The following is a 72,089-nucleotide window of genomic DNA, read 5'->3' as shown; positions in this document are numbered from 1 at the left end:
GCTTGGTTATGAAGCCCATGGTTAGTCGCTCCCACTTCCTTTCAGGTATCACCGGTTGTTGTAGGAGACGCGAAGGCTTCCTTTATTCTCTCTTGACATTGGCACAAGTCCGATACTTGCCCACATGTGTAACGATGTCTGCTTTCTTATTCGCCCACTGAGGGTACTTTTTGAGGTTCGGACACATTTTGTCCGAGCCTGGATGAAGAGGAGTAGCGAGTTTTTGTGTGCTTCATTCGTGACATTATTTTTGAATCCATCAACCTCGGTGTCCAGATCCGGTTCATGGGATAACATGCCCCGCCGTCCGCGCCTTCTAGGTTCTTATGATCGGTGAAGATTATATGCTTTGTGTCGTGGAGATAGTACCTCCATACCTCTAGGGTGTACACTGCCGCTCATAGTTCAAGGTCATGTGTGACCTAGCCGACCTCGTACGTCTTTAGCTGTCTTAAGCCATAAGTAATGACTTCTCCTCAGAGCGCTGCATAGGGCATGCTGTAGCATCTACCGTTTGATTAGATCGGTTAGGAACTTATGGGTTCGGATTACCCGACTAGACTTATTCGGATGATAGGGCGTTCACTTGCACTCCTGGTAACCTGGTCCGAAGTTCATGGCAGGACTCGTACCCGGTCCATCTATCATTAACTTGTGCATATAGGTCATATGTACTTAAGGTTGGCAAGACAGTTGGATGGGTGACTCTGCCCCAAGTCCACAACCAGACATGGAACAGGAAATAGGGCGGAAGCACACATCCAATGTCTGTAGAATCTTAAGTATACATTATCCTTGCGTATACACGTAGTACTGGTAGACTAACCGTATTCGTTCCAAGCTTCTGTGCTTGAGCCTTGTCTGCTGTATGCGCGACCTTTCCGAAGGGTCTCCTGGAAATACTTGTGATAAGGTTTCGGGAAGTATAACACTCCTCTGGTGTGTGTTTTGAGGTTTCACAGCAAGAGATGACCCGGAGGTCCGTGCTGGATGTGTTTATGGGAGACAAAGGTTTCGATATTCGGTGGGTTAGGTGAAGGGTCCTTTCGTAGTCGTTAAACCGGGAAGATGAGGACTATACCAATCGAAATTGAATGGTGACAACAGTATCTCTTTAGGTAAAACATGTGTTAAGTTGTATTCGTAAGAAGTGCTCATTAGAGTGATAGGGTATCTTGTGTTTCTTTTCAGTGTGTTCAGATAGCTAGTAATGACACTTGATATCATGACCCCCGACGGTCACTCCATGATCGAGCGGTATATGTGCGTCGTATGTAGTTTGATATTGGTGAAATCGTCGAGTGGGTGGCTCCACTCAAATCCTACCACTAGACATGGAATAGGAGTCAGGATGGAATTATTTGTTTCAAGACTTTAGTATTTTGATTATAATTAACCCCGATGTATGTACAAAGTCATCACAGCTTACAGGTAATGATCCTAACGTCATATATGAGCGTCTTTGGTTTGATTTAAACAATAGAGTATTTTAATTACTTTTTAGAAGGACGGTGATTTTAGCAAGCATACCAAATTCATTACAAACATATGGTACTTAAATGTTTTTGTCGTTGGAAATATTACAAAAGTCCTAATAGGCTTCCGCTAGTTCAGTGGTCACACTCCTCTTGCTCCTCCGTCATTCTTCTCAGTTAGACAGTATCTTTTGCAGTGTCCTGTTTCGCCACATAGGAAGCACACTGGACTTACATTGGTATTGGGGGTTGAAGCGGTGTGCTGAGTCAGGGCCATACAGAAACGGACGGTATCCCCTTTCCTGTTGCAGTTGTTACAGTGTAAAATCCGGCAAGTTCTTGTGTGATGGTAGTTACACTTATTACACTTTGGAAGTGCTCCCATATATTGCCTGTCTGATGCTTGAGCGATAGATGTTGTGGCTGATGTCGAGGCATGTGTTGTGACTACTGTCGTAAATGTAGTGGTGGCCATGGGTTGTTGTCTTTTAGCGAGTCTTTGAGATTAGTTGCGCTCCTTTTTGTTCCAAAACTTCCGCTTCTTGTTTGTAGGTTTGTGGCCTGAGGCATTTTCGTGGGTAGCATTTAGCTGCGACATGACGGCTGCCACGGCTGCTGTGACTACAGCTTGAAAAGTAGCAGAGTCTATTTGTAGGGTTGGCGCCTTGCTAGTTGGTTGGTTGCCTCTTGGTGAAGACATAGCTCTATTTCACGATGAAAACGAATTCGTGAGTGGGAATAATTATCTCAAGTGCATCCTTACGATTTATATTTACACATATAAATTTTTGCACATTACTGTACTATTCCTAGTGTTTCTGCTAACGTTCCTGAGACGGAGTTATGGTAGTGGGTAGGAGTAGGTTTCATACGGGCGTTTTAAGCTTTACTCATCTTGGGGTCATGTTTGTCCAAACACACTTGGCTGAGGAGTTTTGATGGGATCCGGTGTATTAGTGCTTGTATGATCGCACCCCATAGGTCTACGAAGAAGGAACCTCTCAACCAAAATGTTTAAAGGTAAGAAGGAAATGAGTCTTTAGATTGGCTATACCTCACGAGTTTTCTAACTAAGTTTATCTTATATCAATTTGTAATGTAATTCGGTTGTTAAGGGTGTTCTGTAAATAGTTCATAACGAGAGTCTTTATATGGTAAACTCATGTGTTTTAGTAGTTCTGTATCCCAGTGAAACCTTGTAATTTAACCCAAGCTAGATCCTAAGACCATCTTGTTAATATGATTCTAGTAATTGTGGTTTCAACGAACATTTTTGGCCTCGATGCAGGTATACCTCACCTCCATGCAAGGAAAAGTTTTGATAGCAAATACATCTCTCGATTAGTATAACCGCTTAAATCGCAGTGACGTGCTTACACCTTGAATAGAGTAGCACCAACGTATACTCAAGAACTTAATTTACAAAGTCTTGTGAGCGGTATGAACTCTACTCACGACAATCTGTCCCTTGCGATGCCTGAGGCAAAGTCGATGCACCTTGCAGTTCTGCCAATCGATGCTTGGCGGCAATCATCCTTTCTTCGAATGTCGTGTGTCTACCATGTTACTCTCTTGCCTCTGCCCGAGCGGCGATAAGGTCCTAAAAAGAGAGTTGGTCTCTGAAATAGTAGTCTCTTTCCGAGTCTCGGGTACGTGAGACGGTAGGGTCTGTACTAGCACGCAGTTTTCGAACTCGGGTTGTAGTCTTCCTGTTTTAATCCCCGATGTTCGCGATCTGCCTGGTCTTCGCCGGGAGGGCTCTGTCAGTCTGTCCCCCGTGGTTGAGGTCATAGCACCCTCGTTGGTCTCCACATGGTGGTTGATGTCATTGTTGTCAAATTCAACCCTCGATCTCGGTTGCCCAACAGGGCACAGGTTCGATGTAGTTCGAAACGGTTCGCGGGAACCGTTGTTATGCATGGAGTATTGATTACCTCCGGTTCTGCTTTTGATTCTTCTCATAACCATTCACCATTTCTCGGGTTCGGATTGGGAAAGTAGGGGTCACCCGGTAATTAGGATCTTGCTATGTTGTACGTGCGAGAATAGGAGTGGAAGAGATAATTACTAGGCGTCTAACTCTATAATTAATTACTTATAGGGTGATCCTTATTAGTTACTTCTATAATGACATAGTGCATACTAATTACATATAACAAGATATGATAGACCTTCAAATAAGTGATTCTACCCTAGGTCCACATCCAAACAAGGAAAAAGAAGTAAGGCAATGACCACAAATTCTAAGTATATGGTTTCTAAGTTATATATAACTTTAGAGTATCTACTTAGCGACTATAGACCTATTATTAAGGATCCATTTAGTTTTCATATAAGTTATGATATTACAAAATACTCCTATAGTATTTTAAATTTTTATGTTTGGCTCTTAGTAACTTTCTTGTATGGGAAGTTTTTAGGCTAGTTGCTCACTACAACCATGCCCTGGCATACCATAGTCACACGTCGGATAAATATAGTTGATCATTCTATATTCATCCCAAGTCTGATTACATATCCCAAGGTCTACTCGTAGTGTCCAACTCCTCGTTTTACTTTTGTATTGTCCTAGATAATGATACTATACTAGTATGTATGTATGTACTCATACTTTTAACAAGAAACTATTTCATTTTGAAAAGTATAATCGTTTTGAAAACTTAAATCAGAGACTTTAGTCCCAATGTATTTATAGTTTGTATATCTTATGTGGTTCGATATACTTAGTTCACTATAAACGATGCTCTAATACCAATCTGTCACACCCCCAAACCAAGGATGGCGGAAACATCCGAGGGTGGAGGACTTCATGTATAGTATCACAACAACGAGTATAATAGTGCTCAAAGTAAATACAACCATCATAAATATAATTGAAAGAGTTACACCAAAGTATATGTTTACATGATTCAAATCAATTACATTATGATGACAAAATGAACTGTTTGACAATTTATCGTCCCATCCTCAAAACGCTGTTGATTTCCTGTTTCACTGAATTCCTGAGAATACAAGTAGTTTTGAAAAAGTGTCAACAATTAAGTTGGTGAGTTCATAAGTTTTTGAGATAAAGAGTTTGGAAACCGTTCTTTGTAATGTGTTGTGTGTCACCAAGAAAAATCCAATATTTTCCTTTTAAAAGTTATGTGGTCCTAAATCCCAGGATCAAGAATAAACAAGTATTTTCCATACTTAAAGATATAACCGTGGTTTTAAATCGGCATAAAACCCTTTTTGATTTGAGGGAAAATCCCGTAATGAATGACGTGTAGTCTTAAATACCAAGACCGAAAGTGTACAGTAATATCCGTACTTATTGATACAGAAAGTGATTTTAAATTGACATAAAACCCCTTTTTATTATAAAAATTCCCATAAACTTTATGAGTTGTTAACTTCCTATGTAAGTCGCTATAACCATACTATGACTGAATGAACCTGCCACGACGTTTCTCAAGCGTCGCGAAACTGATATGACACTTGTCACCACAGACCTGCCGGTCTAGCTGTTGCATGCAGCTCAGGTGTGGGGTGTCTAACCCAATATAGATCTATACACAACTATCACGTTCTCCCTACAAGAGACTCTGGTTATAACTACCAGGAATTTTAACCCGTACTCTAGGAGTACTTGAGAAGAATGTCTCACAATTTAAGTTAACAAGTTTATGTGTGGTGTGCGTGAGTGTAAAACTTTTTTCTGTGGGAATAAAACCTTCCGAAATGTGTTTGTTGTGTTAATGGAAACATAAACCATACCTATTATAGTTTATCAAAACGTTTAAATGTAATAGTCATAACTTTGTTTATTATGGTTAACTACTGTATTTGTGAAGGTAAAAACCCTTTTGTTTACCGATATGTATATATATCTTTTACTAAAGTGAAGCAACACGCATTATAACAACTAATTAATTACCACACTTTTGTAGGTAAAAATCCATTTGTATTCTGATGTATACTATATACTAAGACAAAATGTCATCTATTTGTAAGAACATATTTTCACATAAAGATATACACCTTGCTCAACATGTTACAAGGTGAAATGAAATTGATAGCATTTTTCTATTGTTAACATTTTCATTTGCTGTTCTTAGAAAATTTATAGAAAAATCATCAAAGGTCGAAATCAGAATCCATAAATTCTGAGAGTTTGAAAAATGAGTCTAGTTTGTTCATAATTTTTATTATGAATTTTAGTGACTTCCAACTTGTGTGAAAAAGTCCATAATCACAGACTGGTCCGGATTGATGTTTGAAATGATAGGCAGTTTTGTAAAAATCACCATAAATTGTAGAAAAATCGTATGGAGATGTGCAAGTAGTAATTTTAAACCTAAGAACTTGAAATACTTGCACCTAATATAGTTTTGAAAACTAAAATGTTTAAGTTGTCCAAAACAGTCCGTGAATGGAGTCCAACTTTTCTGATGAAAGGTGTTAGAAAAGTTTGGTTGTGTTCTTGGTGTTTTAACTTGTATTCCCCCCCCCCCCCCCCTAAAACTTAAGAAAAATGTGAAAAGATAGGGGTATGAACTCACCTTATGTGATTTCAGTAGATAAATGTTGGAGAAGAGAAGTGTTCAACTCAAGAACACTTGAAGATGCCTTGAAGATTTTCGAGAATCTAACATCAAAGTGATGGAGTTTGTGTAAGCAATCAATGATTTGAGTAGAATGAAGTGTAATAATCATAAGGAGGATGAATTATACTTACCAAGAGTATAATAAAGCTTGATGATCAGCCTTGGAGTATCGAAATAGAGAGAAAAAGTTTGAGAGAAAAGTGTTGGATCTTTTGGTGGAAAATGAGAGAATGAATGAAGTGTCAGGAGAAAGGATGGAGGTTCCATCTCTAAGAACGTGGGAAATGGATGGAAATCATGACAAAGTACTTTGACATGACTTAGGTATGGTAGAAGGAGTGTGGCTGGTCATGGAGTGGGTGTGGGTGGTTGCTTGTGTCATAAACTAAAGAAAAGTCAACACTCCACCTCTTGTACTTCACCCACTCTTCTTGCATAAGATTTATCCCCAAAAACATGATTAATTAATAAATATGGGGTCTTATATGTTAAAATAAAGTTTTGGGTGAAAATCGCACGTTAAAACAATTAAAAACGGGCCTAAAACGCAAAACTAGTCGAAAACCGGGTAAAAAAGAGCTTCCTGCGAGGCCTCTCGGTCCTAGGCCGAGGTTCGGTCCGAAAGGACCTTCGGTTCCTGAGAGGGTTCGGTCCGAGACGGTGCATTTCGCTTCTGATGTCTTCGCTTCTGATGCTTTCGCTTCTGATGCCTTCGCTTCTAACACCTTCGCTTCTGATGCCTTCACTTCTGACACCTTCGCTTTTGACAAGTTCGCTTCTGACAAGTTCGGTTCCTAAGAGGGGTTCGGCTCCTTAAGAGGGTTCGGCTCCTTAAGAGGGGGTTCGGCTCCTTAAGTCTATTTTATCCGTTTTTACCCCGTTTTAAGCGGTTTTTGACTTGGTTAAGGGTCGGGATGGCCCGAAAGACTACAAAAAGTTTAAGGAACTTTGGAGAGAGATTTGGGAGAGATTTCACATTTTTGGAGAGATTTGGGAGAGATTTGGGAGAGATTTGACATACTTGGAGAGATTTCTCATACGAAGAGAGATTTGGGAGAGATTTCACATACAAAGAGAGATTTGGGAGATATTTCACATTCTTGGAGAGATTTCTCATACAAAGAGAGATTTGGGAGAGATTTGACATTCTTGGAGAGATTTCTCATATAAAAAAAGATTTGGGAGAGATTTCACATACAAAGAGAGATTTGGGAGAGATTTCACATTCTTGGAAAGATTTCTCATACAAAGAGAGATTTGGGAGAGACTTGACATTCTTGGAGAGATTTCTCATACGGAGAGAGATTTGGGAGAGATTTCACATTCTTGGAGAGATTTGGGAGAGATTTCTCATACTTAGAGAGATTTGGGAGAGATTTCTCATACTTAGATAGATTTGGGAGAGATTTCTCATACTTAGAGAGATTTGGGAGAGATTCTAGATAAAGAGAGATAGAGTGAAACGATTAAGAGAGGTTTCGTGTGTGACATTTGTGAGTGTTTGGCTCCACAACGCAAGGTCCGTAAGCCCCGCTAAGCCATGTTCAAGGACCTTACACACTCCCGATGAGTATGCAACATTGTTTTATCGGTTTGGTTCGTTATTTACCACAGTTTTAGGTTAAGGGAATCTAGATGTACGGACTTTTCAATTGATGATTTCTCATTAGCATAGCGAGTTGTATAGCAATTACCTAACGTAAGCCCTAGTACACAAAGGTTAATTGAGTCGATCGGTTTTTGACTTGTTGACTTTAGTTGACTTTGGCTTGACTGGAATTTGACGGTTGTCACATCTACACTTTCAAAATAACTTCTATTCTCAGGTCACCAGTAGACAGGTACGATGACCAGGTTTTGAGAAGACGGAGCACAGACAAGACTCGTCTTTTATTTTGATTGCATATTTTGGTGTCTTATTACAATGAAAGAACACACATGTATTAAAACTTTACTTTTAATGCAATGGATGATGTTGTTGCTTGTTTACTACTTTGCACTGTTATGATACTTCACATGACGTCCTCCACCCCTGAACGTTTCCGCTATTCTTGGTTTTGGGGTGTGACAACTCATCTGATTAAGGTCACTCCCTAGGCTCTTCCTAGGTCCTCACACTCCTCCACCATCAGCTGCTGAAAAACTCCCTATGATGCCAGCCATCTACCTCCTAAATATCATCATATTCTCTTGGTAGCTGACTCCCATCATCGAGAGCTCCAAAAAGCACAAAGCAAGCAACATTCGGGCATCGAATAATCTCCACCAGCACGTAAAAACACTCTAGGTTACAACTTTAATTACTCTACTCACACTCAACAAGCGTCACCGAACTCGAGCAACTCTACCCCACGCGGGTATCTAACTACTCTCTCAGTAGGCTCCTCCAATGCTCATCTAGGTATCTCTCCTAGATTACTCCTCTACTCAAGGTTTCTCTCTAAAAGATTCCAGCTGGATACTCTTGCTCAACACATACTCAAAGCACGTCACAGATAACAACAATTCCCAGGCTAAGGCATCACAAATCAGGCCACTATAGTCCTAAATTATGAAATACCTAGCCTACTCTCTAGCATGCATAACATATCTCATAACAACTTATAACACATAAAGTAAGGATATTTTAGGAAATCACCGTTCGTGCACTGGCTGATTGTACACACTGTTCGTTTCCTCTTTCTCTTAAAATTCTCTTATGCATTTTTACAAAAAAATCGTTCCTTTTGAAAACTTTTCTCAAATCCTCAGTTTGAGTCCAGACATTCCAATATTGGTTCACAGTCAATAACATCTTCACCATCTAGAGTAACAATGAGTCGAAGAACACCGTGCATTGATGGGTGGTGAGGTCCCATATTGACTATCATGAGGTCATTTCTTGTAGCTGGTCCAGTCATAGGTTTTTCCCAATTCATTCTTCCATGAATTGCTGAAAGCGAAAAGAAGTTCATCAAACTTTAAGCGATAATTCAAACTAACTCTTCAAATTAACGAGTTTTTCTCTCTCAAATATTCAATTGACCTATTAACTCTATATAACGCGCTCTTTTTTTTTTGACAAATAAGCCAGCAATCGTTGACGTTTTCCCAGAATTTTCCGCAAACCTCTTTGAGATGCCCCAAATGGTGAAAGAATCATCGTATGCCCCCGAAGATAGATTGTTACGAACCATACTTGGCATGCGGGTATATACTTCAAAAAAAACTTGTCTAAAATGACCTATAGGAGGTAGGGGTCGGGTGATTGATGTGAAATGGGTCCAGAGTTCTAAGACAGATGAGACAGAGAAAACAGAAAGTATTCGTGTATATATTTTACAGAAACGTGAAATAAAAGTAGGCGAGAAAGTAGCTGGAAGACATGGAAATAAGGGTATCATTTCAAAAAAAATTCCTAGACAAGATATGCCTTATTTGCAAGATGGAAGACCTGTTGATATGGTCTTCAACCCATTAGGAGTACCTTCTCGAATGAATGTAGGACAAATATTTGAATCTTCACTCGGGTTAGCTGGGGGTTTGCTAGACAGACATTATCGAAGGCGTATCCGAATCCTTCAAACCAAGGCTCCGATACCAACTTGTCACAACGTAAATTTTCAAACAAAATTTTTCATTTTAAATTACCAACATCACATATCATAATTCTCAAAATCTCGAGATTCAATGTCATAACATTTTTAAAAATAGTTTTCAAAAGTATTTATCACAATCCAGGATCCATAAAACATATAACTCCAGCTCTGAGCATGTGTACAATCAAGCCAGTGCCTTCCTGCGATCCTCGAAAGTACCTGAAACACATAAACACATAACACGGTAAGCACGAATGCTTAGTGAGTTCTCCAAAATACCACATGCAACAAATTAGCCACTCGAGGCTATAACTCTGTATGACCCTCTGGTCAATGTGTCTCAGTGGGACCCTCCAGTCCCACAACTCTGGTGGAACCTCCGGTCCTAACTCTATGGACCTTCCGGTCCTAACTCTGTGGACCCTCCGGTCCTAACTCTATAAAGTCTGAATAATACATAGCATAAATCATATAGAAATAATGCAGTATATCACAATACACAAATAACATATAAGATACTCTGTCACACAACTCTGATTACCACTCTAGGTATGTATAGTGAGAAGACTTACCTCGCAGCTAGTAGGTAATAGACAAGCACTCGGAATCATGAGCTAGCCTCCGCCTAACACATTAGACAAGCATCTCAATCATTATTCATCTTTTACTCATTCACACCTAAGTCCTTTTATTATCTTCCCAACCCTCGGGATGGGTAAAAGACCATTTTACCCCACCATGGTCCCACATGCTCCTAATTGACCCACTCACGAAGTCAATAGAAGGCAAAATGAGTCAACAACCCAATTCGACCAGACTCACCGATTGCACCCATGTGACTCACCGAGTCTACTTGTATCTTAGATTTCTTCCTAGGGTTTACTCAGCTCGTTGAGTTGAACCCCAAACTCAATGAGTTATTACTGGGTTGAGGGTACTGGGTCAGACCCGATCCGACTCGTCGAGTCATCCCATAGTCTCGGTGAGTTGTCTTAAACGGATCTCTCATTTGATCGACTGAGGTCAGATCTGTAACTCCAACTCATAGATCTAGCCTCCTAGTACCCCAAAAGTCACGCAAAGGACTGATCTTGGTGTCTATGCATGGTATATATTGCTCTATATGCCATCAAAACTCCATTAATGCTTCCTAGCTTCAAAACTACATGCTTGCTCAACCATGGCTTCACACTTTCTGACTCTCTAGACATCACAAGGCCCAGATCTATAGCACAAGCTCACAAAGGGGGTTTGATGCACCCAAAGCCCCATCAAAAAGGTGATACAAGCCCTAATTCTCACCACCATGGAAATCTAATCAATCAATAAAGAAGGTAAGAGCTTAATACCTAGATCTGAAGCTTGAGATGAAAAGGAAATAGATCCACAAGCTCTCCTCCTTGATCCTTGAAGAACCTTGCTCTTCCTCTTAAGGAAATGACTTCAAATGAGCCTCCTTCCCTCTTTTGCTCACAATAAACGCTAGGGTTCCTCTCATGGGGTGAATGAAAACTGGTGAGGGTGATATGGAGGCTATAAGTGCCTTTAAATAGGCCCAGGCCCGAGAAAATTAGGGTTTCCATCGGCAGCGCTGACTCGTCGAGTCAGCTCATCGACTCGTCGAGTCCACTCATTAATCCATGTCACCAGACGAGAGCCTGCTCGACAAGTTAAGACGCCAACTCGTCGAGTCCCTTTAGAAATTCTTAAATTAAATAATTAAAATTATATGCCTAGAAATTCGGATGTTACAATTCTCCCCCACTTGAATTAGATTTTTCCCTTGAAATCGCTCTCTAGCATCACACAGCTCAAACCCCAAAAGTCCGGAAGTACTACCCAAGAGGACTTCATACCACACAACTATCTTCCTCCAATGATACCCGATCCCAAACTCCCAATCCCAGAAAAGGACAGACCCAACTGTCGCTACGATAGCACCTCTGGCTCCCCCAGAATCTGGAAACTCTAGTAGTCTGCCTCCCTGTTAGCTGCCCTCTCAATATATCACCGTGGTATCTGCTCCTCAAATAACAGACCCCGATATATCACTATCCCTCTAATCCTTTCGTCGTGGCTGATAAACAAGTCAACGCCCCAACATAGGCTTCCGATCGCTTAAACCAGATATATTACTCAATCCAAATCATAATCCAAAATGAAAGGACCACATTACACCAGGGACCCATCCACTAAGCTTCAATCATAACGTATCCGAGCAATGAACTCTCGATACCCTGTCCTTGAACACAAGAAAAGATCTTGCTTACTCAACAATATCCTCTGACTTCTACAATCTTGAACCTCCATAGGTTATCCATAACATGTCCCAAAGTGTCTCACTGACTTCCTTCTCTCAACAACTACCTCGTCCCATTGTGACACACGAGTCACGAAGTTTGCTTTCCCCCAAGCGAATACTACAATCCAATAGAAAACATCTCACCCTCGACCTCTGTCGTCTACTGCGCATTAACTCCAAGCGTCTCGAGGTCCTTTCCATACGAACAAACTGATCCACACAGATCTAGGACATCCGATGACGCACAATACCTCTCTATAAGGAACCCACCTTGGAGCCCGGAATCTCATCTCGCCTTCATAATAACACCACTAGAGCCACCTCAAACTCGAGAGTCTGGCCCGCTATGAAATTGAAACCACTCATCCCAATGAAGCACCCAACTCATAACCCATGACTCTATGATAATGTTACCCAAACCTAGGAACTCTTCTGCGTCATCCGAGGTGAGTCTTCTCACTATACTTTACATAGAGTGGTAATTCTTATGTGACCGGAGGGTATTATGTGTTTATATTGAGTACTGTGATATCCTGCATTATGTCTATGTGATTTCGGTTGTGTATTATTCTGTGCTTACTGAGTTAGGACCGGAGGGTCCACCCGAGTTATGGGACCAGAGGGTCCCACTAAGACACAATGACCGAAGGGTCTTATTGTGTTATAGCCTCGAGTTGCTAATGAGATATGTGTGGTATTTTAGGGAACTCGCTGAACTTCGTGCTTACCGTGTTATGTGTTATGTGTTTCAGGTTTTTTCTCAGGATCGCAGTAAGGCATCGGCTTGATTGTACACACTAGTGAAAGAGATATGTTTTGAGGATCCTGGATTTTAATCAAACAATTATGGGGTTGCGATTTGTGAATTAAATAAATGAGATTTTTTAGAAATGTGTTATGAGAATTATGTGATTTTAAATGAAATATTTGTTTGAAAATTTACGGTGTTACATCAGGTTTGATCAAAATCCACCATATCTCTACCGACCTACACTCACTTTATCCATCCAGTTAAAATTTAAAATACTTTTGTTTTTTCCATCATTTATAACATTTTGAAATACTTTCGTTTGAATATATATATATATATATATATATATATATATATATATATATATATATATATATATATATATATATGAAAGACTAAAAAATAAAATTGTTAAAGAAAAAGTTAAGAAAATGATTTTAAAAATTGTTGTAAAAAATTAAAAAGTTGTATAAGAAATATTATAGAAAGTCATGTAGAGGTGTGTAAAAAGTTTTTATTAATTGTGTGTGTGTGTGTGCGCGTGCGCGCGCTCATGCAAATCGGCAACAATAATTAGCTCTTTTAGCGAATAATTTCTTACGGGAAATATTTATTAATTTTATTATTAGTTATTATAAAATAAACAATTACCATTTTTAAATAAACTATTTATATTTACACCTAATATTTATATTGTTTGTTTATATTGGTGATATAAATTAATATTTGTGCCTAGTTTAAAAATATAAATTAATTTATTGGTTTGTATTTAATATTTTAAAATTTTCATTTTGCTTCAAACTGAATTTCCTAATAACCTGCTTTAATTCAAGTTTTTAAATATTTGGCAAGTATTAATGATTTATTTATGCATAATTGATTTGCATAAAAAAAATTATAATTTATACCTCTTAAAATTTAAGATATGACTAATATATTTTATAAAATAGTATAAGATATAAGATATATAAATGTAAACTTACAAAAAATAAAATTGAAAGGAATTTGTAAAATAAAAATATTTGGACTATATTTATAACTATAAAAGCAAAAAAACAAAAACAAGTAATAATAAAAATTAAAAGAAAATATACATTCAAACACATTTTTTTTAATATTTTAAAATAAAGAAATTAAATTACCTCCTACATTTTATTCCTACCCATTAAAATTATGATAAATCACCATTCAATTTAATTTTATTTGATATATTCCTAATATAGTCTTAATGAGTTAGGTAAAAAAATATGGAATGATGACACTTGTCATAATTTTATTGGGTAGGAACATTTGTAGGCATAAAAAGTAGGAAGCAATTTAATTTCTCTTTAAAATAAATTGAAAACTCAAATCAAGTTTAACTAATCATACATTCTAAATTTTTTTTACTGAAAACGAAAAACAATCTTACATAATCCATTTCATTTAAGTTAGGGTTATTGTCACTGTAGCCCAACAAAGTTACGTATAATGGTTTAAATGGTCCCTCGTGACTATTTTTTGCATTTTAATGGCATAAACTTGTTATTTACCGATTGGGAAAGTCATCTTACCCATTTAAGGTGGTTAACCTGCCTCGTCACTTGCCATGTATACATATGAGGTAACCCACTGAGTCAATACCGAGTTGACTCGATGACACATAAGTTGACACATGCAAAGAGTAATTACCGTCTTTAATTTCCACCAACACCCCAACAACCTTACACTGTCGATTCGATTGAGTCCCAGGCACAAGTCTCGAATTATAATGTAACATCATGTTTATTAATAATAAATAGATAAATAAATTGATGAACGAATAGTCGCTCTGAATCGATATTATTTAGTGGGTTGTTGGTTTTGGGAAGCCGAATGTCATAAATTGGATTATTTGGGGGCTAAAGTGTATTTTTGGGACTTAGTTGATGAAGATTTTTAGAATTCAGGGGTTGTTTGGTAAGATTGGGACTTAATTGAAAAGATATTGAAATGTTGAGGGCTACTTGGTAATTATTAGGGTTAATTATGAAAGGAATTATGGAAGGGAGGGATAAAGGGTAACTTTTGGAGTTAAATTGAAAACAAATGTTGTGGGGAGGGACCAAATGTGTTAATCATGCATGAGTTTTGAATGAAGCGGGACTTAAAACTCGATGCCTCATTTCCTCCTGTGGCAACATCTTAACCCTAAACCTAATGTATCGCTAGCCGCCACCATGAGGAGACCTTCCAGCCGTCGTCGGTCTCCTTGTCGGCGAAGCCAAGGGGTTGCGAGCCCGAGCCGACCACCACAACTCTGCTGTCGGCGACACCGTGAACGACCAAGAGGACGATCGGGATAGGAGTTGGAGTCGTGAACGATGAAGAGATGGTTGCGAGAAACCATAATCCCCCGGTAATATCAACCTCGCCTCGTATTTTCGTTTCCCTCGAGTGGTTCGATGCCATGTGAGTCGTTGTTGCCGCCGGAAGCACCATGGTCGACATTTTGCTTGATTCCAGCCTCCTCAGCCACCTAGTTAGTGGTTGGGAGCTATTTGTCTCATACCTGGAAGAGATTAAGTTGTTGTTAGAACCACGAGGTGGTTGTGGGTGCTTGTTTGGCCATAGAAACCCGAGAAAAACCCACCATGGCTGCCGCCATAGCATCCCTTCCTGCCGCCACCAGCCACCGAGAGGAGGTGGCTGTGTGTGTGAGTTGGTGTGTGTGTGGGTATAGTTCGTGAATTTAATGTTGTATGGATATTTGGACAGGAAAAAATGAAGAAAACTCATCACCACCACCTGCTGCCGCCATTCTGCCGTCTGATGTCGCCCCTCTGCCACTGTTAGCCACCATCTCGGGTGGCTTTGGGCTTTCGGGTGCGTTTGGATTGATGTTTGGAGTGTTTTTGGTGTTGTGTTGGCCCAAGAACATAACCACCACTGCGAGGTGGTGGCTGCCGCCATGAACCACCATTGTGTGTGTTTAATGTAGTTAGTGTGCGTTTATTTTTGGTTAAGGCATTGTAAAGTGTAATTAGCTAAAGCATAATGAAAAGAAATTGAAAGCCACCACCTTAGGGTGGTGGCTTCCGCCACCGACCGCCATGTCGGGTGGCGGTGTGTTTTGCCTCGTTGTGATCGATTCGTTTGGGGTGCTTGAAACCCTAATGGGCCTTGTAAGCCCTAATGGGCCCAATGGAGCCTAATAGGCTTAATGAAAACCCTAATGTGTCTAATGGACTCTAATTGACCCAATAAATCCCTAATTGACCTAAAAGCCCAACAAATTAATAAATGGGCTAATATTTGAATTGGAAAAACCCTAATGCCAATAAAACCCTAATTTTAGGAATTAATCGGGACACGCGGGAATTATTTAATAACTGGAGATATTAAATAATAATCATTTGCAGAAATTAATTTAAGCAATATTGGACTTAATGGATTAAGTCCTTAGTGGATTAAGTCATTAATGGGTTAAGTAGGAAACTTAACCCTAATCATCATTTTACGTAAAACCCTAATTTCACTTGGGCCTTAAGTTGGGCCTTTTTAGTAGGCCTTGATAATTGAGTATCAATGGGCCATCCAAGATCAAGCAAATGGACTAGAATAATTAATGGGCTTTGAGGTAAGGCCTATATGAGGAGTTGGGCCCAATTTGGAAAATTGGGCCATAGATGGGCCATAGTTTAGGCCTTAACGACTATATGATGTTGGGCCTCAAAATAAGACCATGTATAGGCTTGGGCCCAATTTGGAAAATTGGGCCATATATTGGGCTTTGATTCCTAGTTGGCTTTGGGCCTACGGATTGGGCCTTGGGCTTAAATAAGCCAATCCTGGGGTAATGTAGTAATTATCCAAGTATGTATTATGGTTATGTGTTGGGACCCAATTATTAATTTGGTGTTGTTTTGGTGTTGACAGTTCGAGAATCTGTCATCCAACAGCTGGGGTTGAGCCTGCAGGACTTTAGCGGTGTGGGATTGTGTCTACGGGACTTCAGCAGTGTGAGGTGAGTTACCTTCCAGTAGCGGTGGGTCTACGGCCACAATGTTGGCCCACCAGTAGGAGTTGTATGTTAGATGATTGTCTTTGTGATATTCATCTAGGTTTGCTACCACCTGATATGTTATATGTTGGCATGATATTGTTGGATTAGTGTCTAAGTCCATAACTATTTTGGTATGTACTTGACCCGATGGTGCATGGTCCTTTTGGGTTGCCTTCACCAAAGCAACTTGATAGGATGAATTATGGAGAGAGAGAGAGAGCGAGGATTAATTATGATTTATTAATATATTACAAGAATAATATATTAAAGGAGAAATCATATTGTTTAATTAATATTAGTCAATAATTAATTAAGAAATAATTTTGTGGCCAAAAGACATTAATTAAAATAAGGGGACTAGAACTGTCAATTGTTTAATAGTTGAATATTGGGCTAATGGACTCCATAGAGGATGGAGTGGACGAATTCTATGGGGAAACCCATTAGAAATCGTCCAAGGCATCTAAGGAGGGAGTCCATGGGTTGTTTGGGGCCTAAGCAGTCAAATTAGGGTTTCCTTGTTAGATAACCCTAATAGCCTCACTATTTAAGGACCCCTAGGGCACCAAAAACGTGGCAAACTGATTCCTTAGGTTTTCTACACATTTTTGGGTGCCACCTCTCTTCTCCTTCTTCATCCTCTTGCTCTTGGTGTTTGTGAGCCATTAGAGGAGTGACACTTGTGACTCTAAGCTTTCTAAAGCCAACTACAAGGAGTATTTGAGATTGTTATTACTACATAACAATCAAGGTATGATCTAAACCCTAATTTATATATTAATATCGATTATCATATGCTAGATCTAGGGTTTAAAGCCTTGGATGAATGCATGTACAATAGAGAAACCTAGATCCAAGCATTAGGGTTTGCATGAGCACATAGGATGTTCTTATGGCCTAAACCCATCAGATATGTTATATGTGATGGTGGTAGTAGGGGGAGAATAGTCCCCAAGTTCGGTTGTTAGGACCGAAGGGTAGGTCGGACACCCTAGATATGTCTGACAGTATGTTATGATATGTTTATATGCTGGCATGATATGTTATATGTGATAGTGGTAGTAGGAGGGGAATAGTCCCCAAGTTCGATTGTTAGGACTGAAGGGTAGGTCGGACACCCCAGATACGTCTGACAGTATGTTTATGTTATGATATATGTGATAGTAGCAGTACGGGAATAGTCCTCGAGGTTTGATTGTTAGGACCGAAGGGTAGGTCAGCACCCCAGAACGGCTTAACACGGGTAGGTCAGCACCCCAGAATGGCTTGACACGAGTAGGTCGGCACCCCAGAATGGCCGTACCGGGTAGGTTGGGCACCCAAAAACTGCCCGACAAGATGTATGCTTTGTGATTGTAAGGTATGTGGTATGATGGGGGAACTCACTAAGCTTCGTGCTTACGGTTTACAGTTTTGGTTTCAGGTACTCGATTTTAAAGGAAAGAAGTCAGCTTGATCGCAACGCATCACACTATGGTTTTCCGCACATGAGATCTTTGGGATTACTCTCTGAAATTGTTTTACGATAACATGTTTTGATTATTTCTACTTTGGTTTTGACATGACTTGATATTATGGATGTTTTATTATACTGTTGGTTTTATAATAACGTATTGAAAAATGAAATTTTTGGCCTGTATTTTTGGGGTGTTACAAATAAGGGGACATACGCATGTGGGGTTTGAAGTAAAACAAATCTTAAACTTGTTTACCATATTCGGGCAAATAATCCTCTGGAAGAACCTTAAAAAGCAACAATGTCGGCTCCACCACCTTCACCCGACTCTTTAAATTCTGGTGAAGACATCAACTACAATGTGCTCCACTCAATCTTCTGTGATTGTGGTCCGAAGATTACAGAAAACCAAACTGAAATGAAAAGGTTGAAGGAGCAGCTTGGACAGGAGTATATAGTTTGCAGGATCGACCACATCAGTCTCCAGCACAAGCTGGATGACCATGATCAGAAGTTTAAAGTCTTTGGTGTTGCTATGGGTGGCATGATGGTGGGGATGCTTTTGTTGCTGGTGGTTGTGCTCCATTTCCATGTTAAGCTTGGGTGATGGGTTGATCTGCAGCTAAGGCGATTCATGGTTAAGAAGGTTATTAGTATGTAGTGTTTGTGTTTTTTTTTTGGTCTTTGTGTTTTTTTTGCTGAAATATGTAAAAGACCTCTCTAAATGACAAGCATTTTGTAAGTGAAATCCATTGATTAATGAAAGACCTATCTAAATAATAGGCATTTTGTAAAGTTAGGTGATGTTCTTTGTTGATTGTTTTTTATCTTAATTAGTTGTTAATTTTCATTGAATAATCCGTTGAAAGTGTAATAGAATTAGGAAGAAGGAAAAAGTGGGGATGTTAGGGACCCCACTTGCCTTGCACAATGGGGGTAATATAGTCTTTTACACGTACTACCCTTTCATATATACCAAGTAGTTTCATTCTAGCACATTGTTTTCTTCTTCAAATAATCTCCACTTTGAAGGTACTGAATGAAGAACATCGAATGTGGATGTGGAGCTGAGGTTATAATAAGAACATCTCGTACTACCAATAACCCAGGAAGGCCCTTTTATGCATGCCCGAAAAAGGTAATTTACCATTTATTCAAATTCTGATGTTAACCCTGCTTTTATTAAGATGTATTAATTCAAGCAAATAGTTGGAATTAGGATGCTCGTTTAGGTTTTATAGTTTGGGTTGATGAAATGTAGTGCAACAATGAAGGTGTGATGATAAATGGGTTGTTTAAGTCGAACAAAAAGCTTCAAGCTGAGGTCTTTAAGTTGAAGGTTTTACCTAATATGTAGTTGGGTATTTTTTTTTTGTTTAATCATGTACAAGTTGTAATGAAGGTCAATTGGACCACTTGCTATGTAACTTGTAATGCAGTTTGATGTGTTTTGAAACTTGTAATATACTTTATTTCGTTTAAGTTGTTATGTAACTTGTAATGTATTTTATTTCATTTAAGTTGTTATCTTTTAGCTTTGATGTGTTTTGTATGCACGAAATATGAACAAGCAAATTAAACAAAGTCAGTTACCACACAACCAAGTTAAAACATAACAACTTGTCCAATTCCAAACTTAATAACCTACTACAACCCAATTCCAAACTTAACACTTAAATCCAACCAAACACAACCAAGTTAAAAGATAACAACTTAAACGAAATAAAATCCTAATCATTAAGCTCCAATGGGTTTGCACTGGTATCTCCTTTCCCATCTTTGCCCTTCACCCTCTTAGCAAGTTTCATCTTTATGATTCTCTCTAATTTCTTTCTTTTACATCTCCTTCCAACAGCAACACCTTCTACTCCTTGACCCTTTTGCCCTTCATGCACTGATTTTGCTCCTTGACCCTTTTGCCCTTCATTAACACCTCCTTCTCCTTCACCTTTTTCATTGACACCTGTTTTCCTTTTTTTAACATTTAGTTTGGGCTTCCTACCAACTTCAAGTTTTTGCACTTGAGGTCTTTCAGCTTGAGGACATGTGACCTTGTTATGCCCCACATTTTTAAACACATTGCATGATATTTTTTTCCCTGCCTTAGACACAGTGTGCCTTGGTAGCTTCTCTGATGCATCTCTTCTTCTGTTAACCTTTGGTCTACCTGGCATTCTTCTCTTCATTGGTGGAAGAGGTGGTATGAAGTTAGTAGGTGGGCACATATTGCTACCATTCATCCCCTAAATTAGATACTTATAGGTGTTCTTATAGACTGCTCAATAGAACATTGTATCAACATAACCACCAACATCTCTATTGAGAAATGATATAGTTGCAACTGAATGCACACATCCATACCCATTAAGTTGCCACACTCTACAAGTGCAAGTCTTCTTGTCCAGGTCAACAGCATAGGACTCAACCATGTTTCTTGTTTCAAATTGGTTTAGACCACTTGGTAAAACCTGACAATACCTAATGTAGACATAACAAAAGTAATTACATACAATTGTGAGTTTAAAGATTAGAAAGTACCTTTGAGCTTTTTTTACTTTTTTCAGTAGGAGTGTAATTGTTGGGCAAGGATTGTAATCAAGCCACGAACTACCTTTAATCTTTAAATTGTATTTTCTCTCCATAACATACAATCTAATCTCCTCTAACATGGTGATGATTGGCTTTTTCCTAGTATCCCTTATCACATTGTTGAAGCTCTCAGATAAGCCATTCTCCACTGCATCACACATATTTCCCTCTTGAAAAAATGCTCTACTCCAAGATTTGGGGTTTGTTTCCATAAGATAAGCAAAGGCTGCAGGGTTAAGCACTTCAATCTCCTTCATGGCAGCATTGAATAAAGGCTCAGTGGATGCCTTGCTTACCTTCCAAAACATGGTTTCATAATGCACACCACTGAATCTTTTCTTGAAGTTGGCAACAATATGCCTTGCACACTGCCTATGTTCAGCAGTAGGCAATATTTCCGTCACAACCTCTAACAGCCCCTGTGCAACAATGATAACATGTTATATAAAATGAGACTAGAACTTATTAAATTAGGAAGTAAAACAACTTACCTTATGTTGATCTGACATTAATGTTATACCAAAACCATTATCCAGTTGAAGGTCATCTCTAAGGTTTTCTAAAAACCATTTCCAAATATCTTTGTTCTCTACACAGATAATTGCCCATGCAATTGGAAATATGTGATTATTGGCATCTCTTCCTACAACACATATTAGCTCTCCACTACATAAGCCCTTTAAGAAACATCCTTCTAAATTTATAACCTTTCTACAACTCCCTCTCCATCCTTGCTTAAGCCCATCAAAACACAAGTAAAGTTTGCTAAAATAATTCTTACCATCTAGCATAGAATTGACATCAATTTTGACTGTTGATCCTGGATTTGATCTTCTAATCTCCTCACCATATGACCACAACTTTGCATAGTGCTCCACTAGTGTTCCTTCAATCAATTCAATTGCATACTTCTTTGCTCTTCTACATTGTCCCATACTCACATCTATACCAAATTTCTCTTTAAACTCATCCTTAAGTAGCCTCACACTAACCTTTTGTTTCTGTAAGAATTGTGTTGTGTAATGGGTACCTATCCATGAATAATTCACAATTAAACCTAACTTGAAGTTTTTGCACAATTATGCTCATTTATGAGACTCTTTATCTGGAAATACTTTTCCTCACTCATCCAAGAAGCCCACATCCTAAACTTGCATTGCCCAGAACAACATTTCACTAATAGTCTCCGACTATCATTTTTTTTTGTAACATAACTGATAACCATTTGCTACAACATAGTTACACATCATATGTTTCAGTTGTTTAGGACTCACAAATCTTATACCTAATACATGTTTTTGTTTTTTCCAATGAACATTCTCATTGTAGATAGTCTGGTCAGTAGAAATTACCTCATCTTCTAGTGGTGGATCATATGTATCTTCACGAGGTGGACTGTGGGTGGTGACTTGATCCTTTGGGCACAACTTACTCAGAAACTCATCATCGTGTGTCTTGTTCATAGGAATGCACTCATCAGGTTCATTGTCCACTTCCATGTGAATGTCATCATCTTGCTTACCTTGCAAATCCTCGTTTGGACCTAGGATATCATCCATACCACCATGTAAATCTTGTATGTCGATTCCATCATCCATATCCATACGACTGTGAACTTCTTCATGATCTTCATTTGCACCAGATAATTGGTCTAAAGAACTGTCAACTTCTGCTTGCTCTTCAAGAATCCATTGATGTACATTAACACCAAGATGGTTCATATATACATCGATTACACAATCAGAAGCATACTCTACTTCGATTAGTTCCATGTAATCCATGTCATTCGCGATTAACCTTAATCCATCTGGAAAAACAATATCAGGAAATGCAAAAGTACATATTCACACATATCTCACATGTGAATCTTTCAAGGAACTCGACAAATTTCTTCTTGTCCATTCCAGCAAAATCAACATCATCAAACATTTGCTCTGCTCCATCTGCGTAAGTAATAAAGGGGTACCTGGTAAAAATTCCAGCAAAATGTAGATCAATCTTCATGAAAACGGCCATAGCAACAATAAAGTTCCCCGATTTGAGTGACTAACACTTGAAGAAAAGGATAGGACCGAAGAACAGATCAACAATAAATTTCGATGCAGGGAAGTTAAAGAAGAAAGTTTTTGAAATGGACAGTTAAGGGGTTTAAACGTACACAATCTCTCATTAACTCGTATGCACACGTGGCAATAACATGGACTAAATCACTCTATTTGAATATGAGGTGGAAATAAAAAATTGCTATGGACTAAATCACTCTATTTGGATATGAGGTGGAAATAAAAAATTGCTAGGTAGGATGATATGAGGTGGAAATAAAAAATTGCTAGGTAGGATGATATGAGGTGGAAATAAAAAATTGCTAGGTAGGATGGGGTCATCAGGATGACCCCTTCATTTTTCCAAGAATATCCTTTTAAAACAAGAAATAACAAGTTTATGCCCTTAAAATGCAAAAATAACAACGAGCGACCATTCCCTTCATTTTTCCAAGAATATCCTTTTAAAACAAGAAATAACAAGTTTATGCCCTTAAAATGCAAAAATAGTAACGATCGGCCATTTAAACTATTATACGGAACTTTGTTAGATTACAGTAACAATAACCTTTTAAGTTAAAAATATCTACCAAATATCCTAAAGCTAAATCTGTCTTTCTATCTTCGCTAAATCTTCCAAATTAATAACTAAATTAGGTATTTGAAATTTTAGGTACTTCGAATTTGGATATTTTTGAATACCCGTAGAGATTAACCAACGAAATGCATTAGAATTAGTGGCGTCTCATCTAGTCAATATTTTAAAGAGTTACTACATATATTTACAACTGCTACAAAAGTCCTAATCTAAGTTAACCCTCCTCCAAATAAACCATCTTACAATTAACTTTACAAGTATCTCATATCCGTTAGTAAACCCCACTACCAAATTTCCAAACATTCTCAATCATTCACACATCATCTTCAGCTTCCTTGAAGCTTGTGCAAACCCCACAATCACCTGCAACTCATCCAATTTCTACACCAAAAAAAATTGATGTTACTTTTGCCCCCAATCGTCTTATATTGTGTTTGACATACATTAGCCTGAGATAGTTACCTGAGACATGAAATGCCTTTGAACAACACCAACAAGCTCATCCTTAGATAAATTTGGGCTTGCATCCATCTGAAAAACAACAATGTTTTACATGAAACCATTTTTTATAAATAACCCTTAACAAATTATCAAACACTTTTGATATAAATATACAATACTTACAAGGTTGAAGTGTTCCCAATATCTCCTTAATGCCCCCATCTCTAGTTTCCCAAGATCAACCTTCTAGAAACAATACATATCCACAAAAAAATTATAATATAGACTAAACACCAAACAAGTTGTACTGTATTTGAGTACAAAAATTTGTAATTATTTGTCCCACTTGAGAATGTGGAACAAATTTGGACAAAAATACCCTTTTAATCCTTCATAATCAATTAATCATAATTAGCCCTAGAAAGCTTGATAATGTTTGCATACCAAGGACCCATGAGTTGAAACAGGGCTCTTAATTTGTGAATCACACGAGAGAGATCGATTGATGGTCTTATGAGCCGAACTTATTGACTTATGTGCACGATGCCTTGATCTATGAGACTTTCGGGCGTCATCAAAGGCTGTAAAATGTAATATTAAGAAGCGAAATCATTTAGTAAGGGAAATAAAACTTGTTGATTTGCTAGATAAACGCCATTAAATTGGGAACATAAAGCTAAGAAAGCATATAACTATTCACTAACCAAGATCGGAGACATTCCACTGCAGATTTCCGAACTCGAGGTCGTCGTCGTTCTCATTACCAGTAGGAGGTTCAATCACGCTCAACGCATTTCTTTGTAGTTTTACCTCGATTCCATTCGTTAGAACCTACAATCCGTTGATAGATATGGCTCAAATGAAACATGGGTTTCGGTAAATCAATCCGATGATGAACATTAATCAAGAGATAATGATAATGATAATGATATTTACTCAGACAGATCAAACAGGGAATTTTGTTCTATCATTCAATTAGAGAATTATCAATTGTAAGTGCATAAAAGAAAGCCTAATTTAACAATACTGCATTGTATAGTCGATAAATTAGAGGTAGAAATAACCCAAAATTGGATCGATTGTATGAATTAAATGTTGGGAAATTAACGAGGTAATGAAAATACCAGCCAATGCCACCCTCCGAGACCCACAGCCTTCTTCACAACACCCTGTAAGCCAACGAGCACGGACTTTGTACGGTTGTTTCCGGTGACGACGACCTTAGTGTGGCGAGGAAGTACGGCGAGTTCTTCTTCACTGCAATATCCTCCTACGCCATTACGCAGTTGAAAAGAAGAAGAAAACTCACCACCACCATTATTCGCACAAGGCTCCGCCATTGCTACTTCTTCCTCTAGCATCATGCAGAATTGAGGTCCACAATACAGGGTGAAACTGAAAACTGAAAACTGAAAAAAAGGGAGGAGAGAAGGGTTTATCGATCAAATTGAATGTATCGAAAAGATGAACCATTTGGGGAACCCCAAAATGATCACTTTTCAGTGGGAAATGATCACAAATTTTGGAGTTTTGTTGTGAGAAAAACATGAGTGGGGTGCTTGGCAATCCTGAAGAGATGGGATTGACGAATAAGATCGTGGCACGTAGAAGAGAGAGTGAAAACGGAGGCGGGTGATGTGACGATTTCTTTTGATTTTATCCAAAAGCAATACGGATTTTTGACTTTTTGACTGATCGTTTGTTGAAGCACGAAACAGTGTAGCAGTGGGAATCGTATGGTGCAATTACCAAAATGTCCTTCATAAATTATCCTAAAAATTACACATTTTATCCCGTTGCCCAAATTCGTATTATTCGTGATACTTTTTTTCAACATGTTGATTGATGTTTCTACTTATTTTAAATTATATAAATACATTAATACATTGTTACACCTTAATTGAGTTACATGCCTTGAAACACAAAAATCAAATTTGAAATAATTTTTGTTTTTGCATAGAGTTATAATTTGTCAAATAGTTTTAAATTTGCATAACTCTTTCGTTTGAATTTTGAACGACATAGGTCTTTTTCAATATCTAGTACTTTATTTTAAAATACATAAACACCAAGTTAAGTTACATATTTATCGAATTTGATGCCTCGAAAATCAAAGTATCAAAGCTAAACAAATCAAACCATAGATTCATCAAGTTGTACTAATACATAACAAGTTGTGTCTGCTTCCAACTGAGTAAACCGATTTGGTTCCAACTCGGTAAACAACCAAAAAACCGACACAGAAATTAGCACAACACCGACAATGGTGTAGGCTAATCAATTTGATTCCAGTGCACTTGATTCTATTAAACCAGTTCCGATTACAAATCGGTTTAGTCTAGAAGCTCATCCCAACTAACAATAAAATTGTTAATTTTGTAAAATTACAAATTTGTCTTGTATTATTATTATTATTTTTTTGTCATTTTTAAAAATTTCATATAGTTTTTTTCTTAAAAAAACATATTATATTTTTAGTTATATAAAACCCCTATATTTATCTAAAAGTCTAATTTAAAATTTTTCTTAACCTTAGTGATGTGAAGTTGATCTCGAATCACTTAGAAATACCTAACATATTACCATCTAACCATTAAAAAACGCTATATTATATTTTTAGTGTGTCAGAACCCCTAAAATTTTAAAAATCTTCTTATCTAATTTATTTTAAAGTAAACCTTTAGAGTCGTCGATCTTAGTATTTGTGGTTCTTTAGGTTTAACGGAATCAAAACCCTAAATTAATCAATTTCATAACATATATAAAGTTTAACCCACCAAAATAATATAGTGGGGTTTTTTAAAAATTAGATGAAAATAATCATATATGTTAGACCGGTACAACCCACAATGATTTAGATGAGTTATCTAAGTTTCTTGACATTTACAAGTTTAGATGATTTATTTGAGTTGTCGTCTTCAATGTTTTTAACGAGCTTTTATTTGTTTTTATAAAAAGAATACATAATTTATTTACAAAAGTATTTCTCCAAACCAAATCAACCAATAAATACATTACTTTCTAAATAAATACCTTTCAACTCTCATACCAAGTATTCGGGAGATTGTAACTATATATATATATATATATATATATATATATATATATATATATATATATATATATATATATATATATATATATATATATATATATATATATATATATATATATATATATATATATATATATATAGGGAAATGGAATTAATAAGGTAATTAACTTTTCGGTTTGTTCACATCTGGGTAACTATCTTTTTTTTGTACACATTTAGGTAACAAACTTTTTGTAAGTGTTCACATATGACCATTATGACCGGCTGTAGCAGGTTATATCTGGTCATAATGGTCATATGTGAACACTTCTAAAAAGTTCGTTACCTAGATGCGTTCAAAAAAAGATAGTTACCCAGATGTGAACAAACCGAAAAGGTAACAGTAAAATACGTGAATGGTCCCTGTAGTTTGGGTAATTTGTGCGTTTGGTCCATAACTTATTTTTTAACTTAGATGATCCTTACTATTTATTTTTGTTGTGTATTTGGTCCTTGTGCTACCTCAAAAGATTATTGTGGAACCCAATTTAAATTTCTCAAATGTGGTTTCAGATTTAGGGTGAAGTGATGCAGATATATGAGGTCTATTAATTTTTTTTAATATATAAAAAATAAATACATAAATAAGAAAAAAAAATAAAAAGGGCACAATAGTCTTTTGAGGTAGGACAGGGACCAAATGCACAACAAAAATAAATAGTAGGGATCATCTAAGTTTAAAAAATAAGTTATGGACGAAACACACAAATTACCCAAACTACAGAGATCATTCGTGTATTTTACTGTTACCTTTTCGGTTTGTTCACATCTGGGTAACTATCTTTTTTTGTACACATCTAGGTAACGAACTTTTTGAAAATGTTCACATATGACCATTATGACTGGTTATGACCGGATATAACCTGCTACAGCCGGTCATAATGGTCATATGTGAACACTTCCAAAAAGTTCGTTACCTAGATGTGTACAAAAAAAAGATAGTTACCCAGATGTGAACAAACTGAAAAGTTAATTACCTTGTTAAGTCCATTTCCCTATATATATATATATATATATATATATATATATATATATATATATATATATATATATATATATATAACCCAAGAAAATGTTAAATTATAGCCCAAAATAAAATACAAACAAATAACCTACATATTTGAAAAAAAATATCATGTGAATCTGATTTCAGAACGAATAGTTTATGACATTTTAAAGTATTTCACAAATTACACAAAATGCATTAAAGCTAAAAACATTTCAGCTTTGATACCTCGTTTTTTATGGATTGTAACACAATGAATATGTAACAAAAAAAATATGAAGTTATAACCTAAAGTGAATTATAAACAATAAACTACATGTTAAAAAAAATATTGTCAGGTCGACTCGACTTCAAACAAATGGTTAAAGCAAACTAAAGTATTTCATAAATTACACAATATGAATAAAAGCTGAGAACTTTTTAGATTTGAAACGTCATATTCGAGAGATTGTAATGCAATTAATATGTAGGGTTAATGACATAGAAAGGTAACATAGTTTAGGGTTTGTACACATTAAGGTAACAATGTTTTTTTCATATATATTTGCCAATTGAACTTGTTTGACCTGTACATATTAAGGTAATATGATCGATGATCGTAGGTTTTTGCTGATTTGGCTTATTCACCCTCTACTCATCCTTTATTTAACCCAATTGTTATGATTTTTACCTTAGGAAAAGATTGGTGCCCTAAAACGTCGACGACTTCTTCAGCATTCTCCCCCTCACCTCTAAGGCTTGGATTCACCCCTTGCTACTGTGGCCTTCCATCTCGAATCCGCACATCAAGGACGGAAAACAACCCTGGAATAAAGTTTATGATATACCCGGTATGCCATTTTTTTGATTTTTAGATTTTGGTTCATATTTGTTGTTGTATTGGTTATTTCACTCCTTGATCCTCTTGTTTATGTTATTGGTTTATGTAGAAAGCTGAAGAAAGGTGTGGTTTTTGGGAATGGGTAGAACCTGATAAAATACTTGAAGTTATGCAACGTGACATTTTGAGCCTTAGAAAAGAGTTAGGAGAAGTAAAGAATAAACAATTTACTATTAAGTGTTTGTTGGTTGTTTTCATTATGATGTGTTTATTTAGTCTTTTGAAGTAGTAATTGTAATCATCAAGAAGAGATTAATGCTAAGGTTGTGTTGGTTGTAATCTGTTAGATGGTGAAATGGTATTTCTAATATTTTAAAGTTGTATTAAGATGTAGTGTACTTTGTAACACTTATTTTGATATGAATGGTGTCTGATTTGTTATATTATTTTGATAAGAAACAGATTTCAAAGTAGGATGCTAAAGTAGAATCAAAGTAGGATGATAAAATAGAAATTGTTTTGATCAATTTACCCTTAGATTTGCAGTTTTGGTAAAACAAATTTCATAGAAACAGATTTCACAGTAAGATGATAAAATAGAATTATTTTGACCAATTTACCTTTGGATTTTGTAACACTCGTGTTTCTACCATAGGCATTTATATTGATTTGATAGTCTATGTTAACCTTTATAACTCATTTTGAAGAAATGAAAAGAAATTATGTGAATATTATGTGTTTTATGCTTAATTATTAGGGCTTAATTAATTAAGCGTCAAAATTAAAGTGTGATACAATCCCAATATCTTTACATAAAGTTGTAGTGGTCGAAACAAGGATTTCGGGGATATAAAGAATACCAAAATCCGAGTTATAACGAAGAAGTTATGACATGTCGAAGTTTCGCGACAAAACCGGCACGGCGCTGAATGTCATAAAAAGTGAGTTTTTGATAAACTACTTTTTAGCCTTAGTAATCTAAACGAAAGTCGTAGTATTCGTTAAACCGAGAAGTTCGATAAAAAGAACGCCCAAATCTGACTTCGTATGAGGAAGTTGTGGTTTTTCGAAGTTTCAGCTTAGCAGTAGACAGCTAAAAACTCGAATTTTAGATCGAGCGGTTTTTAGCCGACACAACCTAAACGAGAATTGAAGGTCTCGTCATTTGTAGCACAACGGTAAAAACTCTGACGAAAACGGACGTCGGATGAAGAAGTTATTAATTTTTAACGGATTTCCTGTCCCGGTCTGTTAAAAATAATAATAAAAAAATTAAATCAAAATTAGCCGACTAAGTCTAAACGGAAGTTGTAGAGCGTAATTTTAGCTATGCGTGCATATAAAGAACGTAAAAAACGGAGCTCGTATGCGAAAGTTATGGATTTTAGAAGTTTTGGCGCGAAAATCGAGAAAATTCGCATAGTCACACTTTGCCACGTCACCCTCGCTTAGAATGTGACACGTATCCTGCTGAGTCACCGAGTTGCTGAGTCATCCAAAGTCGTGGCACATCCGAGGAGCGACGCGTGTGCAGCCTATTTCGAGCCTCGCAATGCCTGCCGCGTGTCCGACCTTCGCACCAGCTGTCTCCCTTCCCTCCTGCTTCGGGTCCGAACCTCGGACCTAGACTCCGGTCCACTTAGAAGTTGCCAACGAGCCCCTCGCAGGTGCGACCCATGTGCGAGCCATGCGCAGCCCACGTGCGAGCCCTCCCCTGCGAGCCTTCGGATCTTCGCCACCTGGAGACTTCTCAGCCGTCCGATCAGAAGCTTCCCCCTATAAATAGAAGGCTACGAGCCTTCTCGGATATTTTTAAGAAATTGCCATATTTAGCCCCTGTCTTCATATTTTCTTCACCTTAACCTTCCGCGAAGCCCCGGTATCGATTGTAAACCCCGGAATACTCCACGAAGTGCCCGAGAAGCCCGAAAAATTTATCTTTTCGGTTTCGAAGCCCAACTTTTACAAAGCCCGGTTTCTCAATAAAATTCCTGGTTTTATTAGAAACGATCATTTTAGGAAACGAATTGCTGCCCGATTTTCATCAAAACATGTGAGTGTGTAGTTACTTTCAATTTACACATAGATATAAAGTATTTACCTTGAAATACGTGTTATGTGTAAATATGTTAATTGTTTATTTGAGGTGACTGATGAATTGATGTTTTATACAAGTTTTAAACTGTATATGCTTTTTATCTACAAAATATGTTAGGTAGAACATGGGTAGATGAAATAGTTGATATGTGTTAAAATGGTGAGAGGCCTCGATGTTGTTGTTGTTGTTGTAGTCATCTAGCGGAGTATAGATGACGACCACAGACTTTTCTAGACAGTCCAGTGGAACACTAGCAGATTCGCAACTTGTAGGTGTTGATGAATTAAATGTTCATTGGCGTACTCTATCCCCTCATGGTTGCCTTTAGGACATGTATGGCTGAGGAAACCCCTTAGTAGTAGTGTCCATCCCGATGATAATCCTTAGGGTAGGTCCCTTGTGATAGGTGTTTAGGGACGTAAAGTGAGGACAACGACAATGGGTAATCAGGGTTATTGTTGATTGGTGAACTTAATAAGTATATTATTATTGTGGGTTGAAAACCCTATATGCTCACCAGGCTCCCAAGCCCGACCCACTAAGCTTTTTATGTTACAGGTAGTGGACCCCGAGCATAGTCGGAGGACGACGAGAGATTTTTGGATTATAGGCCAGTAGTTGTAAATAACTGTTGAAAGGCTTATAATGTCTTGTTTATGCTTTTGATCTGTATCGGAACATGACATCCTGATGTTTTGATATGAAATGAAATTATACATTTCTTAAAGAAGGTTTTGATAAACTTTTATCATGTTTTGTTTTGGGAACAAATTCCGCAACATCTTTTAAAAAGATTTCTCTGATTTTATTTTAAAAAGCATAAATTAACTCGGTCTTTTCTGGCCGACAAATTTGGGGATGTCATAGATTTGCAATTTTGGTAAAACATATTTCAAAGTAGGATGATAAAATAGAAATTATTTTGACCAATTTACCCTTGGATTTGCGGTTTTGGTAAAACAAATTTCATAGAAATAGAATTCAAAGTAGGATGATAAAATAAAAATTATTTTGACCAATTTACCCTTGGATTTGTAGTTTTGGTAAAACAGATTTCAAAGTAGGATGATAAAGTATACATTATTTTGACCAATTTACCCTTGGATTTGTAGTTTTGGTAAAACAAATTTCATAGAAACAGATTTCAAAGTAAGATGCACATTAATAGAAACAGTTGTACTACAAAATACCCTTAACACATTAATCAACATAACCTTGAAGCAGGTTATGACCAAAATACCCTTTAAGTAGTATCATAATAGCATTACATCATTCAGTAGGAATGTAGCATAGTTACATTACAAAAGATTTCAGGTTTGTTACCAATTCCATGCAAAGACTAAAAGTTTGTGTTAGATGACAAAAGATAATACTAGTAAACAAGCACATCATTCTAAAGTTGCTGGCTTGTTTTGACTACAACCAATCCCTCATTTGGGGACAACTTTCTTACTTAGACCAATCTCGATTATACGTTCTGAAACTTTCCTCTTTCTCACATGCATCTTTCCAATTCTTGAAGCTATATGAGCTTCAACAGGAGCTTGAACAAGATCTTGAACATGAGCTTGAACAAGAACTTGAACAGGAGCTTGAACAGGATTTTAAACAGGATCTTCAACAGGAGCTTGAGTAGGAGCTTCAACAGGTTCTTGTACATGTTCTTGAACGGGTTCTTGTATAGGTTCTTGTACGGGTACATGTCCATTTCCACTTCCACTTGTACTTCCCCTTCCACCTGTAATTCCCCTTCTTGAGAAAACAAACTAGTATTAGTTTCCAATTACATAGAACTACACTAAATAAATTCATTTTTACCTTTTCCTGGACAACTTGATTTCTTGTGTCCAATGCCTCTACAAGTACTACTCTCTTGCAACCCTTTTACACGTGATATTGTATGCGCCCTTTTACCAGTACCTTCTAATTCCGACTTATCCTTTGTTCATTTAACTTTTGGTCTGTCTGGTAGTCTTTTTTTTTTAGAGGTAAAGGCTCCTGATAAATTGTTTTCGGCCACATTTGACTACCATTTAAAGGGTGGACATTGTAAGTGTAGCTTGAAAGGAAACTTTGTTTGCTAAAACCAGGTGCCACATACGACTCTGCATTATGATTCAGGTATGCAATTGCAGCCAAGCCATGCAAGCATGGGATACCTCTCAATTGTTAACTTCTACATTTCCATATCCTTCTGATTAGATCCACAGCAAATGCATCGTTACCAAATCTTACTTCAAATTGTTGATAGCCACTTGGATAAATATGTAAAAAAAAAAGGTAAGTTAACACCCCAAATCAAATCAATCATTAGCTAAGTTAAAACATTATGTTACTCACCTTTGAGTTATATTATTATCTTTTAACTCCTTTCTAATTGTTGGAAAAATATCCAAATCCCACTCTTCACCCATGATCCTTTGATTATACATCCTCTCCATGGACCAAACCCTTATTTCTTCCAACATTGTGATGATCGGCTTTCTACTAGCATCCCTGATTCCATTATTAAAACTTTATGAGACACCATTTTCCATACCATCACAGTTCCTCCCTTCTACAAAGAAAGCCTTTGACTAAGATTTTGGTTCCCTTTCAATAAGATGATCATATGCATTGTGGTCTAATTTCTTAATTCCATCCATGGCTTCTTCAAACTGTGGTACAGTGGTACTATTTACAACAGCCCAAAACAATTTCCTGTAATGTTCACCAAGACACCAACAAACTTCTTCTTAAAATCAGCATAGATGTGCCTAGCACATTGCCTTATGTCCATCTGAAATGATAGTAAATCCACTACCATTTCCCCCTCCAATGTCATCCATGAGAATGTCAAGAAACCACTTCCAATTAACTTTATTCTCAACATTTACCACATCCCACGCGATAGGGTAGATGTTGTTATTCACATCTCTACCCACTGCTGCAACAAGCTCACCCTTACACAAGCCTTTCAAGAAGCAGCCATCTACACAAATCACTTTACTACATCCCTCTATCCAATCATCCCTAACACCTTTGAATCAGACATAGTACTTTAAAAAAATATATAGTTGAGTCAGGCATGATGTCCACATCCATTCTTACCGTAGACCTTGGGTTAGACCTTATAATCTCCTCACCATAATCCCACAACCTTCCATAATGCTTAACCAAAGTACCTTCAATCTTACTCAATGCAAACCTTCTTGCATTTCTACACTGCCCCAAACTAACATTAATATTAAATTTTTGGAAATTTTAGCTTTCATTTTCCATAAGCTCATTTTTGGTCTTTCTAATATTTCATTAACAAAATGCTTCCCAATACACCTATAACTCACAATTACTCCAAGTTTGAATGACCTGGAGCATTGTGATCATCTTTCAGTGACTTAATTTGAAAAGAATGTTCGTCCTTCATCCAAGTGGCCTAGAGTCTAAATGGACATTTATGTGTTGTACCTTTGCTACATTTAGCTAACAACCTGTTCTTATCACTTTTTTCATACCATAAATTGTATCCATGTCTAACAACATAATTACTCGGTAAACATTCAAGCTCATCAGGGTCAGCAAACTTCATACCTAGTATAGGAACCATCTTATTCCAATTTTGGTTTGAATCATGGACGGGATACATTGGTTTCACATCAACTTCTTCGTCTGTTGCATCTGTGTCGAAACCATCTTCTGATTTCTTGTTAGGACAAAGTGATGGGTTTTGGCCATATGAACATTCCTATGTGCACATGCAAACCCTAATGCTTGGATATAGGTTTCTCTAATTAAACATGCTTTAAATCCAAGACTCCTAATGACTAATTAGGTATAAGAACAATACAAAATCAGATCTAGAAGTTTACATTTGAATCTCTTGTTTTGATCTTGTTGTCTTGGAGCTTTAGAGTCACCATTGTCACTCCTCTAATGGCTTACAAACACCAACTAGCAAGGAGGATGATTTGAGAGAGAGGTTAGGGAAGAAATTCGGCCAGGGTTTTCTTTCTTTAGAAGAGATGCTGATTTCATATGCCCTAAGGGTCTATTTATACTTGTAGGCTCCTAGGGTTTCACCCTTAAACCCTAGTTGGATAATCTTTCCTTAAAGCAATCCTAATCCTTACCTAAGATAGCCTTGGACGAATTTGAGGCTATCCCAAGCCCTAGAATTCGTCCATCCTCTATCCAATAAGGATTCATAGCCCAAAGTGTAACTATCAAACAATTTACAGTTTATACCCTCTTATTTAATTAATCTCTTTAAGTCACCAAATTAATACTAATTAATTTATGACTTATATTAATCAAATAACAATATTATTATTCCTTATATTATTCTCATAATATATTAATAATATCTATTCTCTCATAATAAATCATCCTATCAAGTTGCTATGGTGAAGGCAACCCAAAAGGACCATGCATAATCGGATCAAATACTTGCCTAATATAGTTGCAGCCTTAGACACTATTCCAACAGTCTCCCACTTGGATAAGTCTAGTAACTATATGCACAAGTACAATTTGATTTGCAATCGTAGCTCTCAAAGACACTGTCAAACTCTGATCTAATCAATCTTGTCCTTTAGATAAGGGATCGTACAGTCCTCTGTTAGATATCATGCTGACAATTCTATGGAATGATTAGTCTAGCATTTAGGTTTCTCGATCTCTGATTTATTCGACATAGAACTTAATCGAACACATCAATTCAGTTCTGACCGGGCCCAGCACATAAGTCAAATCAAATCATCGAGCGGCCGAGATATCGCTTTTACCTTCTTATGATAAAAGTTACAGATAAACTTCGAATTATATGCATTTACTTATTCATTAATCAACTATACACAACAATGCGTTTTATAACACCGAGTTACCAATGCGGTTTCGCATTATCAATGTACAATCAATTAACAAATAACAAACCATATATCTAGGTTTTAAGACTATATGATATTATCGTCTTGCGATCACCCTTTTATATCATATTCCATAAGGTGATTCCAGCAAGCGCGGGTCTGTTCCAATGCTCAAAACTAGTTCATAAGCACTCATGAATGTTGCAGTAACCCTTTGCTATGTCTAATATCATTTAGACAATCTACACACCAATTCATGACAATCTTCATTCATATCTACTTCCAACATATGAACGATTGTGGACAATTTGAGTAATTCGATTATTCTTAATAAACTCAATTATTCTGGAAGTCAAAACATGCAAAATGAAACAATAGTTAAACAATTAACATAAGACAGTAACATTACTCATAAATAATACTCCTTTATTTAATCATCAAATGTTAATTACATTTATCTATTACACGTTTCTACTACTATCTAATCTATGCTAATATCATCCTTCAGCCCAATACTCCTAGCATGCTGCAAGTGCTTAACCCTACTCAGTCCCTTCGTAAGCGGATCTGCTGGGTTATCTTCTGATGATATCCTCTTCACTACGAGTTGTCCTTCTTCTACAGGATGTCTAATAAAGTGATATTTTATGTCTATATGTTGAGATCTACCATGATCCCTTGGTTCCTTGGTCAAGGCAACCGCTCCTTCATTATCACAGAAAATCTCCATGGGCTCCTTTATGGCGGGTACAGCTCCAAGATCACCGATGAAGTTCTTTAACCATATTGCCTCCTTCGACGCTTCGCTCGTTGCAATGTACTCTGATTCGCATGTTGAATCAACTACGGTTTCCTTCTTGGAACTTTTCCAAGTCACTGCTCCTCCATTCAGGGTAAAGACCCAGCCCGACTGCGAACGGTAGTTGTCCCTGTCGGTTTGAAAGCTGGCGTCACTATACCCTCGCACCTTCAAGTCATCACTCCCTCCGAGGACTAAGAACCATTCCTTCGTCCTCCGAAGGTACTTAAGGATATTCTTAACCGCAATCCAATGGGCTCTGCCAGGGTTCCCTTGATATCTGCTAACCATGCTCAAAACAAAGGCTACATTAGGGCGAGTACAAGTCATAGCGTACATGATTGAGCCAACTGCGGAAGCGTATGGTACTCGGCTCATTTCTGCTATTTCTGCTCCGGTACTCGGACTTTGAGTCTTACTCAACTTGGCATTACGTTGTATAAGTAATTCTCCCTTCTTCGAGTTTTCCATACTAAAACGTTTTAGTACCTTCTCTAAGTAAGTGTTCTGACTAAGTCCTATTAGTCTCTTACTTCTTTCTCTCACTATCCTTATTCCCAAAATGTAAGAAGCCTCTCCGAGGTCCTTCATAGCGAAGCACTTCTCGAGTCAGGACTTAACTTCCTGCAGAGTCGGGATGTCGTTTCCTATGAGTAGTATGTCATCGACATACAAAACGAGAAAGCTAACTATGCTCCTACTGGCTTTGACATATACACACGATTCATGTTTGCTTCGTACAAATCCAAACTCTTTGACTTTCTCATCGAAGCAAAGATTCCATCTGCGAGATGCTTGCTTAAGTCCATAAATAGACTTCTCAAGCTTACACACTCTATTCGGATGCTTCGGATCCACAAACCCCTATGGCTGAGCCATGTAAACATCCTCAGCCAACTTTCCGTTAAGGAAAGCGGTCTTGACATCCATTTGCCAAATCTCATAATCATGAAATGCGGCAATAGCTAGCATCACTCTAATAGATTTTATCTTCGCAACTGGTGAGAAGGTCTCGTTATAGTCAACTCCGGGAGTTTGAGTAAAGCCCTTCGCGGCCAATCGCGTTTTATATGTGTGTACGTTTCCATCCACGTCGGTCTTCTTCTTGAAGATCCATTTGCACCCAACGGTCTTACGTCCGGGCGCATTATTAACCAAATTCCAAACTTGGTTATCATACATGGATTGGATCTCGCTATCCATTGCCTCTTTCCATTTCGCAGACTCCGGGCCTGCCATGGCTTCCTTATAGCTATTAGGTTCATCAAGGTTTATTAGTGTACCATCACTAATATACGTGTCCCCTTCGGTAGTAATATGAAAACCATAAAACTGGGGTTGAACTCTAACTCTTTCGGAACGTCTAAGAGGTAAGGACTCGTCAATTGGTTCAACCGAAGTTTCCTCCTTGGGTTGAGTGCCAGCGGTAGAGGTTCCTTCATCTATCGACTCTTGAATCTCTTCAAGCTCGATTTGCCACCCACTGTCTCCTTGGCCTATGAGTTCTCGCTCTCGGAAAACTCCTCTCCTCGCAACAAAGACAACATTGTCCTTCGGTCTATAGAAGAGATATCCAAAGGATTTTTGCGGGTAGCCGATGAAAATACATCGCTCACTACGAGGTTCGAGCTTGTCGTGAGTATCTCGTCTTACGAAAGCCTCGCAACCCCAAACCTTGATATGTGCTAATGAGGGAGCTTTCCCTGTCCACATTTCGTGAGGTGTTTTGGCAACCTTCTTAGTAGGGACTCGGTTAAGGATATGGGCGACAGTCTCTAAGGCATACCCCCAAAAAGAGATAGGTAGTGAAGCACGACTCATCCTAGAGCGAACCATGTCCAACAAGGTTCGATTACGCCTTTCTACCACACCATTCAATTGTGGTGTCCTAGGTGGCGTCAATTGTGAAACTATTCCACACTCCTTGAGATAATCGTGGAATTCAAGACTTAGGTACTCTCCTCCTCGATCGGATCGAAGCATCTTGATTTTCCTGCCCAATTGATTCTCCACTTCATTCTTGAACTCTTTGAACTTTTCAAAAGTTTCTGACTTTTGCTTGATTAAGTAGATATACCCATATCTACTATAGTCATCGGTAAAAGTCACGTAGAAGCGGTTCCCATCCTTCGTGGTTGATCTAAACGGTCCACATACATCGGTATGTATTAGGTCCAATAGACCCTCACCCCTTTCACACGTCCTTGTGAAGGGTGACTTAGTCATCTTTCCAAGTAAACAAGACTCTCACATGTCATCTTCCCTAAGGTCGAATGGCTCCAACACTCCATCCTTTTGGAGTTGGGCTATGTGCTTCTTGTTGACATGTCCAAGACGACAATGCCACAAGGATGCTCTATCCATACTATTGGAAGAATCTATGTTCAAAACATCATTTCCTAAGTTATCAACAATCATAACAGTTTCATATATTCCATTACATGGTATAGCTTCAAAATAAAAGACACCATTTAGATAAGCCAAAATAGAACCATTCTCATTATTAAAAGAAAATCTAAAACCTTGTCTAAACAAACCATGAAATGAAATGATGTTTCTAGCCATTTCTGGCGAATAGCAACAATTGTTCAAATCTAAACTTAAACCATTCCTAAGCACTAAAGAATATACTCCAATCTTGGTCACAGGCGACGATCTTCTGTTCCCCATGATTAGATTAATTCTTCCAGCCTCCACATCCCTATTTCTTCTTAGTCCCTGCACATTAGAACAAATGTGGTAACCACACCGGTATCAAGAACCCAAGAAATAGCATGAGATGAATTGTTAGATTTAATTGTGTATATACCTGCGAAAGACAGCTTGATCTTTCCTTCCTTGATGGCTTGCAGGTACTCTGGGCAACTTCTCTTCCAATGTCCTATCTTATGGCAGTGGTGGCACTCTGCCTCCTTTGGGTTAGGGCAAGGTTTAGCAGGATCAACTTTGGTCCCACTAGAAGAGGCACCATCTCGGGCTTTAACCTTGCGATAGTTCTTAGGCGAAGCCTTCCTCTTCTTTCCCTTTCCTTGTCCAATAGCCAAGACAGGAGCAGCGGGTGGATTGGGAGTTGGTGCAACAGACTTGTCCTTGAAGTTGCTCTCAGCGACCCTCAAGAGACCTTGGAGTTTGCTTAGGGTGACCTCCTCTTTGTTCATGTGGTAGGTCATCCTAAATTGATTGTAGCTTGGAGGCAAAGAGTGAAGCACCATGTCGATCGCCAAGTCTTCCCCAAAGTCAACATTCAACTTGCGAAGACGGTCGACATACCTTTGCATCTTTTGCAGGTGCACGGTAAGAGACTCTCCATGACCCATCTTAGCTGAAATCATGTTAGTGAAAATCTCATAACGCTCTTGTCTCGTGTTTTGGTGGTATCTCTCCAATAAGTCTTGATGCATCTCGTATGGGTACATGTCCTCATAGGACTTTTGGAATTCAGAGTTCATAGTGGCTATCATGATGCAATGTACCTTCGTTGCATCTCGCTCGTGAGTTTCAAAAGCGGTCATTTCAGCTGGAGTAGCGATTTCAGGGTTGATTTTCTCGAGCTTCTCATCGAGGACATACTCCTTATCCTCATAGCGAGCAATAGTGCGAATGTATCTTATCCATTCGCTAAAGTTCGTCCCATCGAAAGTGACCTTTTGACAAAGGCTCATCAATGTGAAAGAACTAGCAGCAACGTTGTTTGCGTTCGACATCTACAAATAGAAAGGACAAAGATAGATTAGAATATGAATCCCTAATTATCACCCAATAAGAAAAATTAGGGCTTGGATCCAACAACAATATTTACATGTTAGAAAAGGGATGCCGTAATCTAACATGCAAACAATTTGAAGGTAAGTGAATGACGATTCACTAATTCTCCACCATGAAAACCTAACTTTAAGTTCTAAATGAATTTGAGAATTCCTAGGTTTAGATGAGATTCATTGAAACATTTCAATGGCATGTTTAAATCTCGATATGCCCCTCTTGTTTGTGACTGGGATACTGAAGATCACAAAGCGGGTGTGAATTACCATGCAAATTCACTTGGTGCCTTCATTGTAACGATCACCTATTCGATGTGCCGGTAAACCACACACGCTCCATCGAACTATGATAAACAATGAATCACCCTTTGCCACCTTCGCTTAGAACCAATTAGTGTGCCGGTAAACCACACACGCTCCACTAACTTCTTAGCAAGGTGCAAAGTGTAATTTCATGGGATTGCATCAATTCACTTTTCCTAAAGTAACTAAGATTGGGAAATTTTTAAAAAAACATGTAGTTACTTTGTATTTAATATTATACTTTTAATGAGAGGATGAGGTTGCCCTATCCTACCCGTTCGGCTAACGACCCTCCACCGATCAAGCAAGCGGTGGGTGTGAGTGTACACCCATTAAGCGCCATTTTATAGGCCGCAACCTTATACCCACCTTATAGATCGGCTTCGTGAATGAGGCCTACTAACGGTAAGACTAGCATTTTAGTTATACATATATATATATATATATATATATATATATATATATATATATATATTAATCTTGTAATATTATATTAGTATAGGGTTGTATTTTAAACTTGTAAAATTCTAGGGTTTGAAATTTGAATTTTCTAAATTAAAACTTTTAATCACAAAACATAAATTTCAAAACTTGAGGACAAGTTTTAAACATTTAAAACATGGAGGATCAAATAACAAATAATCTCAATTAACAATTAATTCCATAATTATCCATATTTGATTTATTTAATGATTTCTTGCAAGATAATTACCAATTTAATCAAAATAATTAATTAATTATCACATAAGGAAATTAAATATTTTATTAGTTGATAAATATCTTTAATTAGATCAAGATTATAGTCATATATATAAAAAAACGTATTAGGGTTGATCTAATATGATAAAGGCAAGTTTCCATAAGATAAATATTAAAAAATCCCGAATCTGGCCCTTCCTGACGCTCGGACTCGCCGAGTGCACCATGGGACTCGCCGAGTCAGGCCAACTCGCCGAGTCCATGACTCAGAAACATAAAATTCAAATTTTTTCAAGCAAGATTCAAACAAACAAGCAACAATTTAATAGAAACCAATCTAGGCTCTGATTCCACTGATGGGTTTTGGCCATATGAACATTCCTATGTGCACATGCAAACCCTAATGCTTGGATCTAGGTTTCTCTAATTAAACATGCTTTAAATCCAAGACTCCTAATGACTAATTAGGTATAAGAACAATACAAAATCAGATCTAGAAGTTTACCTTTGAATCTCTTGTTTTGATCTTGTTGTCTTGGAGCTCTAGAGTCACAATTGTCACTCCTCTAATGGCTTACAAACACCAACTAGCAAGGGGGATGATTTGAGAGAGAGGTTAGGGAAGAAATTCGGCCAGGGTTTTCTTTATTTAGAAGAGATGCTGATTTCATATGCCCTAAGGGTCTATTTATACTTGTAGGCTCCTAGGGTTTCACCCTTAAACCCTAGTTGGATAATCTTTCCTTAAAGCAATCCTAATCCTTACCTAAGATAGCCTTGGACGAATTTGAGGCTATCCCAAGCCCTAGAATTCGTCCATCCTCTATCCAATAAGGATTCACAGCCCAAAGTGTAACTATCAAACAATTGACAGTTTATACCCTCTTATTTAATTAATCTCTTTAAGTCACCAAATTAATACTAATTAATTTATGACTTATATTAATCAAATAACAATATTATTATTCCTTATATTATTCTCATAATATATTAATAATATCTATTCTCTCATAATAAATCATCCTATCAAGTTGCTATGGTGAAGGCAACCCAAAAGGACCATGCATAATCGGATCAAATACTTGCCTAATATAGTTGCAGCCTTAGACACTATTCCAACACAAAGGGCATTAAGAAATGAATCATCAAGTGGTTTCTTACTTAACACCACTTCATCCTCTTTGTGGTCAGGTAAAATCGTGTCCGAAAATGTAGAATCATCAACTTCGTATTCATTGTCTACAATCGAATCATATTCATCAGGATTCTCCTCCTCGATCCAATCGAAAATGGGTTCATTGTACTGATCAATGTACAAATTAATTCTTTTTTCTTGGCTTCCATTACCAACCTCAAGGAATTCTCTGTAATCTCCTTCATTCTGAATTACTCCTAACCCTTCACTCAACCTTTCATGTGGAAGATAGTAGTAAACATCCTTGCAGTGGATCTTCTTTGTGAGATTTTCAAATAATGTAATGTAATCTGAAAATACCATAGTGTTGAAGTCGACATCTCGTACAGATGCGATGTCTGGGTCGAAATATACAAGGGGGTTAGGGGAAAATACACCATTATAGTGGACATCCACGATAAGGGATGATCCCTTCATCATTACAGTCGAAGAAACATAAATTGATTTCAATTGCAAAGGTTCGATATTGAGAACGAAGAGAAAAGGGAACGAAGGAATGAAAGCGGTGGGTTTTTTTTTGTTTATGAGCCCTAATCCAATTACCAATCATATAATGTGTCAAAAATGCCAAGTAATTTCATTTAATGCCACGTAATACAACATAATGCCACATAATATGCCAAATCAGTAAAAACCTACGATCATCGATCATATTACCTTAATATGTACAGGTCAAACAAGTTCAATTGACAAATATATACGTAAAAAACATTGCTACCTTAATGTGTACAGACCCTAAACTACGTTACCTTTATATGTCATTAACCCTAATATGTAACCAAAAAAATGGTTAATTAGTACCTAAAATGAAGTACAAACAAAAAACCACATATTAGATAAAATATAATGTAACTCCGATTTCAAACGAATAAGTTATGACATTTTAAAGAATTTCACAAGTTACACGATATAACAGAAAAATAAAAAATATCTAATACATTTTGTGTCTTACAATTCCGATCCAAAAACCAAAACACGTAAAAAAAAGTTGGGAATATGTAAAACGATAACCGGTCCAACAACATAAACCGGTACCAAATGTTGGTCCTCATCGAGATACTCCTCTGTATGTTAGTTAAATTTTTTTGTTAGCTTTTAAATTAGCGGGACATATTTTTAAAAAATATTATATATTATATTATTATATAAAAAATAAAAAAAGGTGATTTTTTATTTATTTATTTATTTTATTATTATCTTTTTTAAGGTGATCCAAAAGTAAAAAATTGTTATTGGAACAATAGCCGAATTTTGTAATTTATTCTTTTCCACCTCAGCTTTGGGCTAAATTATGTAAAATCGACTTAAGAGATACCATTACCAGCTTCTCGTTTATAAACTTGTCCGGCAGCCAAAAACCTGAACTCCGATAATGGCGGGGGCTATAACAGACGATTATCAGAAGCTATCTATGTTCTTCAAATCGGGGATTTACCGATTACAAGCTTCAAACGCCGTATTCATGGACCCAGTTCGCGTCCTTAACCTCTCATACAATCATTTTAGGGTTTCTCCGTCTTCTTACTACTCTCGTTTCTTCGAACCGAATCCCTCCGGCGAAGAGCATTCTAGGGTTTCCAAAAATCAAAGAAAACGGAAACGTAAACAGAAAAAACCTCCTGCGCTTAATGAAAGAGAACAAGCTGCTGAAGAACGCCATCAGGTAAACTTCTAAGTTTATTTAGATAAATAGCATAACAAAACTCACATATCATTGAGCATTTCATTGTATCAATCCATACGTCAATTTGGGCGCTTTATTATTCCAGAAGGCGAAACCTTTGTTGATGAAGGCGCACGAACTTTTGCTCGGGGCTAATGATCTTCTGCTAAATTTGGGGAAATTGAGAAGTGATGATGATTCTCCAACATCTGATTGTGAACAGTCGATGGTAGCAAGTGATGAACATTCGTTTGTTGAGCTTGGGAGTGTATGGCAAGCTCCATTGTTTGAAATTTCTCTGTATCCTCATCAGGATTACAAGCCAACACAAGGTACTTGTTATAATTTCCATCACTAATTTACAGAAGATATTTCTACTTACTGTAACAAGGAAGATGATGACTAATTCGCACATCACCTCAGATGAAAAAAGAAATACTCCGGCATTTGGGAGCTTGATTGCTAATATGGCAAACTGTGACATGGAAGCTGATTTCCTAAATCGCCATTACATTATACCCAAACAGAGTTCCTTCTACATGGTGCGCTTCCATTTCTTACTTTATTCGAATTTCTTGAATACTTCATGTTAATCAGTTTGACTTACAATCTCCACATGTTTGCTCGATTCACATGTGGAAGTCTGATCTGAAGCAGATTCATGGCCTCATCCCTGGTAAATGCAATAAATAGCAATGTACTTTTGATTATTATTATTTTTTTAATAAATATTTAATATTTTGCTTATTGAACATAGAAATTTGAATCTTTATTGCAGTTAAACGTGATTGTGGATACAATCTTATTGTTGTTGATCCACCTTGGGAAAATAGCAGTGCCTACCAAAAATTGAAGTAACGTTTCATAATTCATATTCATATTCTTTTAAAAACATTCTCATTGATTTTAATTTTTAGGTACCCAACTTTGCCAAATCGATACTTTTTGTCTCTTCCTATTGAAAAACTTGCTCATAAAGATGGAGCCTTGGTAGCATTGTGGGTAACAAATAAGGAGAAATTACGGGTATTTATTGAAAAAGATTTATTCCCTAAATGGGGAGTGAAGTATTTGGCAACTCATTATTGGTTAAAGGTGAAAGCAGATGGTTCTTTGATTGGTGAATTGGATCTTTTTCATCACAGGCCTTATGAATGCCTTGTCCTTGGTTACTGTTATCCAGAGGTGAAGAATCTCAATATATTTTATTTACCATTCTTCTATTAAATAAAAATTAAAAGAAATCATTACATTTTATAATTTTATTCCCTTTTTTAAACTTTTGTGTGATATTTACAGGTTGAGGATTTGGATTATTTTTCGAAACTAAAATCCATTCCAGATGGTCAAGTGCTCATCAGTATCCCGGGAGATTACTCCAGGAAACCCCCGGTTGGAGGTATTTTATTATTTTATATAATCATTTATTTTGAAAAATAATTATGATTAATAAATAAACCCTTTTTGTCTCGATCCAACGGTTGTTATTTAGAGATGCTACGCGAGTACATACCTGGATCACACACCGCTCGTTGCCTCGAACTCTTTGCTAGAGAAATGGTATCCGGATGGACATCTTGGGGAAACGAACCGCTTCGATTTCAAGATTCGAGATACTTTTCCAGGACAGACACAAACACAGCCAGGACTGGACAAACTTTTTAGGGTTATTTTAAATGATGAGGATGTGAAAAAACATTCACGAGTCACGTGTCTATCTTGTTTCATCTTTTTGGGTAAGATAAAAACTAAAACTTTTTATCGAGAGAGACAGGTTGGACTGTGTTTTGTGTATCGAGAGACAGGGTGGACTATGTTTGGTAAGATAAAAACTAAAACTTTTTATCGAGAGACAAGTTGGACTGTGTTTGGTAAGATAAAAACTAAAACTTTTTATCGAGAGACAGGTTGGACTGTGTTTGGTAAGATAAAAACTAAAACTTTTTATCGAGAGACAAGTTGGACTGTGTTTGGTAAGATAAAAACTAAAACTTTTTATCGAGAGACAGGTTGGACTGTGTTTGGTGTATCGAGAGACAGGTTGGACTGTGTTTGGTAAGATAAAAACTAAAACTTTTTATCGAGAGATAGGTTGGACTGTGTTTGGTGTATCGAAAGACAGGGTGGAGTGTGTTTGGTAAGATAAAAACTAAAACTTTTTATCAATGAGAGTAGAACTTAACAAATGAAATTGCAATGAATGAACAGGGAAAATTTAAAACAATTGAAGATGAAAATTTAATGTTTACTTGTTTAGCATTAATCTTGTGGGAAGTTGGTAAAATCTTTAACTATACATTAATGAACATGAAAATTTACAACACATGATATTTTCTTATTGAATTATTGTTCTATTTGCCTTTTTTTTTTTTTTTTTTCCTTTTTCTTTTTTATGATGGGCATAAAATATAAATCAAGTTGCTATAAAATAATTCATCAAGAAAAATGAAATTGCAATGAAGAGGTGAAGCTTTTAAAGAGAGACACAATCATTCTTTTCATAAAAACCAAAACTAATTAAAAGTTAAATCTAATTTGCTATCATTTTTCTGCAGGGAAACCGCCGGAAGCTTGGTTTTCATGATATTCAATTCTGCCGGTATGCTATATACTCCGCCAGAGCCACCAGCGGCGCCACCCCCTTGTATGATTCAAACCCTTCAAGCTGCTGTTTAGCTTCCGCCAACAACTCCTCCGAGAACTGCCGTGATTTCTCAAGTCCCATTAGTTTCGGGTAAGTCATCTTGTCTACGAGTAAATCTTTTCCGGCGGTTTTCCCCAATTCCTCCGACGACTTGGTGACGTCTAATATGTCGTCAACCACCTGAAACAATAATCCAATGCATCTCGCGAACTTTCTCAGCTTTTCCACTTGGGTGTCGCTTCCTCCACCTAATATTGCTCCCAATACGACGGCTGCTTCCAATAGCGCCGCCGTCTTGTGGATGTGGATGAACTCAAGCTGGTCCAGTCCGACGTCCTTTGCACCTGTTGAAGCTATGTCCACCACTTGACCCGCGACCAACCCTTCAGTCCCAATCGACTTCGCCAGTTCTCCGACGGCGGCCAAAACGCGTTCAGGAGACGCGCCGACGGTGGCGCTTGCGATGTGTTGGAAAGCGAAGGCGAGGAGAGAGTCGCCGGCGAGGACCGCCACGTCTTCGCCGTAAACCTTGTGGTTTGTTGGTTTCCCCCGGCGAAAATCGTCGTTATCCATGCACGGAAGGTCGTCGTGAATCAACGACATGGTGTGTATCATTTCAACAGCGCAGGCGGCTGGCATGGCGGTGGATTCATCACCTCCGACGAGCTCGCAAGCGGCGATGCAGAGAATGGGCCTCACACGCTTCCCACCGGCGAGGAGAGAGTAACGCATAGCTTCATGGATTGTGGGTGGCGTTTTAATGGAAATGGATTCATCAAGCGCTCTGTTAACCCGAACAGCTTTCTCCCCCATGTACGCCTTGAAATTGAAGCAATCCGACGAGATTTCGCCGACAGTTTCCTGTTCTTCCTTGGTAATCACAGCAGAAACAGAGAAACACGAAGAAGAAGAAGAGGAAACTCTGGATCTTGGATGAATTTTGAAATTGGGTTTACTGCATTTCATCGGCGTTTTGCAGATCAATCCGACGAATGACGATGACGAAGATCCGTTGAACATAGAACATGTTTGAACCCATGAATCGATGAAACTCAGAGATCTCATGTTTATCCAGAATTAGAAGAAGGAGAAGGAGATGAAGTGTGTGCTTTTTGAAAAGAGTCAAGTTGTTAGTGAAAATGGGTCCCTGAACATTCTTACAACAAATCAACATCTGCCAACCTAATCTCTTGAGGTCATGGGGGATGAAGGGTGCAATCTGTAAATTCCACAGAAAAAAAAGGCTACCTCATCACATTCACACCAAAGATAAATGCCAAAATAAAAGGCCATATATGTTAATTAATTAAAATCGATTTTTGGGGTAAAATTTATTCCATTTAAATATCTACTTCTTTTTTTGATAAAAAAGGAATTATAAGTTTGATTAAAGTTAATTTTTGGGTATAAGATTGATTCCATATAAGAGGATTATGTACGTTTTTTTTTATCGCTTACTAAAATTAAAATATTTCTTTTTGGTTCTTGTGATTGTGGTGAAAGGTGGAAAAGAAAATCATTTGTTTAAATTGCTTTAGATTTTTTTATAGATTTTTTTGTTAACATTTGATTTTGTTTTATTTTATGATAAGGATGAAAAGTAATCTTTGATTGTGAGTGGAAAGTATAGAAGCACTATTCGCTTTTATGGTAAACGAGGAGTACACGCACCACCTAATTCTACTATATATAGTGAGAAGTGAGGACATTGCATTAATAATATGTGGATCATTTAGGATCGTTAGATTGTGTTGAAAGTCAATCGTAGCCGTTTACACTTTGATGTATCGATTTATAATTACACATCATTGTAGATGAAAATGTGAATTTTGAAACTTTTAGTTTGACTTTAGAAGCTTGTATTAAACAACTGCAAGTACATTTAACAATACGTATTCTTTGTATAAAAGTCTAAGATTTAGGTTTTGGAAATTTATGTGGCAAATGTGTTGGTTATAGTTGTGCAATAAAAACACGAGTTAAATGTAGTTATACAAAACTAAAATAGGTCACTGATAAGTCTTTTCACCCTGTATTTATACTTACGAAACAACTGATCATATTTAATATTTAATACTTATAGCAATCTACTTTGATAATGTAAGATTCTACATATATTCGTCGAATATCATTTTATTATTGAATAATATTCATGAAGTTAAATTTGTATGCAAATAGATACATGTTATCTGACACAATAGAATAGAATGGTAAAATGATTATTTTTATCATTCTGTACAGTTAGTCAAATATATAATCAAACATTGTTTTAGTTAGAGGTAGATGCAGTTAGAGTTTCTAACCAACTCAGTCAACAACTATGAAACAAACCATAATTTAGTATGTTATGATACCAAACCTAAATAACATCAAACCGCCTAAAAAAACTAGAAAAAAAGTTTCTTAAAAAAGGAAAGACACCAAACACGTAATTAATACAAACACATGATTAATACAACCTTAAGCTCTCTCTTTCTTTTTAAATATTGCTATCGATCATTAACGTACATTAGTTGTATAGTTTTTAAAAATGAGAAATCAAATATCATCATTTGTTTTATTCATATCCATCTTCCCACTTATTAGATCATGGCAAAAGTCAAAATCAAGATAGGAGTTTAAAACAGAAAATTAGTGTATTCCATATGTCTTTATTTTATACGAGTAAGAAGATGGGTGGAAACAAAGGTAGGAAGATATATAATTTTTTTTTTTGGTAAGAATAAAGCTTAATGAGCATAGTTTTTCATGCAACAGTTATTTAGTTTGAAATGCACAAGCAATCAAAAAATATTAGGCCGAAACGTATACAAGACATGAGGCATCGTTGTGGCAAGACCACCACGACCATGCACACTATCCCCACCCCCACATATATATATATATATATATATATATGGCCCTTCGTTATATTTACCATGGATTGCAACATACCAATGACAATTAAATTGGTAAATTTCCAATGCTAAACAACTATAAATATTTTTCTGCAATTTACCTATAAATATAACCATTTTACTATAATCTATTTCACATCTTTTTTTGTTTCTCTACTTCACAAACCATAATACATTCACATACAATTTCTTACTTCCTACCATGGAACAATTTCCACAACCCTTAAATTTCTAAACCCAACAACATTAGGAGGAAAAGGAAGAAACCGTTTTAGCTCGTGATTGGATTTCGGTGTCCGAAGACCTCTTTACCAGAAGAGAAACATTCTGGCAATCTATTCGAAACCACTTCCACAACAAAATGGGGAAATGTGTTTATCAACATCTCGACGTATTTTTATCAAAATGATGCGATATAAAGTTAAACAACCAAATTCAACAACGTTTACAATAACCTCAAAAACAAACATCCGAATAGAAGTAATGACTCCGAGGTCATCGATGCGATACTGAAACAATACAAAGAATCTTAAGTTAATCGTAAACTTTTTTCCTACATCAATGATTGGTATGGGTTGCGTAAGTATCAAATATTGTTTTCGTGGTCACATCCAAATGTTAAAGATGAAAATTAAACTTGTAACTTGCCTTTAAATGTAACATTTTTTCCTACAATATAATTTTCATTTTTATTTAAATTTATGTAATCTTTTAAGTTCTCTTTCTAAAAAAATGTAATGTTTTAATTTTAATTAAAATTAAGTATTTTATTTATTTTATTGAAAATGATGATGTGGTCATGTGATATACCAAGTTCAATATGGTGTGATTGTGATGACATATAGAAAAGATGTGATGGTACTTTTTATGTGACGATATGGTAAATATACCTGTCGGGCGTTACACAAATTTTGATCACCTATAGTGATTATTATATTTATAGGGGAAAATGACTTGTAAGGGTAACAAAGTATTAGACTTGTACAAAAAATACCATTGAACTTTTTTTTTGTACACATATCACCATTCAACTATAACTTTTGTACATATATGACCATTAAACTTCACATTTGTTCAAAAAATACCATTATATTACCGGTAATAATAGGTCATCAGCCACGTAGCATGCCACGTGGCATGCCACGTGGCATGCCATGTGGCTGCTGACGTGAATTTTACTGTTTATTATGTACACATTATAACATTAAACTATTTTTTGTACACATTATACCATTAAACTTTTTTTGTACACATTTTACCATTAAACTTTTTTGTACACATTTTACCATTAATGTTATATAATTTATTGAAAAAAAATATCATTTCAAAAAATACAAATTATTACATAAAAGTAGGTTTCCCATCACCTGATGTGGATTTTACTGATTTTCTAAATTTTAGTAAACTTATCGTTATAAGTCATTTTCCTATCGGTAAACAACGACATAATTTCAATGCACTTTTTTAATCATCAACCATAATCAAGAAGAGGGGGGGTTATAATAAGGTAACATGTACAAAATGTTTCATGGGTTTATAAGTGTGCGACAAACGTAATTTCCTAAGAAAATGACTTATAAGTGTAACATCCCAAAAATACGAGCCAAAAATTTCATTTTTAAAACATATGCTTAGCAAAACATTTGAAAATAAAATGTTCACCGATCATAACATTCTATAAACATATCGCATGTCTGGAAAAACATTTCATAAAACATAATAATATCAGAGTACAAATCCCCAGGAAGATCTCATAGTGCGGAATACAGGGAATGTGTGTGATGGGCCGCTACCGCGCCAGCTCTTTCCCCTTCGAAGAAGAGGTACCTGAAACCAAAACTGAAAACTGTAAGCACGAAGCTTAGTGATTTCCCCCAACATACCACATACCATACAATCACATAACATACATATATCGTCAGGCATATCTGGGTGCCCGACCTAACCCTTCGGTCCTCTCGACCGGATATTGTCTAGTATATATCTGGGAGCTGGCCTCCCCTTCGGTCCTCTCGACCGGATACTGACCAGTATATCTGGGAGCTTGCCTCCCCTTCGGTCCTCTCGACTGGATACTGACTAGCATATCTGGGTGCTGGTCTCCTCTTCGGTCCTCTCGACCGGATACTGACTAGCATATCTGAGTGCTGGTCTCCCCTTCGGTCCTCTCAACCGGATACTGGGGACTATTTCTCCCCCCTACTACTACCACATAACACATATATCTCATAACCTATCTAGCATGGCTAGGTATGACCGCCCCTTCGGCCCTATCGACCGGTATTCTGGGGACTATCTCCCCTACTGTCACTAGCACATAACATCGTATTATACTAGTACAATAACATATCACAGGTAGTAGCAACCCTAGATGAATGTCACAGAGACAAACGTCTATCATACAATCCTACTGGTGGGCCGACATTGTGGCTGTAGACCCACCGCTACTGGAAGGTAACTCACCTCAAAGTAGCTGCTGATTTGCGTGGGAACTGACTGTCTTCTGCTGTTGCCGCTCCGGAAATCCTCCAACTATAATTCCCACAAACCCTTAGTCAAATACTGTTAACTGACCTCAAGGTAAAATGACCATTTACCCTAACCAACCTGTAACACCGTAAATTTCAAAACAATTTTTTTCATTTAAAAATAATCATTTAATTCTTAAAACACTTTTCTTAAAATCTCATTCATAATCGAATTACAAAACATAACTCCATTTTCACTTGCATAATAAACCAGGATCTTCAAAACGTGACTCTTTCTCTGGTGTGTACAATCGAGCCGGTGCCGTCCTGTGATCCTGAGAGAAACCTGAAACACATAACACAAAACACTGTAAGCACGAAGCTTAGTGAGTTCCCCAAAATACCAAACATAACACATATTAGCCACTCGAGGCTATAACTCTGTGGGTCCGTGGACCCTACTCTGTGAACCTTTCGGTTCTAACTTTGGGAACCTTCCGGTTCTAACTCTATAAACATGCACAACATAAATCACATAGAAATAATGCGGTGTAACACATAACATACACATCATACAGATACTCTATCACATAACTCTAGTTACCTACTCAAGGTAAAGTATAGTGAGAAGACTCACCTCGCGTATCTCGATAACTCGCAAATCCCGGAAATCACTCACGCTCGATCCTCCGAGCTATAATCCTCCTATAACACAATATATCTCTAATTAACACTTTCACAACTAAGGTTGACTACCCATATCAAGTCAACACTGGTCAACTCTGGTCAACGGTCAACTTTGATCGGACTCGGCGAGTGCACTAGAGCGACTCGGCGAGTCTATACGTGTTCACTGACTTCCTAGGATCCTCTCTTGACACGTCGAGTACTTCCCTGACTCGACGAGTTCCACCTGGCATGAATCGCGGGGCCACCACGACTCAACTCGCCGAGTCTCAAGAACAACTCGGCGAGTTCCAGCTTGACTCAGTCCACCTGTCAACCCTCTCTGACTCTCCCTGACTCACTGAGTCAACCCTTAACTCGGTAAGACTACTCACTGAGTGGTTATGGACAATCTTCATGCTACTCGCCGAGTCTGTTCTTCGGACTCGGCGAGTCTAAGCCATGCATGAACTCAAACTCACTCCTGAGGTCAGATCCGTTCTAGTACCTCATAGATCCAGTCCTTCCAAGCACATTTATCACGTAAAGTTACAATCTTGGTGCTCATGCAAAGGTCCAAAGGCTTTATTTGATGATATGGTCTCTAGAATGCTATTCTAAGCTCATGGCCTCCATTAATACTCATAAAGCTTGAGGGAAAAGAGTCTCTGGACCTCTTTGGGTCCAGATCTAAAGCATCAACACAAAAAGAGGCCAATTACTCCATGAATCGTTCCACAAAGAAGCCCTAACTCTAAGATTTACACCAAGGGCTGAGAAAGGAACGAATGGTTACCTCAAATGAAGTCTCTGGACTCAGGAATCACTGGATTAGCACCTCCTTTGGTCTCCTCTTGCCTTGATCCTCTTTTATATGCAAAATCACCCACAAGTAATCAAGGATCTTCCTTTTTTCTCTCACAAAACGCTCAAGGACTCTTTTAGGGTTCTCTCTGGGGTTGGTGGCCGCAAATGACGGCCATAAGCCCCTTTAAATAGGTCTCATACCCTGAAATTTAGGGTTTCATTAAATAGCGTGGACTCGCCGAGTCCACCTTTTGGACTCGCCGAGTCCGGACGCGAACCCTTTCCCAAACCGCGATCATACTCGGCGAGTTTGAGCTCCAACTCACCGAGTCTCCTCACAAAACACCAAAATTAAGAAGAATAAATAATACATGGGAATCCGGGCTGTTACAATTCTCCCCCACTAGAACTAGACTTCGCCCTCGAAGTCTCGCTCTGCAAATAAATCCGGATGCTGCTCACACATCTCAAGCTCCGGCTCCCAAGTCATCTTGGACCCCTTACGATGCCGCCACTGAACCAAAACCAAGGGTATCTCCTTTTTCCTCAGAACCTTGATTTTCCGATCTCTGATTGCCACTGGTCTCTCGGCATAATTCAGGCTCGCATCCACCTGAATATCCTCTAATGGAACCACTGCCGACTCATCGGCTATACATTTCCTCAGTTGCGACACATGAAAAGTGTCGTGAATCAGCCCCAACTCTGCTGGCAAATCCAAACGATAGGCTACCCAGCCTACCCTCGCAATCACTCGGAATGGACCAATATATCGGGGCCCCACCTTGCCCCTCTTCCTGAATCGAATCACTCCTTTCCAAGGAGAGACCTTCAGGAGTACAAGGTCATCGACCAAAAATTCGAGCTCGGACCGGCGCCTGTCCGCATAACTCTTCTGGCGACTCTGAGCGGTCAACAACCTCTGCCTGACCTGCTGTATCTGCTCTGACGTCTAAAGCACAATCTCTGTACTTCCCATCACACGTTGCTCTACCTCTCCCCAGCAAATGGGGTCCAATACCCCCTTCCCTACAACAGCTCAAAGGGCGGCATACTGATGCACTAATGATGGCTGTTGTTATAGGAAAACTCTGCCAAGGGCAAATACGGGCCACAATTTCCCCCCAAAATCTAATACACATGCCCGAAACATATCCTCGAGCGTCTGAGTCGCTCGCTCTCTCTGAAGTGTCCACAGACATCACCATGGTAAACTCTAGCTCATTTCTCATATTCATCTTCGATACCGAGCACCAGGTCAGCTTTTGGCCCCACAGCTGAACCCCTAAAGGTCACACATAACATGATCCAAAACATTTCACTAACTTCCTCCCCGTGACCACTATCACAGCCCAGTGACATGCAAGTCACGAAATTCCCTTTTCCTCATAAAAAATACAATCCAATCGAAGATCGACTCAGCTCTAAACTCTGGCGTCTGCTGCGCATATTCTCCCGCGCGCCTCGCTTACCCTCCCGACAGAGACGGAGACCCCAGTCTCGCCCCGGTTTAACCACTAGGATTCCAAAAAATCAACGCTAGGGTTACTCAAGCCTAAAACTCTCCTGCATCATGCACTTATCGGAGAACACTCCATCATCACACTCTCTTGCCGTCTAGTGGGTACTATGGCTTCCCGCAACATTGCGACAGCCTCTGACTAGTGAGTACTACGGCTCCTCGTAGTATCACAACGCCAACTAACTAGTGAGTACTACGGCTCCCCTTAGTACCACGACTCCCTCCCTCTGACTTGTGAGTACTACGGCTCCCCGTAGCATCACAACACTCTCTGACTGGAGAATACTACGGCTCACCGTAGCATCACGACTCTCTCTCTCTCTCTCTCTGACTTGTGAGTACTACGGCTCCCCGTAGCATCACAACACCCTCTGACTGGTGAATACTACGGCTCCCCGTAGCTTCACCCTATACTCTCATTCTCATTACAACGCCACACTATGTTTACTAACTCATGCACCGAAGACTATCATAGATAGTTACACACACACTTGCCCCGATATGCATTATAGACTCTGGAGGCAACCGCCATAACATAGAACCTACCTCAGCGGAGATGCACTTCCTTAAATAATCTCTCTTGATGACAATACACGAAGGGCTCCCACTGAAACCGTGGATACATGATACATCACTAGTCATCTTAAACCCAAGACTCTAAATAACTCCAAAATCGGGACCCTATACTCGGAAACCATGGAACACCCTAACAGAGCATCACAATGTCCTGCCTCTACCACGGATTCCCTTACTCCCAACACCATACACATACAACAATACATTTCCTCTGAATCCCATAATAATTTCCTATTTCACTCGATGCGCAACTTCAGTGCATCCAAACACTCAATTGGAATACAAGGAAGGCGCTAACTCTTCAAAACACACTGATGATCCTCCGAAACCCTTTCCACTACTGCTCAAAATCCAAGCAAGAATACACATCCCAGCCCGGGAGTTGGCTACTCGACAATATTCTACCCATATTTCAACCCAGAAGTTCTCAACTGCCCATACCATCATTACGAGTCTTCCACTTGAAACAACTCTGACCACCACCAGATTCCTGACCATTGACCACCCGCCGTGGAGACACACATCCTTCTCCCAGACATATACCACATGCATTATCTCACCTTGCACCTTTCCTTGATCACCAATGACCCTGATCTCATGAATTCAAGCCGCATGTTTCTGTATCCAACCCCTAACCGCTCTTGCATAAATCTCTGGTTCTCTCAATAAACCACCCGGTTCTCCCCCACTTAGGGTTCGAACCATCACTATCTGACACATCAACAACCTCACAAACTATTTTCACCAGCAATAACGCACCTGCCCCTGGAAAGTGCTACGTAACGCCCGATAATCCCCTTTAAGGAAATCAATCGATCTCATAACTCTGAACCTCAGATGAAATCCTCAAGAACATCTCGTCACGACTGCCCCTAGTCGTTCCAAGTCTCGTACCAATCCAATACCAAACAACTCAACTGTCCAATAACATCACTGACTCATAGACTGGACCACGAAATCATCATATTCCCCCACTTCGACTCATCAACCGACATTCCAACACATGGATCATCCCAAGAACAGGGACCCACTCCCATATTCAATACCCAACATAGATAGAAAAACCACTGCACTGATTAACTCGACTGGACTCCCCACTGATACCTCTACAATACGCCCTACTATACTCAAACAGGTGTAACGTGGTCCTCGACTATCGCAGTCCCAACTGACTATCTGCTCATGGTAAATCACTGTCTCGCAGCACACATGCTACCTGATACCCTGATGGAAAATCATCATCAATGACAACCTGCAGGGTTTTACCCCCAAACCCAAAACTTAAACATCATGCCTCTCATGTTCCACACACAAACATAAATAGAACCACCCAGGTCATAGAAGGTGACATCTCATCTATCGACTGATTGCTCAATTCAGACCGAAATTCTCCCCTCCCTCTGACTCCTTACCAAAATACTCTGAAAGGCTCTCGACCTCCCTCTCAAGGGACACCTCTTCGAACTCAATCATGGCCCACATGCCTAAAACCCATAGCGTCCAATCTCTACTTCATCAATCGTGACCGGATAACCGGAGAACCACAAGCATCATTCACTACGAACCATGGTACTCATCCCATGGCATCTCTTCTCAATATGCTCCGGTGTATGGTACCCGAACCATAGCATCACTCCTCCATCTGCTCCGATGTATGGTACTCGAACCATAACATCATTCCTTCATCCGCTCCGATGTATGGTACTCGAACCATAACTTCACTCCTCGATCCGCTCCGATGTATGGTACTCGAACCATAACATCACTCCTCAATCCGCTCCGATGTATGGTACTCGAACCATAACATCACTCCTCAATCCACTCCGATGTATGGTACTCGAACCATAACATCACTCCTCAATACGCTCCGATGTATGGTACTCTAACCATAACATCACTCCTCAATCCGCTCCGATGTATGGTACTCGAACCATAACATCACTCCTCAATACGCTCTGATGTATGGTACTCGAACCATAACATCACTCCTCCATCCGCTCATTAGAACCTTCAGAATACTCCCTGTATCAAGTATGGGTCCTCTGCTTTCAGTAGTACGGGCCCATACTACCTGCCACATCTACCCATACTTTCCACACGGACTATCCCGGAGCTCCTAAGTAGCTGCTCGACCTTCTCGTTCACCAAATCCGTCGCGCGCTCGCTCCCCAACGAAATTCTCTACTCTGCCAGCGCCCTCATCTGGCTAAGGTTACCCCCCTAGGCTCTTCCTAGATTCCCACACTTCTCTGCCATCAGCTGCTGAAGAGCTCCTAATGATGCCAACCATCTACCTCCTGAATGTCGTCATATTCGCTTGGTAGCTGACTCCCATCATCGAGAGTTCCACAAAGCACGAAGCAAGCAGCATTCGAGCATCGAAGAATATATATAACTCACTCTGGGTGATAACTCCGCTTGCTCTGCTCATCCTCGAAAGTACCACCGAACTCTGCAACTCTTCCCTCGCGGGTTCTAACTATTCTTTCGCTAAGTACCACGGTACTTATCTAGGTATCTCCCCTAGATTACTCCTCTACTCAGATCCCCTAAAGGATTCCAACTAAATATTCTCACTCATCACATACTCAAAAGCACATCGCATATAACAGCAATTCCTAGGCTAAGGCATCACAAATCAGGCCACTCTAGTCCTATGATATGGAATACCTAGCCTGTCTCTAGCATGCAATAATATCTCATAAAGTGCATCATAAATATCTCATAATACAAAAGTAAGGGTATTTTGGGAAATCACCGTTCAGGCTCTGGCTGATTGTACACACTGCTCTTTCTCGCTTCCTCTTTGAACTCTTCTTCGCTTTAGAAAATTATTTCTTTGAAAACTTTTCTTACCTCCTCAGTTTGAGTCCAGATTTACCCGAAGGTGCATCCGAATCCCTCAAACCAAGGCTCTGATACCAACTTGTAACACCGTAAATTTCAAAACAATTTTTTTCATTTAAAAATAATCATTTAATTCTTAAAACACTTTTCTTAAAATCTCATTCATAATCGAATTACAAAACATAACTCCATTTTTACTTGCATAATAAACCAGGATCTTCAAAACGTGACTCTTTCTCTGGTGTGTACAATCGAGCCGGTGCCGTCCCGTGATCCTGAGAGAAACCTGAAACACATAACACAAAACAATGTAAGCACGAATCTTAGTGAGTTCCCCAAAATACCACACATAACACATATTAGCCACTCGAGGCTATAACTCTGTGGGTCCGTGGACCCTACTCTGTGAACCTTTCGGTTCTAACTCTGGGAACCTTCCGGTTCTAACTCTATAAACATGCACAGCATAAATCACATAGAAATAATGCGGTGTAACACATAACATACACATCATACAGATACTCTGTCACATAACTCTGGTTACCTACTCAAGGTAAAGTATAGTGAGAAGACTCACCTCGCGTATCTCGATAACTCGCAAATCCCGGAAATCACTCGCGCTCGATCCTCCGAGCTATAATCCTCCTATAACACAATATATCTCTAATTAACACTTTCACAACTAAGGTTGACTACCCCTATCAAGTCAACACTGGTCAACTCTGGTCAACGGTCAACGGTCAACTTTGACCAGACTCGGCGAGTGCACTAGAGCGACTCGGCAAGTCTATACGTGTTCACTGACTTCCTAGGATCCTCTCTTGACACGTCGAGTACTTCTCTGACTCGACGAGTTCCACCTGGCATGAATCGCGGGGCCACCACGACTCAACTCGCCGAGTCTCAAGAACAACTCGGCGAGTTCCAGCTTGACTCAGTCCACCTGTCAACCCTCTCTGACTCTCCCTGACTCACTGAGTCAACCCTTAACTTGGTAAGACTACTCACTGAGTGGTTATGGACAATCTTCATGCTACTCGCCGAGTCTGTTCTTCGGACTCGGCAAGTCTAAGCCATGCATGAACTCAAACTCACTCCTGAGGTCAGATCCGTTCTAGTAACTCATAGATTCAGTCCTTCCAAGCACATTTATCACGTAAAGTTATAATCTTGGTGCTCATGCAAAGGTCCAAAGGCTTTATTTGATGATATGGTCTCTAGAATGCTATTCTAAGCTCATGGCCTCCATTAACACTCATAAAGCTTGAGGGAAAATAGTCTCTGGACCTCTTTGGGTCCAGATCTAAAGCATCAACACAAAAAGAGGCCAATTACTCCATGAATCATTCCACAAAGAAGCCCTAACTCTAAGATTTACACCAAGGGCTGAGAAAGGAACAAATGGTTACCTCAAATGAAGTCTCTGGACTCAGGAATCACTGGATTAGCACCTCCTTTGGTCTCCTCTTGCCTTGATCCTCTTCTATATGCAAAATCACCCACAAGTAATCAAGGATCTTCCTCTTTTCTCTCACAAAACGCTCAAGGACTCTTTTAGGGTTCTCTCTGGGGTTGGTGGCCGCAAATGACGGCCATAAGCCCCTTTAAATAGGTCTCATACCCTGAAATTTAGGGTTTCATTAAACAGCGTGGACTCGCCGAGTCCGGACGCGAACCCTTTTCCCAAACCGCGATCATACTCGGCGAGTTTGAGCTCCAACTCGCCTAGTCTCCTCACAAAACACCAAAATTAAGAAGAATAAATAATACCTGGGAATCCGGGCTGTTACACAACCACGAGTCAAAGTTAAAGTCAACTGTCAGTTGGCCCGACTCGCCGAGTTGACTTGCCAACTCGCCGAGTCCTTATCCCTTTGTCCGACCATAAACCCGCCTCTACTCGTCGAGTTAAGCACTGACTCAACGAGTTCTCCTTCTAAACTAAAGGCCAAAAGTCCTTCATCCTACTCGCCGAGTTGTATGAACAACTTGTCGAGTTCATCTTCATCCGAAGAACACTCTATGCTGAGACTCGCCGAGCTATATGAACAACTCCCCGAGTCTGTTCTTGAGGCAAGAAGATTGCCTTGAACTCGCCGAGTCATGACATTGACTCGCCGAGTTACTTCATGAGTGAGTCTGGCTTCCGACCCACTGAGTCACACCCCATGACTCACTACTCCAACCCGCAACACGAAAAAAAGGGAAAACTCGGGGACTCGTGACTCGACTCGCCGAGTCGGCCACATGCAAATACTATACACGCGATTCAACTTGAATCCAACTCATGCCATTCATAGATCTGGGTTTCTAGGGCCTGATTAACACGTAAAGTTTCCAACTTTACGTGTAAATAAACACCCATGAGGGTTTTAGGGCTCAAAATGCATCAAAAGAGTAGATCTAGGGCTTTCATGCAATATGGCTCCATAAAGGCAGTAGATCCAAGCTCCTGGAGCTCAATCATGCCTAGATCTAGAGGCTAAACAACTTATTACCAACCCTAATACACAAACAAGCTTGGGGAAAGGCTCAAGAAGGACTTTCATGGAGCTATAAGGGACAATAAGCATGAAAACAGAGGGAAACTGAGTTATACCTCAAGGAAATCACTGAGATAACCCATATATGCCTGGCCTCCTTCTTCTGTTCTTGATCTATTCTCCTTTCCTCTCCAAACCTTCAAGAAAACACACCAAAATGCTTCAAACTCACAAGGAACAAGGCTTGAACGAAGTATAGAGCTCTAAGGGTGAAGGGGGCGAGCTTGGGGGCGGATAAGAGGGTTTAAATAGGGTGCAAACCCTTGAAATTTAGGGTTTCATCAGACAGCGAGGACTCGCCGAGTCCAGAATATGGACTCGCCGAGTTGCCAACTTAAATGTGTTCCGGATCCTGTCTCTACTCGGCGAGTCGGACCTACAACTCGCCGAGTCCAAGGCTAAAAATGAAAACACTAAGATAAATTTTATGTACCAGGAACCAGGTGCTACAATAAGAATATGTTTATTAGACATTAACTAAAATAATGAGCAATTGAGTATTTCTTCGCCACTCCAGATAGAAGTCTCAAGTTCAAATCTTGTGGGTTTCAATCGATGTATGACCAACATAAATTCACAATGTAGTTGTAAAAGAAAGTGCTTAGTATCATTGTAAAAAAAAACCCTTTCCCCCAAACCTTACAAAATCAGGGGGTCACAATAGGTGATGGAAAACCCATTTTATGTAAAAATATGTATTTTTTGAAATGATATTTTTTGAATAAATTATATAAGATTAATGGTAAAATGTGTACAAAAAGTTTAATGGTAAAATGTACACAAAAAAGTTTAATGGTATTATGTGTACAAAAAATAGTTTAATGGTATAATGTGTACATAATATACAATAAAATCCACATCAGCAGCCACATGGCATGCCACGTGGCATGTTACGTGGTTGGTGACCTACTATTACCGGTAACATAATGGTATTTTTTGAACAAATGTGAAGTTTAATGGTCATATATGTACAAAAGCTATATTTGATTGGTGATATGTGTACAAAAAAAAGTTCAATGATATTTTTTGTACAAGTCTAATACTTCGTTACCCTTACAAGTCATTTTCCCTATTTATAGGGAAGGTGTGCATCTATAGTAATTGTTTGTTTTACCTAGCATTGATGGTTGCCAAACGTTTAAGGCATGATGGTTCCTATATAAAGGGTCCATTTTACCCTTACTTAAATATACAATTATTTTAAATGGCCATTTATATGTGATTACTTGAAGTATCAGTGATCAATATTGATAAATTTATGTAGAATGACGTTTTAAATGCTTGGAAGACAGTGAGCTATTTGAAATAATGTATTATCTATCCCATATAAGTCAAAATGGGATATTGTGTAATTATAGACAAATTAGCGTTGATAGTTTGTGCGTCTTAGTTAGGTCTGTCCACTATTTGAATAATACCGATCTGTCTAATTGGACAATTTAGATCGGACTATATGATCCAGATATTTGGATTTTTGGATTGGTTACCAAAAAAACAGAATTATCATTTTGGATTTTGGATGGTTTTGGTTTATAAAATAAGACACGAATACTCGAAAAACCGAACAACAAATTGTTATTTATTATCTTATTATATCTATAATTATATATTAATTTTGTAATTTGTTTTTTCAAATAGATTCAAAAAGTTTCACATAATAAAACGTTAATATGTATTTACTCTCAAAAGTTTTTTTGCTATAAAATATTAAAGTGTAATATATCTTTTTATTATTGCTTATAAATTTTAAATCACAGCTAAATAATTTGTTTTTGCTTCTTCTGTAAAACTAGGTGATATTAGAATTATATATCTTTTTAAAATGTTTCGATTTTTGAAAACCGAATTATAAAAACCGATCCAACCGAATTAGATCAGATTAAATCGAATTTGAATTTAATTTGGACTATTCGGATCTATGTTTTGAAAACCGAAATCAATTTAGATTAAATTGATTAGATCGGATCAAACACCCCTAGTTTTAGTAGTGAATCAAGGAATACGATATTGGGATCGGTTACACTTGGAAACATCTATGGCGATTGGCGAGTCCTTTATTACCGAAACAAAAAGGGAAAATGACTTATATAGGTAACTATGTTTCAAAATCGTTCAAAAAATTCCATTCAAGTTTGGTGTGTCTAAAAAACACCATCCAAGTATAGCATTTGTACAAAAAAACACCAACAAAGTACATTCTTTGTTCAAATTTGACCTTGTGGTAACCGGCAATTATCGGTAAAAAATAAATAAAGGAAAAAAACAAGAGGAAATGACTCAAAGGGGTAACTATGTTTCAAAATCGTTCAAAAAACACCATCTAAGTTTAGTATGTTCAAAAATCATCATCCAAGTAAACTTTTTGTATAAAAAACACCAATAAACTATATGTTTTGTTCAAATATTACCCACCGGTAACTGGCTTTTACAAGTTAAATGATGACTTGGTTTAACTGTTATGACATGACATAATAATTATTGACAAAACAATAAATGATATATTCCTCATTTAAAAATTGATTTAGGGTTTCTTCATGAACGAATGGCTTCTTCTTCTCCTATGATTGCTCTTCTTCTTTTAAAGCAGTGATCTCGAACTCAAGTCCAAACCCTAATTCTTGACTTAAGGCAAAAATGGCTCCTGTACCTGCCTCAATGGGCCTCCCTCCCCCTAAGGCCCAAATCCATAAAAAGCCCAAAAAGGCATCTAAGCCTAACTACAAGGCCTCTAAGGCCCAATATGGCCAAGAACCCTCAACATGGCCTTAAGCCCAAAAAATGACATGCTACAATCAAATGGGCCCAAGGCCTAACTTAAACAAGTCCATGCATACGCCCAACATATGTTGAAGCCTCTACGATCCGGATGCCGAACCAGTATGCCCGACGTACTCCTAGCATACGTCCAGCGTACTCGGCTAGGGTCAAGAACCGCTAATCCTTCGAAGGCCATAACTTCTTCATTTTAAGTCTGATTTCGTCATTCTTTATATCCACGGGAGCTAATTTAGGCATCATACAACCATACCGACGGTTATGGCCTTTGGATTGCGATTCTTAGTGTTACCTTAATGCTAAATTAGATTTCATCATTTCGGGGTCCAACCGAGGGTTATGGGCTTCGGAAACAAAATCGCAATTTAATTTGGACCCCGACATAGCTTTCTGATGCCAAAATTAGATTGCGATTCTTAATGTTACCTTAATGTTATGTATGCTATCTTTTTTTTTCCTTACCTTACTTTGCCTCGGATATCATGTCTTTGGGGTATTTATAGGTTGCTCGTTGTTAGAAGAGTTTATAGTCTTGACCGGTCCTTCATTTATTATCCGGTCTATAGACAAGCACGTCTCTTGTCCTTTCCTTGTTATTTTATTGTTTCGTACCATTTCTTTTACATGTTTCCTGGGATATGGTTCCAATACTTGTTCACGATGTATTCAAATTTATATTCATTCATAACAAGTCGTGGTGTCTGTAACACCCATTTGGTGATGGATAATGTAGGTTGTGGGGACTGAGTGTTCGGTTTGTGTTGGAGCCCAAGGGAATATCCGTAAGTACCAATTTGAGCCTTTATGAAGTTTGGGTTTATGTTAGAAAAATTTAAGGCAAAATAGAGTTGATAGAAGTGTAGAGCTTCTCGTTTCCTTCTCGTGGATATAAAGAATGACGAAATCGGACTCAGAATGAAGAAGTTATGGCCTTTGGAAGATTGGCGGTTCTTGACCCTATTCGAGTACGTTGGGCGTACACTAGGATTATGTCGGGTGTACTGGCTCGAAATCCGGATCGCAGAGGCTTCAGTATATGTTGGGTGTATGCATGAACTTGTTTAAGTTAAGCCTCGGGCCCACCTGATTGTAGCAGGTCAGTTTTTAGGCTCAAGGCCATGTTGGGGTTCTTGGGCTATATTGGGCTTTAAAGGCCTTGTAGTTGGGCTTCAATGCCTTTTTAGGCCTTTTATGGATTTGGGCCTTAGGGGGAGGGAGGCCTATTGAGGCAAGGGTAAAGGAGCCATTTTTGCCTTAAGTCAAGAATTAGGATTTTGGACTTGAGTTCGAGATCATCACTTTAGAAAAAGAATAGCAATCATAGGAGAAGAAGAAGTCATTCGTTCATGAAGAAACTCTAAATTGATTTTTAAAGGTGGAATATATCATTTATTGTTTTGTCAATAATTATTATGTTATGTCATAATAGTTAAACCAAGTCATCATTTAACTTGTAAGAGCCAGTTACTGGTGAGTAATATTTGAACAAAATATATAGTTTGTTGGTGTTTTTTGTACCAAAAATTTACTTGGATAGTGTTTTTTTGAACATACCAAACTTGGATGGTGTTTTTTGAACGATTTTGAAACATAGTTACCCCTTTGAGTCATTTCCACTTGTTTTTTTTCCCTTTGCTTATTTTTTATCGGTAATTGCCGGTTATCACAAGGTCAAATTTGAACAAAAAATATACTTCGTTGGTGTTTTTTATACAAATATTTTACTTGGATAGTGTTTTTTGGACACACCAAACTTGAATGGTATTATTTGAATGATTTTGAAACATAGTTACCCATATAAATCATTTTCCCAAACAAAATTTAGCTTTGTTGGTCGTTGCATATAAAAAGGAACGAAATATTATAATATATTTGGTTCAAGCATTTTATGAACAAGTAATCTGGATAATAAGTTAACGCATAAACATTATAATACATATTTTGTGTGGAGTTTGTCACTAACCGAAAGATGCTTTTAGGCTACAAGGATGGATAACACATAACATATTCTCATATCAAATTTTTACGTTTTCATGTCATTTTTTTGTTGCCATATCGATAGCATTTCTTTTTGTAGAATTTCATAAAGAGTGGTAACATCTTTATTACATTTAATTTTTTTTCAAACATACATAGTTTATATTTTTTATAAAACACAAACAATAAAAGTAAATAAAAAAAGTTAGAATACATTAAAACTTAAAATAAGACAACTTCATTTAAAATATTAGTTGATACCTAAAAACATGACTTAAAACCTAAAATTTAAAACACGACTTAGCTTAAAACATAATTTAAAACTAGATTTAATACATCAATCCTACCATTTATCCCAGTTATATTGTCTTGCGATTTTCGCACTTACAATGCTGAAAATCTGAGGATCATTTTCAAACAACTTTGATTAACTTTTTTTAAAAAAAACTTTAGCACACAGTTCCTTTCTCTTTTCTTTCCCACTTCTAAATATTTTTCAAGCTTACTGTCCAATCCTTTGATGTCGTTCCTTATCTCATCCGCTTCACTCGATGAACTTTGACCACCTTTTAGCTTTCTTTTAACTTTATCTCGTCCCATAGGAAGAGTTGAAGCTTCATATGGATCTTCGTTGTTGATTTCAATCACAATATACGCATTAGAAGATTGAGAGTTGGTTGACTCAAAGGTTTTGTTTCGTTTGGACATACCCGTAAAATCATCAACACTTTTTAGATTCAACCATTTTGGTTTGTTCTTCATGACTCCCCAAAACACCTCATTTGCAAAAGCTTTTTCGAATTTTGCCTTATAAATTTGACGACATTTTGCCATTACATCCATCTCATTTGTACCGCTTTGTGGGTTGCGGGTTACGGATCGCGTTCATGTAGATGCTATTGAACTCCACTAAATTTTTGTTGGTGGTCCTCCATTTTAATTACACTTGACTAGTAATGCGATACTCTATTCATTCTGATACAAAAACTTTTCCAAACTCTAAATTTAAAGTTTGTCGAATTTTGGCCATCCCCCGTCGTCGGATCCTTCGATACAACTAACCATTCTTTCGCCAATGCCTTCTCTTCTTTATCCTTCTATCCTTGGCATTTTGCCTTTGCTTTTTCTTTACTTTTTTCTTTGGGGTCTACTTCGGGCTCTTGAACGGGTCCTTTATTGGAAGAATCGATTGACTCATCGACCAGGTGATGTGGTTCGGGTTGAAAATTAGTTTGAGGTTGGGGTTGGGAAAAGAATTGAGTTTCTTGAACCAACTCAAACGAATCAAGTTTGAGATTTGGAGCAGGTATGGGCTGGGATTGGAAATTAGTTTTGGGTTGGTTTTGATAAAAGGGAAATCTTCATAAAAGTCCCAATATTTACGGAAAAGTTACACTTTAGTCACAAGATTTTTTTTTGAACGAAAAAGTCCCGAAAACCGACAAAAATTTACAGTTTGACCCTTTTTGACCGGTTGAAACCGGTACCAAATTAATTTGGGACTATTTCGTAAACTAATCCAAAATATTGAGACTTTTCTGTAAACAAAAAATATTAGGACTTTTCTGTAAACAAAACTATTAGGACTTTTCTACAAACAGAACCATTATTATTATTATTATTATTACTATTATTATTATTATTATTATTATTAAAAAAAATATAAATAAGAATACTATTTTTTGAACTTGTTATTATTAATATTGTTACTAATACATATAAATGCATTTAAGGGAAAAAAAATAATATTAATGACATTGTTTAAGGGTGAATGTGGAGGAGATGTTGATGCTTTTAGCATTGAAATCATAAATGTTTGCTTGTATATTTTTACTTTGTTATGGTCATTTCACATTTGTTGTTATTGTTTTCAATTCAGAATAATAATACGTAACAATTTAAAAGAAGTTACATATTTGTAAAATTATTTATAAATAGTTTAAGCTAGAAGGATTTCTCACTTTGTATATAAAAATGTTTAAGGTGGAAGGATTATTTTTCAAATTCAACAGATCCACTACAAACATCTACATAGATAGCCCATATCAAAATTCAAAAATATTAATTACAATATCTTGTTTAATAAAAAGTAATAGGACATGTTTTTTGGATTAATACTATTGAATTTTGATTAATACTTTTGAATTATTCCTATTACTTTTTATTAAACAAAATATTGTAATTAATACTTTTGAATTTTGATATGGGTTACCTATGCAGATGTTTGTAGTGGATTTGTTGGATTTGGAAAGTAATTCTTCTACCTTAAACAATTTTATATACAAAGTGAGATTAAACTATTAATATGCAACTTCTTTCAAATTGTTAAGTATTAATATTCTGAATTGAAAACAATAATAACAAATATTAGGTACAACTCACTTACAGCGGGTTTTTTTTCGCAAAACCGGGCTTCGCTGGAGCAGCGTTCCAGAGCCGAAAGACTCTTTTCTCGAGGCTTCGGGAGCCTCGGGGCTTCCTTCGGGTGCTAGGGGGTTTACCCTAGGCTTTAGGGGGTTAGGGAGGCTTAGAGAGAGAGTTTAGAGAGAGAAAGAGGAGGGTTGAGGGGTGAGGAAGTTGGAATGCCTGGCACCTCTATTTATAGGGGTGCTGACTGACCTAATCGCCGAGTAGGAGGACCTACTCGCAGAGTTGGTACATGTGGTGGCCTTCTGGTGGTGCCACGTGTCCAATTCTGGTGGTGCCACGTCACCCCCTATCGCGTATCAGCCTTCAAACTTAGAAAAATCATAACTCTCGCATACGAGCTCCGTTTTCGACGTTCTTTATATCCACGCGTAGGTAAAATCAAGATCTACAACTTTTGTTTATACTCCGTCAGCTAATTCTCGACCGATCTCAAATTTAACAGTAGGAGGCGTTTAGATTGTTAAATGACCGCGGAGAATTCGTAACTCCTTCATACGAACTCCGTTTTCGTCCATCTTTTTACCGTTGAGTTCCTATTAATGAGATCTTCAACTTTCATTTAGGTCGCGTAAGCCAAAAACCGCTCGAACTAAAATTCGAGTTTCGGGCTGTACACTGCTAAGCCGAATATTAGAAAAATCATAACTTCTTCATACGAAGTCAGATTTGGGCATTCTTTTTATGGATTTTCTCGGTTTAACATATTCTATGACTTTCATTTAGATAACTAAGGCTAAAAAGTCCTCCATCGTAAATTCACTATTTACGTCTCCCGGTGCCGTGTCGGTTCCGACGCGAAACTTCGACGGGTCATAACTTCTTCGTTATAACTCGGATTTCGGCGTTCTTTATATGCACGGAAACCTTGTGAAATATTCTACAACTTGGTTAAGATTATTTATTCTAAATAATATTTTGTCGAAAAGTCGTTTTCGACTCCTATTGCCTCTAATTGACTAGCCCGGATCTACGGACGTTACAATTATCTCCCCCTTAGGATGATTACGTCCCGGAATCATCAACGAAACAGGGTCGTATAATGACTCCATACGTCATCTCTTCATCCTAGGTAATAATTATAATTTCTACATTCCTTCAAGTCTATCTCTTAAACTCATTGGCTGTAAGAGTACTCGATCGTGCACCTGTTCTCTACCTCAGGCTAGACTCCCAATTATGACCTTCAAGTCACAAGCTCGATCCTCCCTGGATACGAACTTGAGATAATTTCTTTTATTATTACTATGGATCGATGTGTCATATTCTAATGACCTATCATCGTATGTTGCAACACTTAGACTTAGGTCTCTTAGAGTTAAATTCTAAAACAGACTATGCCTTCCTTCATGTTCTAATGTGATATAATCACACTTTAACATTAGGCATTTCTAGCTACCAACTTCTTTAACAACGAGCGCGATATTCCTATTGATCGCTTTGATTTCAATCGTTTGGTTTAAGTCGGACACTACATCGATCTTGATTTTCTAAACCACATAGCATACTTAGCGTAGTCGGACTCAATTCGATATGACCACTAGGGTCGGAATATCAACAATCTTCTTAGTCATTACCGAAACAATGGTAACGACATACTTGAATAAAACAAAATCAATTACTAGCTTCTTGGTAACCTTGTGACTCTCCCTGATCCAAGTGTGAGTCCTGTGCTTCTGGTAGTATAGGCCTCTACTACCATTCACACCTACTCATACTCGTCCAAAGTATTGTCTCGCAATCCCCAAGTCCTAAAATCACAAAACAATTTAACACATACGAGTGTGTCCAAATAATCATAAAAATTTCCCTAAACTCTACTAGGGCTTCTTCCATGCGTATCTTAAACTCTACTAGGACTTCTTCCATGTGTATCTTCAAATTTCCCTAAACACATGTCATCTTAAATGAACACCATTTAATAATTAACAAAGTTTCCAACATTATAAAAATCCAGGATCCCCATTCGTGACTCTTTTCTCTTGTGTGTGTACAATCGAGCCGCCTTCTTCCTACGATCCAGATAAGAACCTGAAACTCATAACACATAACACGGTAAGCACGACGCTTAGTGATTTCCCCAAAATAACACAGACAACACATATTAGCCACTTGAGGCTATAACTCTGTATTACCCTCTGGTCAATGTGTCTCAATGGGATCCTCCAGTCCCATAACTCTGCGGACCCTCATGTCCTTACTCTATGGACCCTCTGGTCCTAACTCTGTAAACTCTTAATCATACACATCATAAATCACATAGCATAACACAGTGCATCACATCATACTAATAGCATATAAGGTACTCTGTCACAACTCTAATTACCACTCTAGGTAAAGTATAGTGAGAAGACTCACCTCGGATGATGAACAAACCCTAAAAATGTTGCTGTTACGCACCATCCACTACTCTTCAAATGATGCTTCAACCACAGAAATGCTCAAATCCAAAGTCTAGACTCCAACTCTATTCTCTTCCATGCACCTTCTTCACTCCAAAGATCCCACATGAACACTTATAAGCTCACAATGGCCACACACCAGCTCATTAACAAATATTAGGGTTTGAGAGGGTTTATGAACTGGGGATGGTGGCCAGAAATGAGACCATCTCATTCCTTATATAGGGACACTTCTCTTAATTAGGGTTTTCCTTTTGTGCCTAGTACGCCCAGCGTACCAGGTGACTCTTGCTTAAGGAACACGCGCATTTGTACGCTAAGCATATGCATACGTACGCCCAGCGTACTTCGCTGCCACAATTCTCAACTTTAGGGACTTATCTTGCCAAATCTCCAAACTTCCATAGCTTCTTGATATAACTTTGATTCCAAAAAGAATCCTCATACCTACGGATAGGTAATGAGATGCCCTACATTTCTAGCAACCCGAGACCTCCTCATGCTCGACTCGTGGCCCATGAACCCCTAATCACAGACAATCCGAAACAGGATGTTACAACAATCCCAAGCACGCCCTAGCCTTCCCAAGGCAACCGAAACCAACCTTCATAGGTCCTAAAACCCGAAGATGAACGAATTCCATGCAACGAGATCACATCTACTCAGTTTGAAATCTGTAGTCTCGAGATGGTCTGACTCCCTGACAGATCGCCCATACTGAATCATTGGTGTTGAATCCAGTCCACTCATCTCCCAGCTGGAAACTCGACTTCTAATAACTTAAGGCTCCTACAAGAACAAATGTCCCTATAGAACACTTATACTTGACAGAAGGCTCAGATAATCCTTCAAGTAGAAGATTCGTCCATACAACGGTTAGACTTAGGTGAGAGCTGCACAACAGGGTCAAATCAATTACTCTGAGATTATTTAATCTCGCTGCAAGTGACTTAGCACTTTCGATCATCAAGCTACTCCACACACACGAATCCCCAAATAACTACTACTGTCTGAAGCATCACACTGCCTTCTATCTACTTTCCAAAGGTAATCGAGACCTCTGTGGTCCCCACTTATCTGCCCACTATTTGGAATATCGGATTCCTACTCGGTTGTTGAGCTAAAGAACAACCTCACAATCGCCCCACACGGCTTCCGAAAGAAAATTTCGACCAATAATAATTACCTAAACCATCTCAACACTAAACCCGATGCTAAGCTGAATACTACAGGACGAACTGTAGTCTTACCTCATACTTGGTCTCCCACGACCTACCATATCCTATTTCCAAACATGCAGTGTCCCTCCTACAACCTAGCGAACTGGCCCATCCTGGTCTAACCATCCGAAGAAAATCACGAGCAAAACACAGGTTTGCCACAACCTTACCACTAAAAAAGGGCCGATGAA

The 72,089-nt window shown here is 38.1% G+C and overlaps 3 protein-coding genes across 7 annotated transcripts; 1 reads left to right on the top strand and 2 right to left on the bottom strand.

Annotated features, from left to right (window-relative positions):
* Positions 1–23,513: 23,513 nt before the first annotated feature.
* Positions 23,514–25,371, bottom strand: LOC111908424 (uncharacterized). Of its 2 annotated transcripts, none has more exons than XM_023904253.2 (6): positions 24,970–25,371; positions 24,550–24,676; positions 24,290–24,426; positions 24,029–24,088; positions 23,867–23,935; positions 23,514–23,785 (listed from the first exon to the last, which is right to left on the bottom strand). In XM_023904253.2, exons 1-6 carry the CDS (start codon positions 25,207–25,209, stop codon positions 23,714–23,716), a joined length of 705 nt encoding a protein of 234 aa, XP_023760021.1. In that variant the 5' UTR covers positions 25,210–25,371; the 3' UTR covers positions 23,514–23,713. The 2 variants fall into 2 exon arrangements, with proteins under 2 accessions (XP_023760021.1, XP_023760019.1); XM_023904251.2 differs by having other exon boundaries at positions 24,029–24,091; positions 24,970–25,345.
* An 18,374-nt stretch (positions 25,372–43,745) lies between these two features.
* Positions 43,746–47,800, top strand: LOC111908422 (methyltransferase-like protein 2). 4 transcript variants are annotated; one of them, XM_052764177.1, is made up of 11 exons: positions 43,746–44,127; positions 44,234–44,459; positions 44,551–44,669; positions 44,770–44,803; positions 44,906–44,981; positions 45,045–45,312; positions 45,427–45,526; positions 45,620–45,901; positions 46,035–46,136; positions 46,168–46,264; positions 46,683–47,800. In XM_052764177.1, exons 1-8 carry the CDS (start codon positions 43,837–43,839, stop codon positions 45,790–45,792), a joined length of 1,287 nt encoding a protein of 428 aa, XP_052620137.1. In that variant the 5' UTR covers positions 43,746–43,836; the 3' UTR covers positions 45,793–45,901; positions 46,035–46,136; positions 46,168–46,264; positions 46,683–47,800. The 4 variants fall into 4 exon arrangements, with proteins under 4 accessions (XP_052620137.1, XP_042758375.1, XP_052620136.1 ...); XM_042902441.2 differs by lacking the exons at positions 46,035–46,136; positions 46,168–46,264 and having other exon boundaries at positions 45,620–45,863; positions 46,683–46,861; positions 46,991–47,800; XM_052764176.1 differs by having other exon boundaries at positions 46,035–46,264.
* LOC111908423 (geranylgeranyl pyrophosphate synthase, chloroplastic) lies at positions 46,560–47,836 on the bottom strand. Its single transcript, XM_023904250.2, has one exon. It carries the CDS (start codon positions 47,834–47,836, stop codon positions 46,715–46,717), a length of 1,122 nt encoding a protein of 373 aa, XP_023760018.1. The 3' UTR covers positions 46,560–46,714.
* Between the last annotated feature and the right edge of the window lie 24,253 nt (positions 47,837–72,089).

Source organism: Lactuca sativa, chromosome 5, assembly GCF_002870075.4.
Source record: "Lactuca sativa cultivar Salinas chromosome 5, Lsat_Salinas_v11, whole genome shotgun sequence".
NCBI lineage: Eukaryota > Viridiplantae > Streptophyta > Magnoliopsida > Asterales > Asteraceae > Lactuca > Lactuca sativa.
This window is presented reverse-complemented; position numbering and strand designations above follow the sequence as displayed.

Excerpts from the sequence above, each read along its gene's own strand:
- LOC111908424 (XM_023904251.2), bottom strand. The coding sequence starts at position 25,209 with ATGATGCTAGAGGAAGAAGTAGCAATGGCGGAGCCTTGTGCGAATAAT. Across the intron at positions 24,427-24,549 it reads GTGGAATGTCTCCGATCTTG|CCTTTGATGACGCCCGAAAG; the intron begins GTTAGTGAATAG and ends TACATTTTACAG. Across the intron at positions 24,092-24,289 it reads TTTCAACTCATGGGTCCTTG|AAGGTTGATCTTGGGAAACT; the intron begins GTATGCAAACAT and ends TATTGTTTCTAG.
- LOC111908422 (XM_042902441.2), top strand. The coding sequence starts at position 43,837 with ATGGCGGGGGCTATAACAGACGATTATCAGAAGCTATCTATGTTCTTC. Across the intron at positions 44,670-44,769 it reads AACAGAGTTCCTTCTACATG|TCTGATCTGAAGCAGATTCA; the intron begins GTGCGCTTCCAT and ends CACATGTGGAAG. Across the intron at positions 44,804-44,905 it reads GATTCATGGCCTCATCCCTG|TTAAACGTGATTGTGGATAC; the intron begins GTAAATGCAATA and ends TCTTTATTGCAG.
- LOC111908423 (XM_023904250.2), bottom strand. The coding sequence starts at position 47,836 with ATGAGATCTCTGAGTTTCATCGATTCATGGGTTCAAACATGTTCTATG.